Here is a 72,089-nt window from a genome sequence, read left to right as displayed (position 1 = left end):
GCCACCCAGTAACTTATAGTAAACTCAATGACTCAGTTTTTTCATCTGTGAAATGGGGTTTCATAGTTTCAAGAGGGTGTTCTACAAGCCTCTCCTGCAATCCTCGTAACTCTCTGGTGAGTTTGGTACCTTGTTTTGTAGCTAAGTGAATGGAGGGTTGCATGGCTCGTTACAAAGAGTTAGGCTAGCACTGGATCCCAGATGTGTCTGAATTCAAAACGTTGTGCATCTTCTGCTACACTGGGCTACTTTATTGATCTATATTTTGTTTACTGAGCATTGAGCTGAAAGAGTGAGAATTTTAGCCCAGTGTGTGGGGTGGGAGAGTTGGGTGATGACATCACTTATTGAAATCATCAGGGGATAGTTTGTTTGTTTGTTTGTTTGTTTTTGAGATGAAGTCTCACTCTGTTGCCCAAGCTAGAGGCCAGTGGCATGATCTCGGCTCACTGCAACCTCAACCTCCTGGGTTCAAGTGATTCTCCTGCCTCAGCCTCCCGAGGAGCTGGCAGTACAGGCATGTGCCACCATGCCTGGCTAATTTTTGTATTTTTAGTAGACACAGGGTTTCAATACATTGGCCAGGCTGGTCTTGAACTCCTGACCTTGTGATTCTCCTGCCTCGGCCTCCCAAAGTGCTGGGATTATAGGGGTGAGCCACCGAGCCTGGCCAGTTTTTTAATGAAGACAAAGTCCATTAAGAAAATAAAGGGCCTGGCTGGGCACGGTGGCTCACGCCTATAATCCCAGCACTTTCGGAGGCCGAGGCGGGTGGATCACGAGGTCAAGAGATCGAGACCATCCTGGTCAACATGGTGAAACCCCGTCTCTAGTAAAAATACAAAAATTAGCTGGGCATGGTGGTGCATGCCTGCAGTCCCAGCTACTCGGGAGGCTGAGGCAGGAGAAGCAGGAGAATTGCTTGAACCCAGGAAGTGGAGGTTGCGGTGAGCCGAGATTGTGCCATTGTACTCCAACCTGGGTAACAACAGCGAAACTCCGTCTCAAAAAAAAAAAAAAGAAAGTAAAGGGCCTTGTAATCTAAGGAGAATGTTGTTAGTGAATATACACTTTCCAGCGTCTTTGCCTTGCCCCTCGGCTGTTCTTCACACTCATTCTATGCAGGTTGTAAATGAGTCACTCATAAACTCACACGTGCAAGAATGAAACTATTTCCTCTGAAACTCCAGTTTTTACAGGAAGAACCTGAATCTCAAGCCATTCACAGTTTTGTTCCCCCTTTTCAGTTCGGGTTTGCTTCACCACAGCACTCAGGGTGGTGACATGGAGCAAGGGAAGGGGATGTAATCCTCCCACCCATCACTGAGCCCATTAGGATCGATGATTTCCCCATACTGACATAAGTACATTCTTAAGTTCTTTTGTTTGATATTTGCAGCCGCTAAAAAATTTAAAGGGGGTGAGCATTGGCCTTTCCCTCACAACTTTGCCGTTAACTCATGAGGAAAGCAAGTTTTTAACTAAAATTTGTGGTGCATACAGACAGACGTTTAGCAGACAAGCAGCAGGCCCTACACAGGTGACACGATTTGTGACACTCCAGGGCTCTGTCTCCACTGCCACTTTGCATGAAAGTTCCCTCCTCAAGGTGAATATTCCAAAAATGGGATTCTTTTAGCTTAGAGTCAGCAACAAGCAAGCAGAGGCCTCCCAGTCCTGTGGCCGGAGGAGGGCTGGAGGAGAGGCCAGGCTCAGTGGCAGCCCTAAAGCGCAGGTCACAGGCTCCTGGGCTCTTCACCGCATTCATTCAGGGGTGAAGAGTGTCTCCAATGTGCCTAAGGCAGCCAGTGCACCTATCTTGACTTCAGTGAGGTCCCTTTTGAACTTGCATTGTGATCGTTGACAGGCTGCTATTTTCACCGATAAAATCTCAGTTCTGAAATTCAAGATACGCTTAGTAAAATATCCATTATCCACTCAAGTACAGATAACAGAACATCCTGTGGATGTGAGGCCCTTGATGAGGGTACGAGTAGACTACCCCTAGATGACACATTCTTGAGTAGAATGTGTGACTAAATGTTGTGCCACCCTTCCAAATTCCTTGGTTGAAATCTTAACTCCCAATGTGATGGTATCAGGAAGTGGGGCCTTTGGGAGGTGATTAGGTCATATGGGTGGAGCCCTCAGGAATGGGATTAGTGCCCTTATAAAAGGTACCCCAGAGAGTTCTCTTGCCCTCTTTCCTCCATGTGAAGACACAGTGAGAGGTCAGGGGTCTGCATCTCAGAAGGGAGCCCTCACCCAACCCTACTGGCACCCTGGTCTCGGTTTTTCATGTTCCAGAACTATGAGAAATAAATGTTTGCACTTAAGCTGCCCAGATGATGGCATTGTATTCCAGCAGCCCGAGCTGATTAAGACAGAGCTGCTGGTAGCACCTGGGTTATAGCTTTCCTAAATCGCATCCACAGATGCTACGTGTTGGGAAATACTGTAAGGAGAACTGCAGAGAGTGTAACTGTGATTTTCTCCATGACTTTTTGCTACTCTCAGATGCAAAAGAAATGCTCTGCTGCTCCCACACCCTTCTGGGGCTTGGCACCAAGAGACTGTTCAAGACTCTAGGCGCACTGCACAGCCACTACCCCTCAGGGGTCTCACCACTTCCCCAGGGCTCCACCAGGGAGGGAGCCATGGGATCTGCTTTCCTCCCAAATCCCCAAACCTATGTCAATTAGGAAAAGAATCACATCTCTAGTTTGTCCCTATTCTTCAGGGACCCATGAATATCTGTGTTATTATTATTTCTCCTCCAACACTCCCTTCCTCCTGCTCCTAGCCCAGAGATTCTTAGTCCGGGGCCGGGAAACCTTGCTTTTGTCTTCACAGCCTCCCAAGCCTTTGCTATGTCAAGATTCCTTTCATTATCCTATAGGAAGAGATACTATTTTTCTTGGTTCTTCGTGACCACCTTCCTTGCCCTGAAAAAAGGGATACAAGAGGAAGGGCCCAAAAATGTAGAGGAAAAATACTGGAGGAAAAATGCTGATTAGTATTTTAAAAAATATGATTTTACCATGGACGCAGTGACCTGAGGCCCTGCAAGGGTGGACGCCACACTGAGGGTGACCCAGCAATGTATGAAGGAACGTGAAAGAGGACCCCAGGCCTCTGCAGGCTTCCAATCATTGCTCTGACATCTTGGTTAATGATAATAATAAGCCGCTGGACATCTTGGTTAAAACTGTCTCAGAAAATCTTGAAGAACCACATGTTTTAAAAGCAGTCACTCACTTACATTTTTCTTTTTTTTAAAACAATATTCAAGTTTATTAAACAAATTAAAAAAGTATTATAAAACGTTTAACTTTCATTGGCTTCAAGGTTTATGTTGCTCCCAAATTTTGCATACAACTGAACTTTCAAATCTGCTAACACCCACTGAATTGATTCCACTCTGGATTCTAAGCCGTCAATTTCTTCTTGCAAATTTTTCTTTGCTTCTTCTAACATTTCTTGTGTTTCTTCTTGAGAATGGCTAATGAAAACATCACCAATTTGATAAGGTATCATTAAGCAGTCATCATCTGCAAGCATGATGTCATCACAAGCATCTTCTAAGTTTTGGAGTTGTTTCTTTTTTACTTCTATATCTTCCTTCAGCTCTGTGATTCTACTCGTATTCCATGCAAATTTGTTTATCTTTTGTTGATCTTCGAAAGTAACATTGACATCTTCTGCAGCCGCCTTCTTCATGGTGGCCGGCATCTTGGGACTGACTCACTTACATTTTTCATATGTCACTGTAAACTCAAAATGAAAGGACTATGGAAGATTTGCTTCTGCATGGCACTGCCTAGGTATTAGGGCCAGGACACCTAGGATTTTAGAGCCTACTGGTCTTCTCTTTCTCATTCTGTCAGGGCTCTGGCAAGAGCAAGAGACTTGGCCTTTCTAGTCGATATCCCCCCAGTGCTTGCTACTTGCCTGGAATATTACGAACTGTATCATGCATTTCTGCATTACGTACAATCATTGTGACAAAGTCAGGATGCTGCAGTGGAAAAAGGTTTACTTAAAAAGATGATCTGACTTTGAATCCCAGGGCCGCCACTTAGCTGTATAAGCTCTGAGTCTCCGCTGTTCTTCTATAAAATCTCTCTGGATTATTAGAAGGATTAAATGAGGTAGTCTACGTAAAGTGCCTAATATATAGGAAGCCTTAACAAGAATCAGCTAGTCTGAACATATGCAAACACAACAAGTACTGTGCTCATTTCTTTGGAAAGCATTATAGATACAATGTTGCTTTCCCAAAAAGTCAGGGGTGGAGGTGGATATGGCTCTTCTGTGGATCCTGATGAGACTACTATCAAGAGCACAGCAGTGAAACATAAGCGTTTACAGCTCTCATAATATCCCCTTGGTGCTGCTGCCCTTCTTCCAAACAGCAAAGAACTTGGGCTTGGGGAGTGTTCTCCTCTCCACTAAGCGACAGGCTAACAGGCAAGGCATGAAAAGGGATTAGAGGAGGCATATATTCAAATAAAGGGGAGTTCCCCAGAAGCATGGCAGGCTGAGAAGGCATCTTTCAACTGTCCATCAGTAGGAAAGCTGTTTGACTGGCAGATATAATTTTTTTGGAACCGGCAATAATGGGGAGGTATTGGTGACAGATGTCAGATGTTGGCAGAGCAGCTGCCAAAACAAATCTCCCTCCACCTTCAGACATCAAGCTGATGGAGGACTGGGCACAGTTGGACTGGCAGTCCCTTCTCACTTGGATCATTGGTCACATTATTATTTCTCAGTCGCTGGACAAAGCAGATGGTTTACCATGTATTTGTGATTTTCTGTTGGCCTAGAAATTCTGTTCTTCCATCAGGGTACAGCATGTAATCGATTATGACAGTGGGTGGTGCAAGAAAATCCCCGCCAGTAAAGGCCCAAGACTTTCTTTTTTATTAAATCTGCATAAACCACTACAATTTCCAACTTCAAAGCAATAGAAGAAAAAAGCAAAATAGTGGTGTTAGAAATAACTTGGATAATCACAGAAACCACAGTTCTCAGTTGGTGGCACTCTCGGTCTGTACTATCTGATGTCAGTTTTGTCTGTCCATTTTTAGTTGAAAACTTAAAATCCTCTTGTCTCTATTATAGTAAGTCTTAATAATTTTTTAAATTAAAAAAATTTTTTTTTCTGAGACAGTCTTGCTCTGTCACCCAGTCTGGAGTGCAGTGGCACGATCTTGGCTCACTGTAACCTCTGCCTTCCAGGTTCAAACAATTCTCCTGCCTCAGCCTCCAAAGTAGCTGGGACTACCACACCCAGCTAATTTTGTATTTTTAGTAGAGACACGGTTTCACCATGTTGGCCAGGGTGATCTCGAACTTCTGACCTCAAGTGATCTGCCCACCCTGGCTTCCCAAAGTGTGCTGGGATTACAGCCGTGAGCCACTGTGCCCTGCCTCTATTCTGGTAAGTCTTAAAGAGCTTCATCTTAGAATCATAAAGTGACCTAATTAAAAATAAGCAGAACAAATGCCAGGCGCACACTACCCCTCAACGAAGGTTTTTTAAAAAAACATTCTCAGCTGTATTCTATTACACAGTGAAAATAGTAAGTTGCCTTGCTTTAGTATGTATGAATAGCCACATAGAACAATTTGTATGTTCTCTGTCACCCACCCTCTGGATAATTTTCTTTGTGAAAGACACCTTGCTTATTTGTATGCATGTGTCTCAGGAAATAAATTCATTAGTAATAGAGCAGAGCAAGCATTTTTAACATTATAACTACCAAGTATAGAAACCCTTGATATAAATTAATGTTTTTCCTTGTCTTTTAAAAATATGTATTTATTTTTTCTTAAAAATCAAGCTCATAAATAAATAGCGTTCTGCTCTTTTTTCATTTAATCACGTATCGGGGAATGTTATATCATCATTAAGTATTCTGTAAGAACACGGTTTCTAGGGCTGGGCATGGTGGCTCACACCTGTAATCCCAGCACTTTGGGAGGCCATGGCAGGTGGATCATATGAGGTCAGAAGTTCGAGACCAGCCTGGCCAACATGGTGAAACTGCATCTCTACTAAAAATACAAAAATTAGCTGCGTAATAGTACAGGGCTGTAGTCCCAGCTACTCAGGGGGCTGGGGCAGGAGAATCGCTTGAACCCAGGAGGCAGAGGTTGCAGTGAGCTGAGATGGCGCCATTGCACTCCAGTCTGGGTGACAAAGCGAGACTCTGTCTTGAAAAAAAAAAAAAGAAAGAAAAGAAAAGAACATAGTTTCTAATGATAAGAAGTATTGTTTGAGCTCCTACAATGTATCTAGTACTACTCAAGGCACTGAAAGAAAGAAACAGGCTAGTCCCCACCATCAAGGAATCCATATCCTAGTGCAGAAAGACAGGCAATGAACCTACAAAAATAGTACATAAATGATAGAATTTCAGATGTAAGTACTATAAAATCGGATGATAGATAGTGACTGGGCAAGTTACTTTGCTTGAGGGAAGACTTCTTGGGAGTGGGACTTTTGAGTTGATACTTGAAGGCTGAGAAAGAGGCAGCCATGGAAACACCTTGGGAAAGAGATCTGTGAGCACAAGGAACAGAAAATGCAAAGATCCTGAGATAGGAATGAGCATGAGATGGTCTAGGAACAGAGAGATGCCCTCATGGCTGGAGCTGGGTGAGGAGGGACAGCGAAGAGAGAATTGCAGCTGGAGGGCCAAGAGGGGCCATGCCATGTAGGCCTTGCAGGAGTTGGGACTTGATTCTAACTGCAATGAGAATTCAGTAAAGAATTTTCTAGCAAGGGAATGACACAATGTGATTGTAGAGACATCTCTTCGATGACTGAGTGCCAGAGTAGAGGCAGCAGAGCTATGCCAGCAGGGTAGCACAGTAATCCAAACGAGAGGTGATGGGAGCTCAGCCTGGGACAAAGGGAGACCCCAGAAGTGGTGGATTTGGGACATAATTTGGTGACAGAGCCCATAAACTTTTTAAAATGTTATGGATAGATAGCTTTTATTATTTATTTGTTATTGAAGTTACGAACAACACAATAAATAAGCTTGCCTCAGACGTATGTATAGAACTCTGCATCCAATAATGAGTGAATCCACATTCTTCACGAGGACACATGAAACGCCTGTGGACCAGTCCACAAAGCAAGTCTCCATAAATTTCAAAAATATATACCCTTGAAAATCTTTGAAGTCTCGGAGATTTAAGTTTACAACTATCTTAGTCTTACTACTGAGAATAGCTCCTAAGGAAAAAAAAAAAACCTTTCAATAATTAAAAAAAAAAATAATGCTTGGTGTGGTGGCTCCCACCTGTAGTCCCAGCACTTTGGGAGGCTAAGGTGGGCAGATCACCTGAGGTCGGGAGTTTGAGACCAGCCTGACCAACATGGAGAAATCCCATCTCTAGTAGTAAAAATACAAAATTAGCCGGGCATGGTGGCACATGCCTGTAATCCCAGCTACTCGGGAGGCTGAGGCAGGAGAATTGCTTAAACCTGGGAGGCAGAGGTTGCAGTGAGCCAAGATTGTGCCTTTGCACTCCAGCCTGGGCAACAAGAGCAAAATTCTGTCTCAAAAAAAAAAAAAAATTAAACAAGAATAATATAAATTTCACAGACTCTGACTAACCAGCTTTTGGTGGTTAATCAACAGGCCAGCTTTTGGTCACAATGTAATTAATTTCATTCTTAATGCTATTGCCGAAGTATTTAAATGCCTGGGAAACTGGCTCCGACCCAGTCTCCTCTCCTACCCTACATTCCAAGTAGCTCAGGCGTTTTACACTTGGCTCATCTTCAGTGAAGACAGTAATTAATCTTTATTTGAAAACAAGATTTGGGAGGCCGAGGCGGGTGGATCACCTGAGGTCAGGCGTTTGAGACCAGACTGGCCAACATGGTGAAACCCCATCTCTACTAAAAATACAGAAAAATTATCCAGGCATGGTGGTGCATGCCTGTAATCCCAGCTACTCCGGAGGCTGAGGCAGAAAAATGGCTTGAACCTGGGACGTGGAGGTTGCAGTGAACCGAGATCGCGCCACTGCACTCCAGACTGGGTGACAGAACAAGACTCTGTCTTAAAAAAAAAAAAGAAAACAAGAGTAGAAGTCCAGTACTCACTGTGTTATTGAGCCTACAGAAATCTGTTATGAATTTGGCAGGGAATGTTAAGTTTGATAAAGAATCAAGAGTTTCATGAGCAGTCATGTGGATGGTGTTACCATTTACTAAGATGAGAAAGACTTGAAGACCAGCAGTTTTTATTTTTTTATTTTTGAGACAGAGTCTCACTCTGTCACCTAGGCTGGAGTGCAGTGTGGGATCTCAGCTCACTGCAAATTCCGCCTCCTGGATTCAAGTGATTCTCCAGCCTCAGCCTCCTGAGTAGTTGGGATTACAGGCATTTGCCACTACGCCTGGGCTAATTTTTGTATTTTTAGTAGATACAGGGTTTCGCCATGTTGGTCAAGCTGGTCTCAAACTTCTGAGCTCATGATCCGCCCTTGTTGGCCTCCCAAAGTGCTGGGATTACAGGCATGATCCACTGTGCCCGACTAAAACCAGCTATTTTTGGAGGTTAAAAATTAAAGGTTCTGTGTGGACAAAGCTATCTTGAGATGTCAACTATAGACCCAAGCGTAAATGTTGAGTAGGTAACAATAACAGATAAATGAATGAGGAGCTCAGGGCAAAGGGCCAGGCTGGGGAAATAAGTAGGATCTATACACTGTGTTAGATCACTTAGCAGACCTCACGGTTGAGTAGAGAAGAGAGTCAAGGGCAGAATCCTCAGATACTCCAACATGCACAGGGTTTATGGGATTGTCTACCCACCAAACACTCAGGTGTACCCCACGTTTCCCATCACCTCTGCAATTTGGTAGGGCCATGTGAGTGGCTCTGGACAATGCATGAAGGAAGCATCTAAGGACTGGTTCAAGATCCTCAACTGTTCTCATCTCTTGCCTCAAAAATCATGAATTCTTGTGTTTCTGAAGTTAACGTTACCTGTCAACCCTAGGCCCTGAATGAGTATGTAGCCTCAAGACCCTTTCTGATTCACGTCAGACATATAGCATGAAAGAAAAACAAACAATTATGTGCGAAGCCATGGAAGTTTCAGACTTAATTTGTTATCTTGGCATAACATGACCTATCCTGACTAATTCGGAATGCCATCATATGATGTGCTCCAACAAAGCACCATTTTTCATTTTTTAAAAAAGGCATATCCTATTTGAGAGGTTGTCAACAAAATATATTGGTGGGTGTCTGGGCGTGGTGGTTCATGCCTGTAATCCCAGCACTTTGGGAAGCCGAGGCAGGCAGATCACTTGAGGTCAGGAGTTCAAGACCATCCTTACCAACATAGAGAAACCCAGACATGCTGGTGCAGGCCTGTAGTCCCAGTTACTTGGGAGGCTAAGGCAAGAGGATTGCTTGAGCCCGGGAGGCAGAAACTGTAGTGAGCCGAGAGCACACCACTGCACTCCAGCCTGGGGCAATGGGAGTGAAATCTTGTCTCAAAAAAGAAAAAAAAAAAAATATATATATATATGTATATACACACACATATGCACATATATATGTATACATATATACATATTCCACTTATAAAATGAACAGGGAGTTCACTTAAACTTTAATTCAGATAGAAGCCAGAAATACCCCTATATACATATATATGTATATATATAAATATGTGTATTTCTGGCTTCTATCTGAATTAAAATTTATATATATATATGTGTATTTCTGGCTTCTATCTGAATTAAAATTTTATATATATGTATATTTCTGACTTCTATCTGAATATATATGGATACACACACACACACACATATATATATACATACACACACATACATATATGGGTATTTCTAGCTTCTGTCTGAATTATAATTTAAGTGAACTCTCTGTTCATTTTATAAGCAGAAGGACAATCCCTGAACCACTGAGTGAATAATGCTGGACAATGTCCTTTCTTTCAAGGACACCTCATTTCTCAACCTTTTTTTTTTTTTGAGAGAGAGTCTCGCTCTGTCGCCCAGGCTGGAATGCAGTGGCATAATCTTGGCTCACTGCAACCTCTGCCTCCCAGGTTCAAGCGATTCTCCTGCCTCAGCCTCCCGAGTAGCTGGGACTGTAAGCACACAGCACCAAGCCCAGCTAATTTTTGTATTTTTAGTAGAGACAGGATTTCACCATGTTGGCCAGGATGGTCTTGATCTCTCAACCTGGTGATCTGCCCACCTCAGTCTCCCAAAGTGCTGGGATTACAAGCATGAGCCACTGTGCCCAGCCCCTGATTCTTAAAGTTTATGAAGACATTGTTTTGTAATTTATTCCTTAGATAATTAAAAAAAAAATAATGTTGGTGGGTGCTTTGTAACTTTCTAAATTTCTCCTAAAACAATAATCCTCTCTCATATGTCAGTTTTTTAAATATATGTATGCTTCATTAGACAAATTGATCATAACAGGTATTCCTTGTTCATTTGACAGATTTTAATGGAATCTCCACTGTGTTCCAAACATTTTCTTAGGAACAAAGGAAGTAATGAAATATAGCCAGTACTTGCCCTCATGATTTATAGTTTTGAAACGTCCTGGAGTATAGTTATCTGGTCTCAGACTCAGTTTTGAGATCTTGAGAGATGGGAAATTCGTTTTTTTTTTTTTTTTATGGGGGGTGGTGGTGGTTGGAGATGGAGTCTCACTCTCTCACCCAGGCTGGAGTACAGGGGCGTGATCTTGGCTCACTGCAATCTCCATCTCCCAGGTTCAAGTGATTCTCCTGCCTCCCTAGTAGCTTGGATTACAGGCACCTGCTACTTTTTGTATTTTTAGTGGAGGAGGGTTTTCACAATGTTGACCAGGCTGGTCTCCAACTCCTGACCTCAAGTGATCCGCCTGCCTCGGCCTCCCAAAGTGCTGGGATTACAGGCATGAACCACTGTGACTGGCCCAAGTAATGGGAAATTAGTTAATGTGTATGTGCCTTAATTCTTTGTCTATAAAATGGAAATAACTCCTACCTTGCAGAGTTATTGTGTGTATTAAATGAGACAAAATGGAGAGCTGTTTTTATTTAGGCTTTAGAAATGCACTTAGACCACCTTAAAGTGAAAGAGGTTTCACTACAAAAACAGGAACCTATAAGGTATCTGATTCTATGGAAGCTTGAAGGACTAGTGACTGGGTACTCTTTGCATTACTCACTTGTATCTGTGTCTCTCTGTGTGTCTCCTCGCTTCTTCCATTAACTTTGCTTGTTCATACCCTCTTCTCTGTAAATTTGTTCTCTCACTTGTATCACATATGGCTTCTGTTTCCTCACAACTTCAATCAACATGCCCCTTCATAGCCCTAACTCTATCCTATGATTTCTTTCTATGCTTTCTTTCTGCTTCGCCCCTCACAGACAACTACTTAATTTCATTTTTTCAGCTCAAACTTCCAGAAGAATCTGCTGGGCTGACTCATTCATTTGGACATTCAGAATATGCGCGCGCGCGCACACACACACACACACACACACACACACACACACACACAGAGTATCTGGGTCCCACCATTAGGGCCCTCTGAATTATCCCTCCACTCTCATCCTGAAAATGTCTCCTGTTGACCTGCAAGCTGTTAGAGATGCTGAATTTGGTCCCCACTCCAATCCACTAATTCCAGAATCTGCATTTTAACACTATGCCCAAGTGCTTTGTGTGCACATTCAAGTTTGTGAAGCATTGCTTTAAACTGCTAGCTCTCAGAACAGCCACCTATATGTTGGAAACAGCTGGGAATTAAAAAAAATACAGGTACTGCTGCCTGAGTCTTTTCTCCAGAAGTTCAGATTTGATTTTTCTGCGGTGTAGCCTGACAAAGGTTCCTAGATGATTCTAATGAAAAGGTAGGTTTGAGGACCTCTAAATTAGTTCCTGTGTCACCACGGACCAGTTGTGTGAGACTAGGCAAATTACTGTGTCTCTCTAGGCCACATTTCTCATCTCTTAAGTGAAAATAATGTAGCCTATTTTGTTTACCTCAGAAATGTGTGTCTATGACTCTAAGTATCTCATTCATCTCTTCTGTAAACCCATCTTTTCATATGTAAGTGGGGATTCAAGGAAACAAATGCATTAGGTAACAGTGCATGGAACACAAATGAATTTAGGTAACAGTGCATGGAAGACAATGTTACCTAGCTAACATCATTGTTACTTGTGTCACATTGCTAGGTACTACTATCCCAGTTTACCTGCCATATAACCAAGGGTTAGTTAGATTAAGCAACCCCCTCAAGGCTCTGAAGAGAAATTATTCATCTGACACTTCTTAAAAACGGCAAGGAAGACTTTACTCAAGACTACTGCAATAGGTGAGAGAGGATGAATTTGACTCTAGAATACAACCAGGACCGGTGGAGATTTATAGCCAGGGGGCGGGATGGTAGGGACGAAGGAGAAGATGGAAAATTACCAGAACGTGGTAAGTCATCGAGGGGGAGAGGGAGGAGGAACTTGATTAGATATCAAGGGCTTTAGAAGAGAGTATCAGGAGTGAGGGGACTCTTGATAAACTGGTTTATCAGGACTCTTTGGTAAAACCGGGCTCAGCAGGCCGAGGATGCTGTCTAGCCTAGAAAAGGAACCTGACTAAAGTTTGGTCAGGGAGGGCGTCTGGTCCGGAGGAGGTGGGGTGGGTGGGTCTGAGTCTGCAGACCTTGCTGACCCTATGTCCCCAAGGTTAGGGATTAACAGAACTCAAAGAACACAGTCTGTAAGTCGCTGTACACCCGTGAGGCATTCATCACAGTGGCCTGCTATAAGACTAACGGTTGCATGCCAGTCTCAATCGGATCAACCACAACAAATCCGAGCGTCAGCTTCCTTATCTGCCCCGAACGCTAGCTGCCGGCTGGCTGGGGAAGAAATCCTACAGCGGACTCCGCGGGCGGGGCCACACGCACCTGCCGCGCGCCAATCACAGGCCCGCGCGCAGGGGCGCAAGCGCCGCAGTCCTGGGCGGGGCCTCGTGACTCCCGCATCTCCCCCGCCCCGTCGGCCTCGCCCGGCGCTGATTGGTCTTCGGGGATGACGTGCAGGGCCGCCTCGGCCTATGGTGGCGGAGCCGGCCGGCGGCTGGCGGAAGTGGTTTGGGGAGGTGGCCCGCAGTGCAGGAACGGCGGGGCGTGGGGCCACGGACGGGAAGCGGCTCCGGGAACATGGCTCGCTTCGCTCTGACTGTTATCCGGCAGTGAGTATGGCTGTGGCAGGGTGCCTTTCTTTCTCTCTTCCTTGAGTGTATTGGAGCGGGTGAAGGGAACACGGGTCTGCCACCCTCTCCCCTCCCTACTTGCTCTGGCCCGGGAGGACTGGCTGGGAAGCGCTTTTTCCGGGGAGCTTGCCTTGGGGCCGTCTCGTGTCGCCCCTCGTCTCACCCCAGCAGCCCCGAAGGAGGACGGCAGGTCTTAGATAGCTTCATCCCGTGTTCAGATAAAGCGAGGCTCCGAGGAGCTAGGGATCGGGGTTCGCAGGTACGTGGTGGCTGAAAGACAACCATGTCCACAGACTTCTCTGGGTACCGTTTTTGCTCCCCAGCAGGTTGCAAAGAGTTTGCACAGTTTCTCGTCCATGGCTGATGTTTTTGATGCCGCCTGCCTTCTGTTATCCTCTCTGTCTCTGCTGTTCCCCCGGGCAGTCAGCCCCCAGGCACATATATGAGACTTCTTTCTTTTCCCCAGAGGTTACAGTTCTGGGAGACAAAAGAGGGCCTCAGGTCTGATCTCAGTAGATCGCATCATCCCAAATAAAGATTTTTATTATCATAACATTACACGGAGCTGAATGCTGATCTGTCTTTATGTCTCTTATCTTTTCTTATCCACATGTAATTGCCAAGTGTTAATGGGAGGTGAAAATTAGGGTAGTTCAGAGCACAGATTTTTCTTTTTTTGTGAGATAGAACCTCGCTCTGTCACCCAGGCTGGAGTGCATTGGCGCGATCTCAGCTCACTGCAACCTCCGCCTCCCGGGTTCCAGCGATTCTCCTGCCTCACTCTCCCGAGTAGCGGGGATTATAGGCACACGCCACCACGCCCGACTAATTTTTTTTTAGTAGAGACTGGGTTTCACCATGTTGGCCAGGCTGGTCTCGAACTCCTGACCTCAAGTGATCCGCCCACTTTGGCCTCTCAAAGTGCTGGGATTACGGGCCTGAACCACCGAGCCCGGCTAAGAGCACAGATTTTTCAGGCAAGATAGACCTGGTTTGGAATCCATTCTCCAGCTGAGAGCCAGGTAGTCTGGGCTTCAGTTAACTGACTTAGTCTGACTGGAGTTTGCTCATAGGCAAATGGTAGTGCCTATCTCACTGTTTTAATGTGATAATTAAAAGGGGGACAGGTAAAGTGTATGATGCAACAGGGGAAGAAATATATCTGAGAAATAATTTCTATTTCTGTAAAGACAGCTCTAATAAAAGTGCAGTTGATTCCAAATACGAACGTATAGTTTATCACACCAGTAGATACTATGTGCCAGTAAGATACCATTTCTGCTTTCATGGAGCTCACAAGGGACACTAATATGATTTAACTTTGTCAGTTGACGTAACTGCTATCTTTTCTGGCCTGTCCTTCCTTTATAAGAAAGATAATCTTGAGAATCCTCTAAAATTGTCCTTTTGGATTCGCAAGATTTTAATTGCTGCCTTAGAAATCTAGTTCTTCTCTGTCTCTTCTCCCCACACTTCTCTGTTAATAGAATGCCTTGGGAGAATTCCTAAGTTACTAAAGGTCTTACAGCTAATTGGTAGCAGAACAGGAACTAGAGGGCTGATCACCCTTTCTTCCAATGTTAGAGCACTTTCTAGACGCCTGACCCAGCCAGCACAGTGTCACATGTGTAATTGAAACTCAGACCATCACGGGGCTTCACGCCTGTAATCCTAGCATGTTGGGAGGCGGAAGTGGGTGGATCAGCCTAGGTAATGGTGAAAGCTCCTCTCCACCAAAAAAAAAAAAAAAAAAAAAAAAAATGCTGGGTCTGGTGGTACATGCCTGTAGTCCCAGCTACTAGGGAGGCCGAGACAGGAGAATCACTTGGATCACTTGAGCCTGGGAGGTCAGGGTTGTAGTGAGCTGTGATTGGGCCACTGCACTTCAGCCTGGACGACAGAGTGAGACCCTGTCTTAAAAAAAAAAAGGAATGAAAGAAAAATAGAAAACTCAGAAGTTGTAGAATATCTGGGTTAAGACAAGTAAGAAAAGTAAGATGATTCCTGTTTACATTCTTAATAGACAACAGTCATACAAATGTGGATTTTATTCCCTTCCTGCTGCTTAAGAAGGGTTTGATTCTGGAGACCCTCATAGGAATCATTTTAAAAATAAGTCTTAATGAATGACTGTTTGCCAGGCATTAAAATCTGACAGTTTTGTGAGTTAAGGACTGATATTCTTGTTTTTCAGGTGAGGCAGCTGAGTCAGAGAGGCCATGTAACTTGCTTAAAGTCACATGGCAAGTTGAGGAGGTAGGATTTTAATCAAAGCAACTTAACCACTCACGTCTTTTGTTTCCTATTTAATGTGTTAAAACCTGGTATTTGTAGATTACTTGAACATCACCAGCCATTTTTGAGGCTGCTTTTTATTCTCCTAATATAATTGTATGGAACGATGAAAATAGTTAATTTTGTTCTGTTTTATGTGTAGGAGGATGGAGTGTTGAAGTAATTGACAAGGCTGGTTTAATGCTTTCCTGGACCATCCCTCTTCTTGCCTTCAGAGTTCTTAAAGCTAAAACCTGGTGATTCTTTTAGGAAAAGAAGTGATTTTAAATTTGACTTGTAATCATTATAGTTAAATGTAATGACTTTTTGAAGAGTTAGATAATTTTATTGGACTTATGTCTTCCGGTAATGCAAAAAAAAAAAAAAAAAATCTTTAAAGCAATTTAAATTCAACAGAACCCATTAAGAATCTTGTGCTGTTCCTGCATGTGTGTTTGTCTTTCTTCATACTTTGACATGAAAGTACCAATGTAATTCAAGTCTATTATCATTGTCAAACTGTAACTTCTCATGATCTTATGGCACAGCCTTGTTGAAAATCCAACATGTATAGGTTAGCATTGCCATCACATACCCAGCACTACTGAAGGCTCTGGTACCTTGAAATGTTATTTGTAGGTGTTTGCAGTAAGTCTCCTGCAACACCATCTATTTCACTTCCAGTTTTAGGCAGCTCTTAAAACTTGAAAACTTTTGGGCAAACTAAATTTAATTTACTTTGAATGACTTAAAGATGAATTAGTAAAGTTATTGATAGCAAAACTGATTTTTCTTACTGTACTTCTATTGGCAGTTACTTTTTGTGTATTGCTAATAATTGTTCTGGATGTTAATAAAGCAAGCAAAATATTAGGTCGTCTGTAATTTAGTATTTTTATAAAGCTAATACTTTATAAAATTTTAATACTTTATAAAAGTATAAAGGTACCTTGTACAGATACTTTATAAAAATCAAAGACAGCCCAAAGTCGTGTGTTACTGGCCCTTGAAATTTCTATATTTGCAAGTGAATTTATTAGTGTAAAGGAATTAGGACTAAGCTGTATTCGTGGTATCAGGTGAGGCTTTACATTTTCATTTACACTAAAGAATAACTATTTTGAAAACTTAACCCAAATTTACACGAATTTCCCATTAATTACCCCTCTTTTGTAGCAAACTGAGTATTGTGTGTTGAATTTGAATTCCTTAAAAGGACTTAAGAGATACTGAGCTTTCTGATATGATTTCTGAAGAAATGCTGCAGAATATAAATCCAGACTAACAAGATAAAACATCTTTTAAGTGAAGAACTGTGAGATAACCTACAAAATAAATGATATATGTTTGTAGGTCCTATAAATGGCTGGTCCTAAGACTTAGCATCTTGGCATAAGCACTTGGATTCCTGTAGAGTCAGGTTTCTGTTTTGGAAATGGATCACACTGCAGACTTTGAAAATGAGTGGTGTTATTCCTGACTCCTTCAAAATACATCCCTCTGACCTTTTAGCTCCGTTCACCTTCTCTGCTACTATCACAAGTCAGACATGGTTAAGGGAAATAGATTAATGGTAAAGCTATTTTAGCCATCAACTTCCTTTTCCCATTTCCCAAACGTACTAATTAAACAGTTACTTCAAGGATTTATATAAACCTCTCAATGAAGCTGATAAAAGCTGTAAAACTAAATATTTATTAAAGTTTTTGGAAAAAAACTATTTTTGGACCCCTACTCTTTAATATTTATGAAGTGATTTGTAGGCAAAAAGGCCAAACAGCTAAACCGAATGCCATAATTGTTAATAATACTATTGTGTCCACAGCAGCCTCTGTTGATTTACCGCTAAATGAGTCCTTCATATCACAGCAGTTAATGCTGCTTTCACTGAAAACCATTAGATGGTAGGGCAGTACTTTTATGAAACTACCAAATTTCTTGGGTTCATTTTTTTTTTTGAGACGGAATCTCACTCTGTCTGTCGCCCAGGCTGGAGTGCAGTGGCACGATCTCAGGCAACCTCCGTCTCCTGGGTTCAAGCGATTCTCCTGCCTCAGCCTCCTGAATAGCTGGAATTACAGGCACGCGTCACTACACCCGACTGATTTGTATTTTTAGTAGAGATGGGGTTTCTCCATGTTGGCCAGGCTGGTCTTGAACTCCTGACCTCAGGTGATCCTGCCCACCTCAGCCTCCCAAAGTGCTGGGATTACAGGCGTGAGCCACTTCGCCTGGCTGTTTTTTGTGAAATGACGTTTTGACAGTATAATCTTTTATTTAATCGAACTCTTTCATCACCTACTTTGATTAAATAAGAATGCTGAGTTAATCTTTTCAGCAAGTATACAAAAAGTAATCATCTCTGCTAAATTTCTGTGATTTGTAAATACTGAGTTTTTTGGTGGCTTTTACATGATTTCTTGCTTGGCAGATTATTAAATTTCTCCTCACCCCGGATTTTAAAATGAGGGTGCTTCTTTGGCTTTGGCTGGAAATTGTATTAGCTATGTTAAAAGAAAAACTTTAGACAAATTAGACTTAGTTTATTTGAGCAAAGAAATGATTCATAAATCAGACAGCACCTGAACCACTAAAGCTTCAGAATGCTTAACCCAGTGACATAGGCAGGCAGTATTTATAGACAGAGAAAGGAAGTGACAGGCCAGGATTATAGGCTCAGTGCCTCACAACTGTAATCCCAGCACTCTGGGAGGCCGAGGCGGGAGGATCACCTGAGGTCAGGAGTTAAGACTAGCCTGGCCAGCGTGGTGAAACCCTGTCTACTAAAAATACAAAAATTAGCTGGGTGTGGTGGCATGTGCCTGTAATCCCAGCTATTTGGGAGGCTGAGGCAGGAGAATGGCTTGAACCCAGGAGTTGGAGGTTGCAGTGAGCTGAGATGACACCACTGCACTCCAGCCTGGGCTGCAGAGTGAGACTCCATCTCAAAAAAAATAAAAATGGATGTGACATACAGAAATAGCCTGATTGGTTACAGGTCCTGCTTTGTTTTATTTGGACATGTCTGAGCAGTTTGCAGCCCATAATTGGCTGACACTTCGTTCTTATTACAGGAATATACTCTCCAGTTATGTTGCAGTTTGCTTACATATTAAGTTAGGTGATAGCTCCCTAGGCATGGAGGCAGTTTTAGGCCAGGTTTAATTTAAAGGCTACAAGCCACTGTCTAACGAGGATGTTACTTGTATTGAAATAACAGACATTTTATTCTTGGTCTCAGCAAGATTTTGAGGCTAAGACAGGAAGTGAATGTAATATATGGTAACTATTTCTAGATTAAAAATGACAGGTTTCCCATCTTTGCCCTGGATACTTCTGCTTTAGCCATCTGAATGGTAGAGGTTAATATCCTCTTTCATGACCCTTTTATGAGATTCTGAATGAATTTTGGAGTGTAGGAAATCTATTTTTTTTTTTTTGAGACAAAGTCTCGCTCTTGTTGCCCAGGCTGGAGTGCAGTGGCACAATCTCGACTCACTGAAACTTCTGCCTTCTGGGTTTAAGTGATTCTCCTGCCTCAGCCTCCTGAGTACTGGGATTACAGGTACCTGCCACCATGCCCGACTCGTTTTGTATTTTTAGTAGAGATGGGGTTTCACCATGCCAGGCTGGTCTCAGTGATCTGCCCTCTGTGGCCTTCCAAAGTGCTGGGATTACAGGTGTGAGCCACTGCACCCAGCCTAGGAACTCTTTTATTGATACTAACAACAATGATAGTGGCAAATCAGTGCTGTTGGTTTTTACCAAGGTATACATAGTTCTGTGAAATTTTATTTCTTTATCATATATTCATTTTTAAGCTAATATATCCACATGTTTAGAAATCAAAACAATTATCCCTAGTCTTCTTGTTCTCCCCCCAACCAATAGGTGATCATGTTTATTAGTTTCATGTTTATCCTTCTGTTGTTTCTTTGTGCAGATCCAGATGTTTATTTCCCTCCTCTCTAGAAAGGTAGCTTTCTTTTTATATTATTCTATACCTTGCTTTTTCTACTTAATCATATATCTTGGTGAGCATTCTATATCTTTACATATAATCTCTCTCTTTAAAGGACACATTTACATAGGATTTTATTAGGTAGATATATCACTGTTTATTTGTTGATATAAATAATGGTTCTGGCCATAGTTAAGGAAATGAGTTTCCTTGTTAATGGACATTTGGGTTATTTATAATCTGTTGCTACTAGAAATAATACTGTAGTTAATGATCTTTTTTTGTGTATGAGACAGAGTCTCGGTCTGTCACCCATGCTGGAGTGCAGTGGTATGATCACAGCTCACTGCAACCTCTGCCTCCCTGGTTTAAACAATTCTCGTGCCTCGGCCTCCCGAGTAGCTGGGATTACAGGTGCCTGCCACCATGCCTGGCTAATTTTTGTATTTTTAGTAGAGACAGGGTTTCACCATGTTGGCCAGGCTGGTCTTGAACTCCTGACCTCAAGTGATCCATGCTCACCTCAACTTCCCAAAGTGCTGTTATTACAGGCATGAGCCACCACACCCAGCTGTAAATGATCGTTTCAATATGAGTGAATTCAGTTATTCCGAGTAATTGGGTTATTGGATAAAAGGGTAAACACATTTGTCATTTTGATGGGTATTTCCAGATGACCCTCCATAGGCAAAAGTACATTCACTGAAGTTCCGTCACTTCCCAGGATTTTCTCCAGGCCCTGGGCGTGTTAAGGGTATGCAGTCTCTGGTTGTGCCTTTGAGGAAGTGGAGCCAGGATAGACACACAGCTAAAAAGTCAATTAGCACAGAGATGATAGCTTATGTTGGTAGTGCCAGTGGACAATGGGAGCATAGAGTGTGGGAATTAAATAGAACAGGTAGATGGAGAATGGTACCAAGGAGGGAGACTACCTGAAAGAACTGGTCTTGGGTTGGATCTTAAAGAACATCCATATTGGCCAAATCCAGCAATCTGTGTCTTGGCAGACATTGGCACACAGCTGTTTTTGTGAACAAGGGACAGGATTCCAGGCCAAGGCCTGAGTTTGTGATTCTGACTTTTAGGTCTGGTAGATTTTTTTTTCTACATCTGAGTAAATCAATCCTATGTGACATTTTAATTATTATTATTGTAAACTAGTGCTTCAAGTGAGGTGAATTGTTACCAGGTACCAGACTGGCACAAATTAAAGAAACCTGACATCACTGAGTCTTGTTGAGGGTGGTATCTACAGGGTAGTGTAACTTGTTATGACACTTTGGCATTAACTAATAAAGCTGGATATTTGCATACCTTATGGCCCAGCAATTCTAGTGAATAGGTTGGGTCAGCAAACATTTAATCAGCGCTCAAAGAAACTTCAACTGAATTCTCCTTGATCCTACTTTTCATGTATTTATTGACCATTGCATTTATTGTCAACCTATCCTGCCGTCCAGTCTTGCCCATGCGCTCCCTGCCTTTTTCCCCCTCCAACCTCAGTAACTCCAGTTACTTTGTGACAAAGTTTCATGTTTTACCCTTCTGGTTGCTTCAGATTGTTTTGATTTGCTCTGGTATTTTAGTTTTTAAAAGAGTGATACTCAAACCTCACTTCAGTGTGCAGTTGGTCTGCAAGATCGCTCTCAGGACTACAAAAAGTAACTGCTGAAGAAGTAGGAACTAAGAGAAGGTGGGGGGTTCTCAAGGTTTGTTCACTTCTCTCCCATTCCATTCAGATTCTCTTTCATTTGCTTATTCAGTCCATCAATGAATGGACTGACTCTCATACTTTTGGTCCTGCTGCCAGTGAGAGTAGTTTTGGTCAATATATTTATTTTAACGAGATTATTTGGCTAGAATGGTATTTGTGTTACATTTTTTAGTAGGATTTTCCACCTGCAATCACTTACGATAGATTCCTGATCTATACATTTTAGTTTGGAGTAGTTTGAAATTCTTAGCTCTTCATTAGGGAAGATGGTTGCAAATACTAGTTTAGAATAAATTGTTATTACAGGTTGGATTATGAAGTGTGTTACAAGTTTCATATGATACCTTTATGAATATTACTATACTTCATTGCTGATTTTTTTCCTCCTCTCAAAAATAGCATAATTTGGTTAATAAGGTTCTCCTTCTCTTTCTATTTTAGTGGAGAAACAAGATTTAACAAGGAGAAAATAATTCAAGGTTGGTATAATCCAATTGTTATTTTAGCTCTCATATTAACACATAAAATGTGTTAATATGATTTGTGAGTTAAGCAGATTTGGTGGGGTAGGGGCAGAATGGGGGCAGTACTCCATTGTGAATCGGGATTGCAGAATCAAAGCATCATCACCACAGAAATATGATCAGGGCAGTTAGTAACCAGGAGGACTAAATCTCTCAACTGGGTGTAAAGTACAGTTCTCCAAATTATTCTTTATGTATAACTTCAAAGTGGCTCTGTCCGCTGATTATATTGGGTCTGGGTGTCTTAAAATATAAATGTTCTGGATTTGAAATTATTTTATATTTGGAAACATGAAGTTTTACTGACTGGTGTTAATGGTATTTTTTCTGCTAAGATAGTTATTTTAATTTTAGTAGTAATAAAGATTTAAAAAAAGAACTATCGTCACATGTGGTTGTTACTTCGTTCTGAAGAGATTGTTTCTCCCTTTTTCTGTTAATTTGGACTCAGATCTTTTGCCCTGTGATCCAGCTAGTCAGGCTTTTTAAGAATATCTTGGGTGAACTGGCTAGACATGCTGTTTCTGTGCTGTGATTATAAAAGCATTTAGTTTTATTTATTTTTTGTTAGGGACTTCTGGAGTTTACAAAAACTGATTTTCATACTGTGTGTGACTGACTCCCTTTTATGGACACTAACTGGTCTGATTCTTAAAGGAAAATTTGTTTTCAGAGGACGCATGCTCCACTAGGCTATCCTTTGGATTGAAGCCTCTTACCACCTGGTCTTTAGCATTGCTCATTTCTCTTATTTCCTAAGATACTGACAACGGAACGTCAAGAAAAGTTTTTGTGTTCACATTTGTTTTTAGGTTTATTTTGTCTTCTTTTCCTGATCCTGTGAGTTGGATGCTTAGTTCTTCAAGTTACAGCTTTTTGTGTGTAAACATTCAAGGCTTATATATTTATTTCTTTTTTTTTTTCCCAAGACAGGGTCTCACTCTGCCACCCAAGCTGGAGTGCAGTGGTGCAATCTCTGCTCCCTGCAACCTCCACTTCCTGGATTAAGCGATTCTTCTGCCTCAGCCTCCTGAGTAGCTGGCATTACAGGCATATGCCACCACGCTTGGCTAATTTTTGTATTTTTGGTAGAGATGGCGTTTCACCATGTTGGCTAGGCTGGTCTTGAACTCCTGACCTCAGGTGATCTGCCCACCTCGCCCGGCCTCAAGGCTTACATATTTCTAAGTACCGTTTTTGTTTGCATGCCCACAGTTTTGACAGGTGGTAATGTGGTAAGCATTCAGCACCAAGTATTTTAAATTCCTATTATGAGTGATTTCCATTGTAAACACTTTTGTGTTCTGACAATATGATTTATTTGAGACACTTCTTTGAAATGTGTTAATATGGTCAGTTTTTAGAATTCTTCCATTGTATACTACAGAAAAATCTATAATCCCTCATTGTTGGAACTGGAGTTATATATCAAACAATCAGCGTTCTTGATTTTGTTTTTCAAATCTTACATATTTTATTAATTTTATAAATATACTAGTTTGCCTGCATGTCCTAAATATCAATTTATAAGTGCAGTGTTTTTAATTTCCTGCTGTGGCGGCCAGTTTGCCTTTTAATACTTGAAATTCTATCCATTTTTGATTTATATGTTCTACTTTCATATAGATTGAGGTTATTTTATTAGGCATATACAAATTTAAATGATTGCATCTTCTTAGTAAATTGGATCATTGATTTTTTTTTTTTTTTAATAGTAGTTCCCAAATCGTTAGACTTTTGTCATAAAGTCTTACTTTTCTGATAGTAATATAGCCACTTGAGCTGTTTTGGGGATGGAATTTCACTGGTATGTATTTTTCCATCTCATTCCTTTCACCCTTTTCGTGTACTCGTGTTTAAGTGTTATCTCATAAATAGTATGTAGCTGAATTTTGGCTCTTTTAAAAATATATAGAATTTGTCTTTTTTTGAGACAGAGTCTCGCCCTGCTGCCCAGACTGGAGTGCAATGGCGCTATCGCGGCTCACTGCAACCTCCGCCTCCTGGGTTCAAGCAATTCTCCTGCCTCAGCCTCTCAAGTAGCTGGGATTACAGGTGCCTGCCACCGCACCTGGCTAATTTTCGTATTTTTAGTAGAGACGGTTTTACCATGTTGGCCAGGCTGGTCTCAAATTCCTGACCTCTGGTGATCTGTCCATCTTGGCCTCCTAAAGTGTTGGGATTACAGGCGTGAGCCACCGCACCTGGCCTAGAATTTGTCTTTTGACTGGCAGGAGCGACTGTTTGCCATTTTTCTGGTTACTGATGTGTTTCTATTTTTTTCTTTGTTGTTTTTCCCCCTTTCTTTTTCTAGTCTTTCTTTTTTATCTTCCCTGCTTTTACTTCTTAAGTGCTTGGTTTTTTCCTGTTCAGCACTCTCTTACCTTCCCCACTAGCTTTGAAATGAGGTACCATTTCGATTCTTTTGATGGTTATCTTAAAGTTTATACCCTCATACCTATATTAGCCAGGGCTGCTGTAACAGAGTATCATGGACCCAGAGGTTTGAACAATATTCAGTTCAAGAGACTGGGAATTCCAAGATCTGAATGCCAGCAGGTTCAGTGTCTGTGGAGGACCTGATTCTTGGTTTGCAGACTGCTGTCTTTTGATTAATTTCCTCACATGGCAGAGAGATAGAGCAAGGGCACTTATAAGGACACTAATCCTCTTCATGGGGGCTCTACCCTAGGATCTAATCACCTCCCAAAGGCCTGCCTCCTAATATCATCACCTTGAGGGTGAGGATGTCAGCATGTCAATTTTGGGGGGACACATTCACTCTGACAATACCTAATAAGTATAATATCAATATCCCCTCTCCCAAAACATACAGAGAACTTCTTTAGTAGCTTAGTCCTGTCTTTTATAGATTGCTTGAGGTAGACATTATTGTCTTCATTTGTTTAGATGGCATTTAAATTTTGGAATATATTTGCAAGTTTCTCTGCTCCTCATTTGTTTTCATCTCAGACCATTTCTGAAGTACATTCTTTGAAAAGTCCTCTAGTGTATGTAGAGCTGCTGGTGGTAAACAGTGACTTCAGTCAGTACACACTTCTAACTGATAATTCTCTCAGCACTTGGAAGATAGCATTCGACAGTCTTTGATTCCATTAAAAAAAGCTTATCCTGCTTGATGTATGTGTGTTTTCTTATTCTGGGAAATTCTTAGCTGTTACCTTGTCATATTCCTTTCCTTCATTTTTTCTATTCTTTCTTTCTTTTTTTTTTTTTTTTTGTTGCCCAGGCTGGAATGCAGTGGCGTTATCTCAGCTCACTGTGGCGTGATCTTGGCTCACTGCAACCTCCGCCTCCTGGGCTCAAGCAGTTCTCCTGCCTCAGCCTCCCAAGTAGCTGGGATTACAGACATGCTCCACCATGCCCAGCTAATTTTGTATTTTTAGTAGAGACAGGGTTTCGCCATGTTGGCCAGGCTGGTTTCGAACTCCTGACCTCAAGTGATCCACCTGCCTCAGCCTCCCCAAATGCTGGGATTTCAGGCATGAGACACCACGCCTGGCCATTTTTTTTCCCATTCTTTTGGAGTTCCAGTTAGATGATGCATGTTATAGACTGAATGTTTTTCTTCCCAGAAGTTACATGTTGAAATCATAACTCCACATCAGGAAGTGGGGTCTTGGGGCAGTAATTAGGTCACGAGGGATTTATACAAGAGACCTCAGAGAGCTCTTTCCTCTTTGTGCCATGGGAGCATAGATGGAGAAGTCAGCAGTCTGTAACATGGAAGAGGGCCCTCGCCAGAACCCAACTATGCTGGTACCCTCATCTCAAACTTCCAGCATTCAGAACTGTGAGAAATAAATGTCTGTTGTTAGTAAGCCACCCGGTCTGTAGTACTTTGTTATAGCAACTAAGACAATGCATTGTTAGGAATTCTCATTCTTTCCTTTAGAACTCTAATATATCTGAGCTATGTTCTATCTCCTTGTATCTGTGCTGTGTACTGGGTAATCTCCTCAGCCCTGTCTTTGAGTTCATTAAACCTCCTCTCATTGAATCTCTGTTTATCCATTGAGGGGTCCCTCCAGCCCCCAGCAGTTCTTATTTTCATTATTAAAAGACTGATTTGGTTATTTTAGAAAGCTGTCTACTTATTTTTGATGGTTACTGTTAATTGCTTATTTTTGTGATTCTGTCTTTATGTTTTATTCAGTTATTTTAAAGTCCATATTTGCTGATTTCAGTGTCTGAAGTCTTCATGGGTGGCTTTGATTTTCTTGTGTGTTGAATCTTTGGCTAAACAATTATTTGTTCTAAAGTAGTGGAAAACCGGTTAGCCTCTTTTGAGAATCATTTCCTCTGAAAAGGATTTGCATTTTATTTTACCATAGGCCTGAGGCTGTGTTAAGTCTCCTTACAGAAGCCCTTGCTCCCAAGAATGTTGTGTTCAGTCCTCCTGCTTGCTGTCCCCTCCAGTGAGCCTCCTTCCCCAGCCCTACCAGCTTGTGCTGTTAGCCCGCCACCTTCATTTTTCTCATGTCAGTATTCACAGTTCAGCTCAGGCTTTGGGATTGCCTTGCTTTGTCCCTTGGAGATTTTTTTATGTGTTCTATGGGCCTAGCAATGCAAGACACACACACACACACACACACACACACACACACACACACACACACACATTCATACACACACCATTTAGATATTTTGTAGTAGGAGGTCCCTTCAGAGTGTCCAGTCAACCGTTCTCCTGGAAGTAGAGGTTTCAAAGCATTTTTTTTTGAGACGGAGTCTTACTCTGTTGCCAGGCTGGAGTGCAGTGGTGAGATCTTGGCTAACTGCAACCTCTGCTCCTGCGTTCTAGTGATTCTTCTGCCTCAGTCTCTGGAGTAGCTGGGACTACAGGTGCACACCAACATGCCCAGCTAAATTTTGTATTTTTAGTAGAGACAGGGTTTCACCATGTTGGCCAGGATGGTTTCACTCTCTTGACCTTGTGATCCACCCGCCTCGGCCTCCCAAAGTGCTGGGATTACAAGTGTGAGCCACCGCACCCGACCTCAAAGCATTTTTAAAGTGAAAAAGAAAAACGAGGGAGGAAGGAAAGAGGAAAAGTAATACCATTATAATACTGAGCATTTGGATGATGGGAATAAAGAAGGAAACAACTTTTAGATGATGATCCTACCACCCCAACACAGTACCTGTAAAATCAGAGCCAATTAATGAGGAGATGGGCAAACATAAAAGAGGGAAAGCTGAGACATTTGTATTATCATCATCACCTAATTCTCATTAGACAAGCATTCTTTTGGAAAACAGTTGAATACCTGAGCCTTCATAGACTTAACAACTTATTTTTACTTGCTAATAACTTCCTGAAAAGTTAGGTGGAAAAGTACTCAAAATCTTTCATTAAAATGTAGATAAATGTAGCTTACATTTTCTACATGTGATTTATACATATGTAGTATTGAATGTTATTGTTCCTCTTCTTAATATATCACAGGGCAAGGAGTAGATGAACCTCTTTCAGAAACTGGATTTAAACAAGCAGCCGCTGCTGGTGTATTTCTGAATAATGTGAAGTTTACTCATGCTTTCTCCAGTGATCTCATAAGGACAAAGCAGGTAAGTTTATTTATTTATTTATTTATTTATTTTTTTGAGACAGAGCCTCACTGTACACCCAGGCTGGAGTACAGTGGTGCAATCTCTGCTCACTGCAACCTCCATCTCCTGGGTTCAAGTGATTCTTGTGCCTCAGCCTCCCAAATAGCTGGGATTACAGGTGTGTGCCACCACACCTGGATAATTTTTGTATTTTTAGTAGAGATGGGGTTTTACCATGTTGCTGGTCTCGAACTCCTAACCTCAGGTGATCCACCTGCCTCAGACTCCCAAAGTGCTGGGGTTACAGGTGTGAGCCACTGCTCCCAGCAATAGGTGAGGTTAGAGTCAAGGCCTAGGCCGATGTTCCAAAAGTCCCAACAATTGTATAATCTTGAAAAATCTGCTACCACAGTCTGTAGGGAATTAAATCACACACAGACATGACCTTCCTCAACAGAACTTATTTATTTTAATTTTATTTTGTACTTGTTTTAAATTAATTTTTTAATTAGAGTAGCTTAGAAAAAAAAGTCTAACAAGAATATAAATAAGCTATTATGAGAGAGACCAGGGAAAAATGACAGGAGAAATTAACCCACCATGATATCAGGTATTAGGATTACCAGATAGAGTAAGAAACCACTATGTCACTGCAAAGAAATAAAAAGACTTGTTAGAAATATCTTCAGGGAACAGATTACTATAAAAATGAGAAACCAGCCAGGTGCATTGGCTCATGCCTATAATCTTAAGGCTGAGGTGGGTGGATCACTTGAGGTCAGGAGTTCGAGACCAGCCTGGCCAACATGGTCAAACCCCGTCTCTACTAAAAATACAAAAATTAGCCAGGTGTGGTGGCACGCACCTTAATCCTAGCTACTCGGGAGGCTGAGGCAGTAGAATCACTTGAACCTGGGAGGTGGAGGTTGCAGTGAGCTGAGATCATGCCATTGCACACCTGCCTGGGCGACAGAGCAAGACTCTGTCTCAAAAACAAATACATAAAAATCTAAATGAACCCAATCTACTTCTAAAACCTCCATGGAAGGAGATTTTTGTGACCAACTGTGAGTGAACTATTGTTGGAATTTCATCTCCCCGTAAACAATTAGAAAATGTGACAAAATGTGTGAAGCCACTGTTTTCAGACATTAGACTTTGGGCACTGTGGGCCTATGATGCCTGAATGAAGTGGAACAAAGAAGGTGAGCACTAGGATTGTCCTGGTTTTCTGGCTGAAGCAATTTCCAGACTCTGGTAGGGGAAGCCAAGTAGAGCTTAGTGGTCTCAGTGAGTTGAGGAGACAAAACTTGGAATTTGGGAAGGTTAATTTTTACATTACTAAAATTTGTGGGGCAGAGTACTGGAAGAAAGAGGTGGATAGAGAAAGAACTCTAGAAATATGTACACGAATCTCCTTAAATTGAAACATTTCTTGAAACAAGTGAGAATGGAAACACGGTATACCAAAACCTGTGGGATACAGCAAAAGCATTAGGGAAGTTTATAGCTGTAAGTGTCTACATCAAAAAAGAAGAAAAACTCCAAATAAACATCTAACAATGTATCTTAAAGAACTAGAAAAGCCACTTTGGGAGGCCGAGATAAGAGGATTGCCTGAGCTCAGGAGTTCAAGACCAGCCCAGGCAACATGGTGAAACCCCATCTCTACTGAAATAAAAAAAATCAGCTGGGTGTGCTGGCGGGTGCCTGTAATCCCAGTGACTCAGGAGGCTGATGCACGAGAAGTGCTTGAACCTGGGAGGCAGAGCTTGCAGTGAACCAAGGTAATGGGCAGCAAAGCAAAAGTCTGTCAGAAAGAAAGAAAGAGAGAGAGAGAGAGAAGGGAGGGAGGGATGGAAGGAAGGAAGGAAGGAACTAGAAAAGCAAGAGCAAAAGAAAGAACCAACGAATGAACTAGAAAAGCAAGAGCAAACCAAACCCAAAATTATTAGATGAAAAATAGTAAAGACTAGAGCACAAATAATTGAAATTGAAATGAAGAATTCAAAATATCAGTGAAATGATGGAATTGGTATTTTGAAAAGATAAGCAAAATTGACAGACCTTTAGGGAGACTTAACTAAGAAAATAAAGATCCAAATAGATAAAATCAGATGAAAAAGGAGATACTACAACCAGTATCTCAGAAATTCAAAGGATGATTAAGGGCTACTATCAGCAATTATATGCCAACAAATTGGAAAATCTAGAGGAAAAGGACAAATTCCTAGACACATGCAACCTACCAAGATTGAACCAGGAAGAAATCCAAAGCCTAAACAGAATAATAACAAGTAACAAGATCAAAGCCATTATAAAAGTCTCCCAGTAAAGAAGAGTCTGGACCTGATGACCTGGGACCTGCTGAATTCTACCAAACATCTAAAGTACTAATGCCAATCCTACTCAAACTATTCCAAAAAACAGAGAAGGAGGGAACCACCTCTAAACTTATTCTATGAGGCCAGTATTGTCCTGATACCAAAATTAGACAAAGACACATCAAAAGAAGAAAACTACAGGCCATTATTCCTAACAAAGATTGATGTGAAAATCCTTAACAAAATACTAGCAAACCAAATTCAGTAATCACATTAAAAAGATCATTCTTCATGACCAACTGGTATTTATCCCAGGGATGCAAGGATGGTTCAACATAAACAAATAAATCAATGTGATACATTGTATCAACAGAATAAAGGACAGAAACCATAGGATCATTTCAATTGAGACTGAAAAAGCATTTGATAAAATTTAACGTCCCTTGATGATGAAAACCCAAAAACAATGTAGGTATAGATGGAACAATATAAAACAATACAATAAAGGCCAATACAATAAAAGTCTCAACACAGTAAAAGCCATATGCAATAGACCCCTAGCCTGTAACATACTGAGTGAGGAAGAACTGAAAGCCTTTTCTCTAAGATCTAGAACAAGACAAGGATGCCCATTTTCACCACTGTTACTCAACATAGTACTGGAAGTCTTAGCTATAGCAATCAGACATGAGAAAGAAAGAAACAGCATTTAAATTGGAAAGCAAGAAATCAAATTATCCTTGTTTGCAGATGATATGGTCTTAGATTTGGAAAAACGTGAAGATTCTACCAAAAAACAATTAGAACTGATATATTCGATAAAGTTCCAGGATAAATCAGTGTACAAAAATCAGTAGCATTTGACTATGTCAACACTGAATAATCTGAAAAAGAAATTAAGAAGTAATCTCATTTACAATAGCCACAAATAAAATTAAATAAGAATTAACCAAAGAAGTGAAAAAGCTCCACAAGGAAAACTATAAGAAACTGATGAAAGAAGTTGAAGAGGACAACAAAAAAATGGAAAGATAGTCTGTTCATGGATTAGAAGAGTCAGTATTGTTAAAATGTCCATACTACCCAAAGCAATCTACAGAGTCAATACAGTTTCTATCAAAATACCAGTGACGTTCTTCACAGAGGTAGAAAAAAGCATCCTAACATTTTTGTGGAAGTACAAAAGACCCAGAATAGCCAAAGCCATCCTTAGCAAAAACAACAAAACTGGAAATTATATCTAACTTCAAATTATACTACAGATCTATAGGAACCAAAACAGTATGGTAGTGACATAAAACAACAAAAGACTAGAGAGATATTCTATGTTCATGGATTAGAAGAGTCAACATTGTTAAGATGTCCATACTACCCAAAGCAATCTACAGATTCAATACAATTTATATTGAAATACCAATGACATTCTTCACAGAAGTAGAAAAAATCATCCTAATTTTTTTTTTTTTTTCAAGAATTACAGTAGGAAGCATCCTGAAATTTTTGTGGAACTACAAAAGACCCAGAATAGCCAAAGCCATCCTTAGCAAAAACAACAAAACTAGAAATTATACCTGACTTCAAATTATACTACAGAGCTATAGGAACCAAAACAGCATGGTACTGACATAAAAACAGACACATAGACCAATGGACCAGAATAGAGAACCTAGAAACAAATCCATACATCTGCAGCAAATTCATTTTTGACAAAGATGACAAGAAGATACATTGGGAGAGTCTCTTCCATAAATAGTGCTTGGAAAACTGGATATCCATACACAGAAGAATGAAACTAGACCCCTGTCTTTCTCCATACACAAATATCAAATAAAAATGGATTGAAGACTTAAATCTAAGACCTTAAGCTATGAAACTACTACAAGAAAACATTGGGGAAGCTCTTCTAGAACATTGTTCTGGCCAGAGATTTCTTGAGCCAAGAACAGGCAACCAAACCAAAAATGGACAAATGGGATCACATCAAGTTTAAAAGCACTGGTGCAGCAAAGGAAACAATCAACAAAGTGAAGAGACAACCCACAGAATGGGAGAAGAGATTTGTAAACTACCCGTCTGAGAAGGGATTAATAATCAGAATAGATACGGAGCTCAAATAACTCTATAGGAAAAAAAATCTAATAATCCAATTTAAAATGGACAAAATGTCTGAATAGTTGTTTCTCAAAAGAAGACATACACATGACAGAGAGGCATATGGAAAGGTGCTCAACATTGGCAATCAGAGAAATGCATATCCAAACTACAATGAGATACCGTTTTACGCCAGTTAAAATGGCTTTTATCCAAAACACAGGCAATAACATGCAGGCAAGGCTGTGGAGAAAAGGGAACCCTTGTACACTGTTGGTGGGAATGTAAATTAGTATAACCACTCTGAACAACTGTTTGGAGGGAGGTTCCTCAAAAAACCAAAAATAGAGCTACCATATGATCCAGAAGTCCCACTGCTAGTTATGTTCCCAAAGAAAGGAATTCAGGATATTGAAGAGATATCTGCACTCCCATGTTTATTGCCGCACTTTTTACAATAGCCAAATTTGGAAATAACCCAAATGTCCATCAGCAGGTGAATGATTAAAGGAAATGTACATACACACAATGAAGTGCTTTTCAACCACAGAAAAGAATGAGATCCTGTCATTTGCAACAACATGGATGGAACCGGAGGTCATTATGTTAAGTGAAGTAAGCCAGGCACAGAAAGACAAACTTACCATGTTCTCACTTATTTGTTGGAGCAAAAAATTAAAGCAATTGAACTCATGTAGATAGAGAGTAGAAGGATGGTTACCAGAGTCTGGGAAGGGTAGAAGGGGGAGGTGTTAAGGAAGCGGGAATGGTTAACGGATATAAAAAGCAAGAATGAGTAAGACCTAGTATTTAATAGCACAATAGGGCGACTAGAGTCAATAATAACTTAATAGTACATTTGAAAATAACTAAAAGAATATAATTGGATTGTTTATAACAAAAAGGATACATGCTTATGGGGATGGATACCCTGCTTACCAGGATGTGATTGTCATTCATTGCATGCCTATTTCATAGTATCTCATGTGCTCCGTAAATACTGCACCCACAAAAACTTAAAAAATACAGAAAAAAGCCAAAAAATGAAAACCTCAGTGAATGTGCTAAATTATAGATCACACACAGCTGAAGTGATCATTAACTTATAGATAAATATATGATAATAACCTAAATGTAGCATGGCATGATGGATTTAAAATATGAGAGTTTAGCTGGGCACAGTGGCTGATGCCTGAAATCCCAGCATGTTGGGAGGCCGAAGCGGGAAGATCACTTGAGCTCAGGAGTTTGAGACCAGCCTGGGCAACATAGGGAGACCTTGTCTCTTACAAAAAATAAAAAAATTAGCTGAGTGTGGTAGCACTTGCCTATAGTCCCAGCTACCTGGGAGACTGGGGTGGGAGGATCCTTGAGCTTAGGGAGTTGAGGCTGTAGTGAATCGTGATTGTGTCACTTCACTCCAGCCTGGGTGACAGAGTGAGAGCCTGTCTCCAAAAAAAAAAAAAAAAAGTCCGTTTAAAAAATAAATAAAATATGAGAGTTTAAAAGACATGAAGAGCATGATGAGGAAGTTCTAACAGCTTTCAGAAGGAGATGACAGAGAGAATGGGGAATGGGGAGGAAGAGGCGATATTCAGAGGTTACGGAATATTGACAATTTTACAGAATTGTTGAAAGACAGATACGGGGAGGGGCAGGGGGGTAAAAATAAAGAAAGATCCAAGAAGTGTAGCAAATCCCAGCCAGGATAAATAAAAATGAAACCCATATCTACATTCATTATAGCAAAATTGCAAGATGTCACAGAATAAGGAGGAAAAAAACCATCCACTAAAGACCATTAGTTAGGCTTTCAGCAAGTTTGTTCATATTGATGATTTCTTTATTGTGCTGAGAAATAATAAGGATTAACCTAGAGTTTTATACCCAGCAAGACTTTTTCTGCTGTGTAGGTGAAATGACATTTCAGACAAAGCAGCTCTGAAGTAACTTTCAAAGGAAAAATGAAAAAGAAGGAAAGTAATTCCAGAAGGGAGATCTAAGTTTCAGAAAAGAATGGTGAACAAAGAAATTGGTAAAGGAGATATTGACAATACATATAAAACAATATGACGATGTCTAATTTGTCAGGAAAGGTATTTTTTTAATTAAATTTTATTATTTATTTATTTATTTATTTTGTAGAGACAGGGTTTCACTATGTTGGCCGGACTGGTCTTGAACTCCTGACCTCGTGATCCACCTGCCTCAGCCTCCCAAAGTGCTGGGATTACAGGCGTGAGCCACCTCACCCGACTAGGAAATGTATTTTTTAAAAAGGCAGATCATAGACCTAAATTATTTCTACAGTTTTGCAAATACAGGGTCACTTGTCAATCAAAAATCGCTAGACATGCAATGAGAGAAGGAAATGTGAATAAAAATGAGCTAAAGACAACAGAAACAGCCACGTGAGTTACCTGATGGGAGTTATCAGACATGAGCTTTAAAATAGCTATAGTTTTGTACAGGTAAAAAACGTAGAATTTCAGCAGAGAACTATAAAAAATAAACTGTAAAAAAGAGCCAAGTGCAAATTCTACAACTGAAAATACAGTTGGAATTAAGGCTCAATGGATGGGTTTAACAACAGTTTAGACACATTTGAATAGAGAATTAAGGAACTAGAAGAGGGATTAGTAAACCTTTTCTGCAAAGGGCCAGATCGTAATTTTTTTAGGGTTTATAGGCTGTACAATCTCTGGTCTCTGGTACTACACCTGGTCAAGTCTGCTGTTACAGCAAGAAAGGAGCCATCGACCGTGCATAAATGAATGCTGTGGCCGTGTTCCAGTAAAACACTTTATTTACAAAAGCAGATGATGGTCTGGATTGTGCTGACTTCTGAACTAGAAGATAGGTTAGAAGAGAATATCGAAATCAGGAATGAAGAGACATGGATGTGCAGTCTGGAGGGAGGCAACTTTTGCAAAGGAAAATTGTTTCTAGTTCTTTTTTATTCGGTAAGATTACATAGATTATTTCAGTGTTTCTGCCAGAATGGTGATTATTTTTATTTTTTAATAAACAATTATTAAATTATTGAAATTATTAAATTAAATTATTAAATTATAATTATAAACAATTATATTGTTTTTAATCGAAACAATTGTCTCGATTTTCAGACTATGCATGGAATTTTGGAGAAAAGCAAATTTTGCAAAGATATGACAGTAAAGTATGATTCAAGACTTCGGGAAAGGGTAAGTTACTTATTTACATACTGTTCTTCACTGTAAATTATCAGTAAGCCACCTCAGTTTGTCACTTGGCTAAAAATTAAATGCATTTCTGCTAGGGATTTTGAGTCAGCGAACATGTTAAGAATCTGCCATATGACAGTCACTGTTACATAGCCTGATATATAGCATCTTATTATTAAAATCAAATGAGATAAGCATCTTAAGGTATGAAAGAAGGTATGCTCATAAGAACTTAACACAGTATAGAAGAGTTTAAAGTAAAGGTGAAAAATATGGATATTGCATAATTTATGTAACCTAGCTACTGCTGATGGACAGCTAGGTTTTCACTAGATTCCCACTGGTGTCAATAATGTTAAAACAAACATCCTTGTAGTTAATTCATTGCAGACCTACATATTTCTAGAAATGGACATTGGTGAGTGTGTACTTTTTTTTAAGGCTTTTATATACATATTGCTAAGTTGACTTCCAGAAAACCTGTGCCAATTTATAGTCCCTCGAATGACCTAGGAGAAAGTTTTGTTTTTTCACATCAACAATTGGTATTATTAGTCTCTGTGATTTTCCAACTTCATAGCTTAAGAATGGTGCCATGTGGCTGGGCATGGTGGCTCACACTTGTAATCCCAGCACTTTGGGAGGCCAAGGTGGGCAGATCACTTGAGATCAGGAGTTTGAGACCAGCCTGGCCAACCTGGTGAAACCCGTCTCTACTACAAATACAAAAATGTGCTGGGCGTAGTGGCTCATGCCGTGTAGTCCCAGCTACTCGGGAAGCTGAGGCAGGAGAATCACTTGAACCTGAGAGACGGAGGTTGCAGTGAAACGAGATCACACACCTGCACTCCAGCCTGGGTGACAGAGCCAGAGACTCCATCTCGAAATAAATAAAAAAAAAATAAATAATGGTGCCATGTTAATTCTCACATTACTGATTCCTAATGAAATAGATCTCTCATGTCTCTGAAACTTCCTTATAACTATGGAAATATATTTATTTACCTATTTCATAGTGCTGTCATTGGGATCAAATGTGTGGATGGGAGGTGGCTGAGTTGGTGCCTTGCATATGTTAATCTCTAGTCCTACAATCTGTGCAATTCTCTGTATTTATTTGTTCAGTAAATCCCCACCATCTACCTCAGATAGCTTAGCAAGTTATTCTAAAATAACCCACTTGGACATGGTGTACAACTCAAGATTTCAGTTATATTTTCTAAGGTTCATGGCCCTCTACTGAGTACATTCTTTTTATTAGTTCAGAGATAGAATAAATGAAGTGGAGGAGATTTGCTTATTCCTGGGATGAATGTTCTAAATTTGCCATAAAGGTAAGCTTAATTGTTACATTGTAATTTCATTTGAGAAACTGTTGTCTATTGGACTATTTCAGAAATATGGGGTTGCAGAAGGCAAAGCCCTGAGTGAGCTGAGGGCCATGGCCAAAGCAGCCGGGGAAGAGTGCCCTGTTTTTACACCGCCCGGAGGAGAGACACTGGACCAGGTATGAGGCACTGCCCATGTCAGAATGGTTGAAATCGGACTCATAAATTAGGTGTTTTGGAATTTTAGCTAAGCAGTTTGAAAGTCGCTTGGTTCATTCTCTTTTTCATGTTACATTATTTACTTAGTAAATTATTCTATTCTATTTAAAATCTTATTTACTGTTCAGCTACCTTTGTCATTACGGACTGATAATGGATTTAGGGAAAGGTGTTATTAGATGGTACTTCTAAAAAAGACCTTTGACTGTGAAGCGGTAGCTTAGTGGTGGGAGTGGAATTCAAAGAGGGTGATTGGCAAGTTACTTGAGGTGAAATAATTCAAAACACGAAGTCTTCAAGCCTCTGCTGCCTCCTCAGCTCTGTTCATGATGGCATCCCTGTGCTTGCATTTCTTTGGAGTGTTCTGCTTCGAATTTGGTGATTTCCCCTAACCCATCCCCACCTCCTTAATCTTTATCTTTCTAATTTTCTTGAAAATACTTGACATTACTTTAGTAAGGGAAGGATTTGTTGCTGCTGTTGGCTCCAATGGCACTGAAATGCCAGAGACAGTTTCCTGGTTAGCACTATTTTATGAGTTTTGTTGACGTGTAGATTTCCCTAACTAGACCGCGAGTGCTTTGAACTCAAGAATTGGGAATTGTATCTTCTTCATCTTGGTCTCCATCGTGCTTTCATATTTCCAGAAATGTGGTAGATACTTACATTTGTCAGTGAAACTACTGATTGAATGAATAGAAATGTAGACTGAGATTCTTCTGCTTGTGTAGTACTTGGCGTTCAGTATTAGAAAAAAATCCAGTCAGTTATGTTCTATGTTAACGTTTTAAGGAAGTTATTATGTCACTTTATTTTACCTTTTATTTCTTTTCTTGTAGGTGAAAATGCGTGGAAAAGATTTTTTTGAATTTCTTTGTCAACTAATCCTGAAAGAAGCAGATGAAAAAGAACGGTTTTCCCAAGGATCTCCAAGCAACTGTCTGGAAACGTCTTTGGCAGAGATATTTCCTTTAGGAAAAAATCGCAGCTCTGAAGTTAATTCAGACAGTGGTGTTCCAGGATTAGCAGCCAGTGTCTTAGTTGTGAGTCACGGTGGTTTCATGAAAAGCCTGTTTGATTATTTTCTGACTCACCTTAAATGTTTCTTACCAGCCATTCTGAGCAGATCCGAACTTGTGACAGTCAGTCCCAATACAGGGATGAGTGTTTTTATCATAAACTTTGAGGAAGGAAGAGAAGTTAAACCAACGGTTCAGTGTATTTGTGTGAACCTACAGGATCATCTAAATGGACTGACGGAAACTCGCTAAGATTAAATCTGCATCAAAATCTAACCATTTTGAGCCTCTGAAGGGAGTGCCATTGGCTTTATTTACTTCTCTCCTCTGCTAGTGCTGATTTGGAAACAGTTAAAAGCAAATTATAAAGCTCAAGTGGAATCATAGCCACATAAAACTTTAATGGACAACCAGATAGAATTAACTTATCTTGTTTAAGTACAGTTGGCATTTTCCAAAGTAATTTTACCACCCTGCTAAGTGTCAACTCTGGATTGCACATGGATGATGAAGGAACTCAGTATTAAAAGTTAGGGGATTAGTAACCTTGTTACAACGGTTCCTTTTTATTTTAGCCTATTTTAATGGCTACGAGTAAGATACTATATGTTTTTTAGTATCTCATCTAGTGCTTGGAAGAAAGGACTGTTTATAATTCCCAATACATATTTATATTGATTACTATATTTTTAAAATCCTTTAAATAAAAATTCCTTATCGTAGGTTTATGTAAAGCAAAATAACACTAACATGTTTTACATGTAAATCAACTATTGGAATTTTTTATTCTAGAGGGCTTGAAATGTAGATGAATGCAGATTATGATTGCAGAATGGTCTGGGGGAAGAAGTTAAAAACCATCATTTGATTTAAATACAGTAAAGAAGGAATCTTGGAGCAGAAGGTAAAAGAACAGCCTTTTCTAAACAATACCTTGCAAAAGTCAAGTCAGTGGAAACCAGGAAAGCCAAAAAATAAAGAATATCCACTTGCTTCTTATCTAACCTGTAGGCTGAAGAATTTCCAGTTTGAGGAAGGCTCTAAAGAAAGTAAACAGTTAACAGTACACTACACAGCAATCTCAGAATAAAAGGGAGATTTTTTGTAAAGAATGGTACTCTGGGCCAGGCGCAGTGACTCATGCCTGTAATCCCAGCACTTGCAGGCAGATCACAAAGTCGGCAGTTCAAGACCAGCCTGGCCAACATAGTGAAACCTTGTCTCTACTAAAAATAGAAAAATTAGCTGTGCGTGGTGGTGGGGGCCTGCAATCCCAATTACTCTGGAGGCTGAGGCAGGAGAATCACTTGAGGCCTGGAGATGGAGGTTGCAGTAAGCTGAGATGGAGCCATTGCACTCCAACCTGGGTGACAGAGCAAGACCGAATCTCGGGGAGGAAAAAAAAAAAATAGAATGGTGCTCAGAAGGTACAGGTGAGGTTGCGTCTTCTTTCCACCAGATGGCACTGGAGAAAAGGGATTTTGATTAACTTAACTTTATACATAAGATTGGTCTTTCAGAAATCTTTATCTAAATGAAGAAACTGTTTTACATGTAGTTCGCTTTTAAGTCACCATGTTGCTAAATGCTGTGAGTCTCAACTTTAAAGAGGATTAATACTAAAGTTGTCAGTTAAGGCTATAATCACAAATAGTCAAAATTTACTTTGACATTTACATCGTATGTAAAATTTAGTAATATACTGTTCTCAGTGTGTGTCGCACTACTGGTTTTCTACTAGTATTGAAACAGGGCACGTATTTGAGCATCAGAGGAAGTATACACAAAAATTTGAAAAATAAGCAAAAAGGACAGACAATAACTGTCTCCATTTCCACCATACTGAAGTAATCTTTCTTTCTTTCTTTCTTTTTTTTTTTTGAGACTCGAGTTTTTGCTCTTGTTGCCCAGGTTGGAGTGTAATGGCACGACCTCGGCTTACCACAACCTCTGCCTCCTAGGTTCAAGCGATTGTCCTGCCTCAGCTCCCGGGTCACTGGGATTATAGGCATGTACCACCACGCCTGGCTATTTTTTTGTATTTTTAGTAGAGATGGGGTTTCTCCATGTTGGTCAGGCTGGTCTCAAACTCCCAACCTCAGGTGATCCACCCGCCTCAGCCTCCCAAAGTGCTGGGATTATAGGCGTGAACCACCACACCGGGCCCCATTTTTTTTTTTTAAAGAAACAAAACATAAAGATGTAAGTAGAGTTCCCTTTAACCAGTTGTCACAGTCTTGTTCCCTCCAGAGGCAGCCACTGCAGTGAGTCTGTGTACATGTTCATCTGTTCCTTACATTTTCACCTAGTGTCTGGAAGGAGATGGTATTGTTTTGGTGCTTTAAAAATAAATATCCAGCCATCTGTGTTCTTTATTTTTACTTATGTCTTGGAAGCACTCTCTATGTTGATATATATAGATCTAGTTAATTATAACCTCTGTATTCTATTAAATATAGCACATTTTTGTTTATTCTATTAGTGGGCATTTAGGTATATTCAGTTTTTTTCTTTTCTTTTCTTCTTTTTTTGAGACAGAGTCTCTCTCTGCTTCCCAGGCTGGAGTGCAATGGCATGATCTTGGCTTACTGCATCCTCTGCCTCCCGGGTTCAAGCAATTCTTGTGCCTCAGCCTCCTGAGTAGCTGGGACTACAGGCATGCGCCATTACGCCTGGCTTTTTTTTTTTTTTTTTTTTTTTGTAGTTTTAGTAGAGACGGGGTTTCTCCATGTTAGCCAGGCTGGTCTTGAACTCCTGACCTCAGGTAATCCACCTGCCTCGACCTTCCAAAGTGATGGGACTGTGGGCATGAGCCACTTTGCCTGGCCTACGATGCATTATTTAATGTGTTCTTAATTTTTAAGATGAACTAATATACCTTATCCTTCATGGATTTTTTTTGGTGTGTATCTTTAAGAAGACTTCTCTACCGTGAGGTCATACAGCAATCTCTCTTTATAGTTTTTGAGAACTTCTGAATGTCGAATCTTGAAATTATCTGAAATTTGTTTTTTATAGTATAAGGTAAGAATTTAATTTTATGGTTTTTTTTTCTTTTTTTTTTTTTTTCACGTGGTTGAAACAGTTATCCCAACAGCATGATAAAGACTTCTTTCCCAATTGGCTTGTGATGTGTGCTCTCAGGCCTCACACACCCTCATTTACTGGAGTCTGTGGACTCTGTTCTGATTTATCTATGTATTTCCATATCAGTGTCATACTTAGTTACTGTGGCTTTGCAGCTGAGTATCTTGAAGGGTGGATAGTTCGCCTTGTTCATTTTTAAAGTTGTCTTAACTATTGTACACTTTTATTCTTCCATATAAATTTCGGAATCAATTGGTCAATTTCCAGAAAAATTCTCTTACAAATTTTATTGGAATCACATGCATTTATTTAGTTGTTCAATACATATTCAATACACATTCAGTCCATCATTTATGCAGTTATTCAATACGTATTTTTTGAGCGTGGCACACACATGCCAGGCTATTTTAAGAACTATTAGAACTATAATAAAGCTATGAATATATAGCAGTGAACCAAAACACAAAGTCTTCGTCCTTGTAGAACTTTTGTTCTGTCAGAGAAGACTGTGTTGGCTCATACTGTGGTCCGTGCTGTTGAGCAAAATAGGCAGAGTAAGGGGGATGGAGGCTGGCAGGAGAAATGCTGCTTTATCCAGAATGGGCAAGGAGGACTCTAGATGATGTCAGTACTGAAGGAAGTAAGATCTGCCACTCTGAGGAGAGGAGCAGCATGGAAGGAGTAGAGTGCAGAGGCCCTGAGGAAGGATCAGGCTTGACTCCTTTGAGCAAGGGGGATGGGAGAGTGATGGGAGGACAGGCCAGTTTGGGCAAAGTGATGTGATCAGATGTGTTTCAGTAGGACCACCCTGCTTGCAATGTGGACAGCAGGCTGTAGGGGATGCTATAGGAGCACAAGGCTGGAGGCAGGGAAGATGGTGCCCTGGCTGTTGGGTCATTTGAAGAAGCAAGGCCAGGGATGTTGGCAGGGATGAGGCCAGAGTGCCTCCAATGGCTAAGAGCCTGGACATTCAATTTTTAGGTTAGCTTAGGATTTGTCATCCTCCCATCTGTGAATGTCATAGATCTCTCATTTTGTCTGGGTCTTTTATCCGATGAAGTTTTATTTGTAATATTTTCCCTAGTTTTTGTTGTTTTTTTACCAAACAAATTTCTTAAGAGACTTTTTTTTTTTTAAGAGAAACTTGAGTTTCCCAGCAAAAGTGAGAGGAAGGTACAGAGATTTCCCATCTATCCCCCTGCCCACACATGCATATCTTCTCCCAATATCAACATCCCCCACCAGACTAGTGCATCTGTTACCATTTATGAGCCCACATTGACGCATCACCATCTCCTGAAATCTGTAGTTTACTTTTGGGTTTAGTCTTGGTATTGCATGATCTGTGGGTTTGGACAAATGTTTGGAGACATGTATTCTACCATTAGAGTATCATGCGAGTATTTTCACTGCCCTAAAAATCCTCTACGTTCCACCCACTCACTTTTCCCTCCTTGCCTTGCCTGTTTCTGTTAGGTTTAGTCCAAGGCCTAGCAGAGGGAAGCTTCACTGCAGGCTCACAGCTTCAAGCACAGCTTGTTGCTTAGGCTCCCTAGCACCCGGAGTTGAAACCATGGCTCCCATTCATCTGCCTCTTAATTTCCTATCCTCTTTACTCCTCACCCACCTGCTATTCATCTCCATTTTTGGATGAGGATTCTCATTTATTGCTTTTTGTTTTTGTTTTGTTTTTTGAGATGGAGTCTAGCTCTGTTGCCCAGGCTGGCATGCAGTGGCACAGTCTCAGCTCACTGCAACCTCTGTCTCCCAGGGTCAAGCAATTGTCCTGCCTCAGCCTCCTGAGTAGCTGGGATTACAGGTGTGTGCCACCATGCCCGGCTAATTTTTTTTTTTTGAGACCAAGTCTCACTCTGTCACCAGGTGCCAGGCTGGAGTACAGTGATGCAAGCTTGGCTTATTGCAACCTCTGCCTCCCTGGTTCAAGCAATTCTGCCTCAGCCTTCTGAGTAGCTGGGACTACAGGTGTGCACCACCATGCCCAGCTAATTTTTGTATTTTTTAGTAGAGACGGGGTTTCACCATGTTGACGAGGATGGTCTCGATCTCTTGACATTGTGATCCACCTGCCTCGGCCTCCCAAAGTGCTGGGGTTACAGGCATGAGCCACCGTGCCCGGCCCCAATTTTTTGTATTTTTAGTAGAGACGGGGTTGCATCACATTGATCAGGCTGGTCTTGAACTCCTTACCTTGTGATCCACCTGCCTCGACCTCCCAAAGCGCTGGGATTACAGGCGTGAGCCACTGCACCTGGCTTCTCATTTATTGCTTTTTAACTAAAAACCTGTTTTAGCTAGCATCATTATTCTGACTAATTTCTCTAAATGCTATGTCATCATCAGCAAAGACATGCTCATATTAGGGGAAGCACATAAAGTAAGATATCCTGAGAGAACAGTGCATCTCACACTCATTCCACGGCTTAGGCTTATGCAGGAAGTGCAATATTTGGCCATATCACTTAAGTAAATATGCTTATATATACTTGTATATTTATTTACATTTACAAGTAGTTGAATTTGTGTAAGTTAAATGGTTCTATTATATGTCTCCACTATATTAAGGTCAGTCACAACTTAGTTGAAATAGATCATCCTAGGTGAATACACCTGGGCATATTATCAGTGCTGTTAAGCACAGACATAGGAGGTGCAAAGGAAGACGTATTTAGTAGAGCAGTGGTGCTGGGCTGAGTACCTGCTATCAGACGCAGCACACACCAGACTGGAAATTGAATAGGGCTCCTAGAACACTTCCTTGTTTTACGGAAATGCTGCCTTTTACTCCTCTTTCTTTGGGCCCCATCAATTTGGAATTACAACTTTCAGATTGAAGTATATGTCAGTTCTTTTGTCTCCAAGCAAGATGGCCAAGTAGGTCATCATGACAGGTAACTACCAGTGCTTTAAAAACTTAGGATTCTCCCCTCCCACCCTCACCCAGTTCTCAATCACCTGGTTCATCGTTCAGCAATATGACTTAAGGGGGTGATTTGTTTATTGATTAATGGCAGGGCAGGGACACTGGAAAGATCTATAGTCAGAAGGTCTAGATTCAAGTTCAAGGCTTGGTTCTTAGTAATTTTGTGGCTAAGCAAGTGTCTTAAAATCACTGAGCTACTGTATCCTCATATTAGAGAATAAATTACAGTAATGTGCATGTGCATGTGTTTTGGTAATTTATTTTGGATTTATCAAACCTACAGAAAAATTGCAAGAATAGTAGAAGGAACGGCTGTGTACTCTTCACACTCATTCACCACTTGCTTACATGTTGTCCCGCTTTGCCATTTTTTTCTCTCCCTCTGCTTTCTCCTGAAACATTGGAGAGTAACTTTGAGTCCTCCTACTCTTCCCCTACAAAATTTCAATGTGTGTTTCCTAAGATCAAGGATGTTCTTATATATAACCCAAACTAAATATCAGAGTCAGGAAATTTGACATTGATATCACCTATTAGCTAATCCGTAGACCATATTTAAATTCTGTCAATTATTTTGTTGATATACCTGTGGCTTTTTTTTTTCCTAAGTCAAGAATCCAATCAATCCAGGACTGTGTGTTGCATTTAGTTGCCATGTTTCTTCATGTCCTTCCATATAATCCTTCACCTTCCTTTGCCTTTCTTTTTTCTCCCACCGTATGTAACCAGATGAACTTTGTCTTTCTTGATCTTGTTACTTTTTAAAAAATAGATGAGTTCTTGTATTTTTTCCTGACATATTGTCATTATTAGATTTGAATTGTATACTTTTGTCAGAAGCACCCCAGAAAGGATGTGTCCTTGGACCATGTCAGGAGGCACTGGATGCTGTATCACCAAGCTGTTCACTGTAAAGTTACTGTATGTCTGATTCCTCATTCAACTTGCAACTACTCTTTTAGCCCTCATTGTTTATTTTCTGACTCCTTTTTTTTTAACCAACTCACACCATGACTCTACTTTTGCTTCTATATTGATTAGTTGTCATTCTGTACTAAGAGAGCTCTCCCTTCCTCCCTACTTATTTATGTCAGTATGAACTCAGAAATTCTTATTCAGGGGTTTATAATACAGTACTCTTATTATTTTATGCTTACACAGTCCCAAATTTGTCCTGTGGGAACCCTTTCAGGCTGGCTCTTATGTTCTGTTGACACAATCTCATCATTCTTTAAGTAGTACTTTCTTTCTGGTATTAACAATATGCTCCAGACTTACTCCTTCCCAACCCTAGCCCCAGTTGGCTTTTTCCCAAAGAGCCCTGGTTATTTGGAAATGAAAGACCCCTGGTATACGTGGTATTTAGAAACCAAGATCTGGGTGCTGGGGTGCTCATTGCTAATTGTGCCTTTTTAAAACATTACTGCATTGAATTGCAATGTATAAATATATTACAGTTTGCTTATTCTTCTATTGATGAATACAAGGACCATTTCTAGTTTGGGGCTATTATGAATAAAGCTGCTATAAATATTTTTACAAGTCTTTTTGTGGACATGTTTTCATTTCACTGGGGTAAATAATCTAGCAGTGGAATTGCTAAGTTATAGGGTATGTGTCAGTGTCTATTTAGTTTTATAAGAAACTTTCCAGATGTTTTTCCATGGTGATTATACCATTTCATGCTTATCAATAATGAGTTCTAGGTGCTTCACATCCTTGTCAACATTTGATATTATCAGTTTTTTAAATTTTAGCCATTCTGACTGTTGTATTGTAGTATATCATTGCAATTTTAACTTTTAACAGATGATATGGAACACTTTTTAATGTACAGTACTTACTGATCATTCAGCTTTCTTTGTGAAATGTGTATTAAAATCTTATCCATAAAAAAAAATTGTGTCATCTTTTTATTTTTGAGTTCTAGGAGTTCTTTATGTTTTGGGTATACAAGTTCTTTGTCAGCTCTGTGTGTGTGTGTGTGTGTGTGTGTGTATTTGCATGTATTATATGTAATTTTATTCCAGTTTATATATGGTAAAATATAATTTTATTCTACCATTATCAGTTTTTCAAGTTGTTGATTTTCATAAGACGAATTTGCCATGGCATTTGTTTTATGATTATTGTTTTCTTTGTCTAAGACATTGTTGTCTATCCCCTGGTCATGGAGACTTTCTGTTTTCTTCTAGAAGATTTGTAATTTATAAGTTATATTTAGGTCTTGATCCAGCTGGAATTTTTGTGTGTGGAATGAGGTAGCAGGTTGAGGCTTATGGTTATTTACCTGGATATCAAATTGTTCTATCAGGATTTGTTGAAAAGACTTTCCCCCTGAATTTATTTGGTTATTTTGTCATAATTCAATTTATTATGTAAGTGTTAGTGCATTGCTTGGCTCCTTATTTTATTCCATTTGTCTTTTTGTCTATCTGTATGCAAATAACACAGTGTCCTGATTATTCTACATTTATAGAAGTCTTGAAATTAAGTGTATAAGTCACCTGTGTGCTTGTTCTTTTTCAGGATCATTGTTGTTTTGGCCCATTGTAGGTCCTTTGTATTTCCACATAAGTTTTTAAAAATAGACTTTTTTAGAACAGTTTTTTTTTCTATTTATAGAAAAATTGAGACAATATGCAGAATTCCCATACACCTGCATCCAGTGTCCTCTGTTATTAACATGTTAACGAACTGATATTGTTACATTATTAACCAAAGTCCATAGTTTATTTAGATTTCCTTAGTTTTTACCTAGTGGCATGTTTCTATTCCAGAATCCCATCCAGGATACCACATTACATTTAGCTGTCATGTCTTCTTAGGCTACTTTGTGTGTGTGTGTGTGTGTGTGTGTGTGTGTGTGTGTGTGTGTGTACATAAACATTTCATTACCCTTGCTTTTTCAATGTGGAAAATATACATAACAAAATTTACCAAATCAACTGTTTTTAGTAGAGAGTTCCATGGCATTAAGTACATTCATATTGTGCAACTACCCTTGCTTTTTAAAAAAATTGACACATAATTGGCCGGGCACCATGGCTCACACCTGTAATCCCAGCACTTTGGGAGACCAAGGTGGGTGGATCACGAGGTCAAGAGATCAAGACCATCCTGGCCAACATGGTAAAACCCCGTCTCTACTAAAAATACAAAAATTACCAGGGTGTGGTGGCACATGCCTGTAGTCCCAGCTACCTGGTAGGCTGAGGCAGGAGAATCACTTGAACCCAGGAGACAGAGATTGCAGTGAGCCAAGATTGTGCTGCTGCACTCCAGCCTGGCGACAGAGTGCAAAAAAAAAAAAAAAAATGGACACATAATTTACATATTTGTGGGGTATAGAGTGATATTTTATTAACTATATACAATATATAATGATGAAATTAGGGTAATTGGCATATAAATCACCTCAAACGTTGCTCATTTCTTTGTGTTGGGAATATTCAAAATTCTCTTTTCTAGCTATTTGAAAATGTACAATTAATTATTGCTAACCATAGTCACCATACGGTGTGATAGAACACTAGAACTTGGCTGGGCGTGGTGGCTCACACCTATAATCCCGGCACTTTGGGAGGCCAAGGTGGGTGGACCACAAGGTCAGGACTTTGAGACCAGCCTGACCAACATGGTGAAACTCTGACTCTACTAAAAATACAAAAAATTAGCTGGGCGTGGTGGTGTGCGCCTGTAGTCTCAGCTACTCAGGAGGCTGAAAGAGGAGACTCGCTTGAACCCAGGGGGGCAGAGGTTGCAGTGAGCTGAGATCACACCACTGCACTCCAGCCTGGGCGACAGAGTGAGACTGTCTCAAAAAACAAAGACAAAACACTAGAACTTATTCCTTCTATCTAACTATGATTTTGGGCCCATCAGCCTCTCCACATCTCCCTTTTCCTCCTCTTTCCAGTCCATGGTAACCACTATTTTACTCTTTCCTTCTATTGGATCAACTTTGTTAGCTCCCACATATGAGCAAGATTATGCAGTGTTTGTCTTTCTGTGCTTAGACTCCTCTTGGCTGTAGCAGTTTCTCAGACTTGCTTTGTTGTTTAATGACCATGGCAGTTTGGGAAGTGCTGGTCAGGTATTTTGTAGGATGCCTCTCTGTTGGAATTTGTCTGCTATTTTTCTCATGATTAGACTGGGATTTTTTGTTGTTGTTGTTGTTTTGTTTTTTGAGACAGTCTCGCTCTGTCGCCCAGGCTGGAGGGCAGTGGCACAATTTTGGCTCACTGCAATCTCCACCTCCGAGGTTCAAGCGATTCTCCTGCCTCAGCCTCCTGAGTAGCTGGATTTACAGGCATGTGCCACCATGACCAGCTGATTTTTGTATTCTTAGTAGAGATAGAGTTTCACCACATTGGTCAGGCTGGTCTTGAACTCCTGATCTCGTGATCCACCTGCCTCGGCCTCCCAAAGTGCTGGAATTACAGGTATGATCCACTGCACCTGGCCTGAGCCATTGCGCCTTGGCCATTGTGCCTCCTGGCCAAGACTGAGGTTATTGCAAAGTAAAGCTACATTTTCATTACATTGTATCAAGGGCAGATGCTATAAATATGACTTGTTTCAGTTGATTGTTGATGTTGACTCTGACCACTTGGCTAAAGTAGAGTTTGTCAGGTTTCTCCATTGTAAAGCTATTCTTTTTCTTCTGTCTTTTCATACCATACTTCTGGAAGAAAGTCAGGAAGTCACTGTGCACACAGGGAGTAGGGATTTATGATCCTTCTTTTTGAGGATGGAGTATCTACAAGTTATTTGGAATTCTTCATTGAAGTTTTTTTTTCTTACTACCTTATTTATTTATTTATTTACTCAATCATTTATTTATATCATTTTGGACTTGTGAATAGTTATTTCGTATTTTGGGTTATAATCCCATGCTACTTTTTATGTTGTTGTTTCTCAAATTGCTCCAGCTTTAGCCATTGGGAGCTCTTTCAGTTGCCTCTTGTGTTCCTTTGAAATAGCCCCATCAGCTTGGCTGTTTTTATTGTTGTTACTGTTGTTTAAACACAGTTGCACTTTCTCTCAGTACTAGACACTCCAGGCTCCTCTTGCATATTTCATGTCCCGTTCCTAGAACCAGCCATTTCTTCAAGGCATTGTGGTTCCTTTTATTAGAGAATGGCATCAAAAACCAAGATCTGGGAGCTAGATATGCTCGTCACTATTGAGGTACTGTTTCTTTAGGTCCTCTCAGCTGACAGGACAAGGAAATATATGTGTGTATACTAATCCATGTATGTATACATAGCTATAAATATTTCTATATGTGACCATCTGTATTCATCAGTGTACTGCTTATGTGCAGTTCCCTTTGCCTTTAGTCTCGCAGACTTCACTCATTTCCACATTTTCGTAGGTCAGTCAGCACCTTCTCTGCCACCCCAGTGAGGCTGTTTTATACACATGTAGTATAGCTAGATCACCTTGTTCCATAAACATTTTTAAGTTGGCTTGTCTATTTCTATTTTAAAAAGCCTGCTGAGACTGTACTTGTGGAATAATTGACATTTTAACAATATTGAGTCCTCCAAATCAGTATAGTATATCTCTCCATATACTTGTTTTTCTCATCGGTGTTTTGTAATATTTATGGATTATATTAAATTTGTCCCAAATTATTTTATGTTTTTGTTTGTTCTTATTTTATGTTTATGACTGTTATAAATTGAATTTTTACATTTTAATTTAAAATTTTACTTTCCAGTGTTTGCTGCTGGTATATAATTGTGTGTGTGTGTGTAGCTAAATTTACATACTATTTTTAGCTTTAGTTCTAGTAATTGCTTTGTGGATTCCCTAGGGCTTTCTACATAGACAATCATATCATCTCAAAGTAGACACATTTTTATATTTGTATGTCATTTGTTTCTTGCCTTATTATACTTCCTAAGACCTCCAGCAGAATTAAATAAAAGTACAGGTTGAGCATCCCTAAATCAAAAGTTTGAAATCCAAAATGCTCCAAAATTCAAAACTTTTTGAATACTGACATGAGATAGTGATACCTTTGCTTTCTGATGGCTTAATGTATACAAACTTTGTTTCATGAACAAAATTATTCAGAATATTATACAAAATTACTTTCAGGCTATATAATTTCATGTTTAGACTTGGATTGTATCCCCAAGAATATCTCATTAAAAAATTCAAAACACTTTTGGTCCCAAGCATTTCAGAAAAGGGATACTCAATCCATAATGAAAGAATGCATTTTTGCTTATTCTTAGTTTCAGATCAGGTTGTGAAGCTGTCTTAAGATGTGATGGTAGCTGTAGGTTTTTCATAGATGCATTTTATCAGGTGGAGGAAGTTCTCTTACATTCCTAGTTTGCTGAGCGTTTTTGTCGTAAATGGATATTAAACGTTGTCTAATTTTTCCTGTGTGTATTGAACTGATACTATTTTTCTTCTTTATTTTGTTAATATCTTGGATTACATTCATTTAAAAATGTAAAATCAGTCTTTCATACTACCTGGAATAAACTCAACTTGTATTATTAAACATTTTATATATTGTCAGATTTGGTTTGCTATATTTTGTCAAAGATTTTTGTATCTATGTTCACAAAGATTGTGTATTTGTAGTTGGTTGGGTATTTTTTTTCTTTGCCACATTTTGAAGTCAAAGTTATTTTGTCATTGTAAAACAAGTTAACAGGGGATACTGCTCTGGAAGAGTTTGGGTAGGAATGGTTGAAATGTTTAGTAGAATTTGCTAGTGAAACGATGTGAATCTGGAGTTTTCTTCATGGGAATTTTTTGATAATTATTTAACTTCTAAAATAGAAGGTATTCAGATTTTCTGTGTCATCTTGTGCCAGGTTTTATAAGTTTAGGTTTTTCAAGTAATTTATCTCTTTCATTGAAGTCGTCAAAGTTATTGGCACAAAGTTATTTTTAATGTTCACTTATTGTCTTTTAAATTTCTTTCGTGATAGCCCTTCTGTTATTTTTCTGTTTGAATTTAAAAATTATTTATTTATTTATTTATTTTTGAGATGTAGTCTCACTCTGTTGCCCAGGCTGGAGTGCAGTGGCACGATCTCAGCGCACTGTACCTCTCTGCCTTTCTGGTTCAAGTGATTCACCTGTCTCAGCCTCCCAAGCATCTGGGACCACAGGTGCCTGCCACCACTCCCGGCTAATTTTTGTATTTTTAGGGGAGACAGGGTTTAGTGGAGACCAGGTTGATCTCGAATTCGTGGCTGATCCACCTGCCTCAGCCTCCCAAAGTTCTGGGATTTACAGGCGTGAGTCCCTGCACCCGGCCCCCTCTGTCATTTTTCATATTCGTATTTTGTATTTTCTCTTTTCCTTAGTATTCTTGGAAAATAATTTTTCAGTTCTATTAATTGTTTTCTTGAAACCAATCTTTCTGTTGTCTCTTTTCTAATTCATTGATTTCTGTTCTTATTTCCTCTGTCTACTTATTTTGGACCTAATTTGCCTTTTATGTCCTCCTAGAGTCTTATTGAATAATCTTAGATTGATTTTAACCTTCCCTCTTTTTGTATACAAGCTTTTAAAATATAGAGTTTTTCTAAGCACTGCTTTAGCTGTGTACCACAAATTTTGCTGTTATATTTTTATTGTCATTTAATTAGATGTACTTTCTACATTTATTTTTGATTTGCTCTTTGATTCCTGTTTTATTTATAAATGTGCTATTTGATTCAAAATATTTGGGGACTTTTTAAAATAACTTGGTGATTTCCAATTAAATGACAGGAGAGAATATTCTGTAAGATTTTGAAATTTTTAGTTAATTGAGACTTCTTAGCCAAGCATATGATCTATTTTGATGGATGTTTAATTTGTACTCAGAAAGAATGTATTCTGTACTTGTTGGATTTAGTGGTCTAAACATGTCAACTAAATGAAGTTAGTTAATAATGTTCAGATATCTATATCCTTACTAATCTTTTGTGAATTTGCTTAATCAGTTATTGAGAGAGGGGTGTTTACATTTCTAACTAAGATTTGGACTTGTCTATTTTTTCAGTTTTGTTAGTTTTCTTCATGTATTTTATTGCTTTGTTTTTAGGGACATGAACCGTTATGATTTTTATGTCTTCATGATGAATTAGCCCTTTTATTATCATTACAAATTGTTCCTCTATCGATGGCAGTATTCCTTAACTTGAAGCCTATTCTCTATGAAATTAATATAGTAAGTTCGTATTTTTTGTATTGAATGTTTTTACTGTGTATTTTTCCATGCTTTTCTTCAAGTGTATGTTTTGTACAAAACATATAGTTGGGTGTATTTTTAATCCGATTTGGTTATTCCTGCCTTTAGTTATAGTGTTTGGCTCATTTATATTTAATGTAATTATTGATATAAATTGGTTTAGTCTATCATTTTTCTGTTTGTCACATTTGATTTTTGTTCTACTGCTCCTCTTTTTCTTTCTTTTGGAATAATTGAATTTTTTAAGTATCCTATTTTAATATCTCTATTGGCTTTTTACCTACACCTCTTTGAATTATTATTATTATTAAATTTTTTGTTTTTAGAAACAATGTCTGACTCTGTCACCTAAGTTGATGTGCAGTGGCACCATCATAGCTCACTGTAACCTCCACTTCCCAGGCTCAAGTGATTCTTTAGCCTCAGCCTCCTGAGTAGCTAGGCCTGCAGGTGCATATCACCACTCCTGACTTATTATTGTGATTATTTTAGTGGTCTCCTTAGGGATTACAATATGCATCCTTAATTGATCACAGTCTAGAGTTAATATTGTATGATTTTTACATACAATGTTATAATCTTGTAACCATACTGTTTAATTTACCCCTCCCATTTTATGTGGGAGTTTTGCCTATGTATTACATCTGTATATGTTACAAAACCTGCATACGGTGTTAGAATTTTTGCCTTAGGCAGTCTGGTTAGTGAAATCAGGGAAGAAGGTATACAATATATATAGTTTAAATGTATTCACACATTTAATGATGGTTTTCTTCCTGTAATTCTAAATGTCCATCTGGTGTAACTCCTTTTCAGCATGGCAATAATCTCTCCATTTTTATTCCACCTTAATTTTGAAGGATATTTTTGCTGTACATGTAATTCTAGGAAAGTAGCTTTTTATTTTCTTTCAGCTTTTTCAGTGTGTCATTCCATTGTCTCCTGGTTTCCATTGTTATGATGAGAAATCCCCTACTATTATAGCTGTTCCTCTATATGTAGAGTGTCATTTCTCTACAGCAGCTTTCAGATTTTCTCTTTATTTTTGATTTTTAACAGTTTGACTGCAGTATACCTAACTATGATCTTTGTATTTGTCTTGCTTGGAGTTTTCTGAGCTTCTTATGTTAGTACACTTATTTTTAACCAATTTTGAGAAATTTTCAGCCACTATGTCTTCAAATATTTTTTACTCTCCAATTCTTTATGTTCCTTTTCTTCTGGGATTCAACTTACTCTTGTGTTAGACAGCTTAATAAGGTCTCACAGATCATTGAGATTCTACTCATTTTTTAAAAACTTATTTCTTCTCTGTTATTCAGATAATTTATATTAGCTTTCTTTATCTTTAGATCATCTTACTAGTTTCTAGTGACTGCATTTTCTCTTGACTGTGCACACGTTTTTTCCTATTTATTCTCATGTCTCATTATTTTATTTTACTGTTACTGATTGTATAGGATACCATGTATTACGACTGAATCATGTCATCTTCCTTTAAAAGGTGTTAAGTTCTATTCTGGCAGTCAGTTAAATTATCGGCAGATCCCTGTAGTTTTGTCAGGATTGGTATAATTCTCTTTAGAGCAAGTCTATTTCAGTTTTGAATTTAGTTTTCGGATATACCCCCTGCCTCTGGGCTTAGTCTTATAAGAACAGCCTTTTGAGTGCTAATGCACTCAGTAAGGTCTCTTCACCCAGGGTTGGCTGGATTTCTAACATGTTTCAGCATTGCATAGCTTCTGGTCTCACTCGCCATTCATCTCCTGCTGCTGTAGCAGGTGATCTTTATAGGACTCAATGAATCTTACCCTGTGCATGTGCTACCCAGTCTTTGGCCAAAGACCTGTAGTGAATACTCATGTATATATGTAACATCTTCCATTTCATGGTTCCCTCTGAAAGAAGGAATTCTGTGAACACCAACCTCAGAATGTACATCCATTATCTTGGTGTCCTGCTATCAAATCTCATAGGGCAGTAACACTGTGTTAAGTGCATAGCATGTGGTTTACTGAGATACTGATGTGGTTGTGTTGGTGTGTATTTTTCAAATAAAAAATTCCCTCTTTAAAGAAAACATGAGTGGGCGTGGTGGCTTACACCTGTAATCTCATCACTTTGGGAGGCCAAGATGGGTGGATCATGATGTCAGGAGTTCGAGACCAGCCTGGCCAAGATGGTGAAACCCTGTCTCTACTAAAAGTACAAAAATTAGCCGGTGTGGTGGCAGGCACCCGTAATCCCAGCTACTCAGGAGGCTGAGGCAGGAAGAGTCACTTGAACCTCAGAGGCAGAGGTTTCAGTGAGCTGAGATCACGCCACTGCACACTAGCCTGGGTGACAGAGCAAGACTCTGTCTCAAAAAACAAAAACAAAAAACACTTTAGGGTTAGAATGATCAGAAATCCAATATTGATAAAACATCAATAATTCCGTCTAGATCAATTAAAATCGTTGAGTCTGCTAATGAATGGAAGAAATCTTTGAAAAATTTAAAATTCTAAAATCTGTTTTCAATTTTGCCATTTCTGGATTTTCCCAACGTTCCCCTCCCATAATCCTTTTTATTCTTATATTCCAACTTCCTTTTATATAGTACTACAAAAGGGTAAGCTAACAGAAGCTGAGATAAATTTTATTTTTCTTTTAAACAGAAGAAAGGAAAAAGGGGTTACATTTTTATAAATATCTATAAATATAGAAGGATAGGCAAAATCTTCCAAATAAATAAATAAATATTGCCACATGACGAGGGATATTAGAAATTGTAGGAGCTACTTTGGCTCTGCCAAGAAGAAAAACTCTGATGGTAGTGTTGAGTTTGTGAGATTACAACCAGCTTTCCACCAAAATCCTTTTGAGATTTTTCACTGGGGAGCCTCCAATAGCTAATTATACAGGATAATATTTCCAACAGGAAATGAAAAGAAAAACATTAAACTGTTTGCCATGCATGGCTATATACTATTATACATAGTTTTACTGTTTCAGGATAGTAACCAATCCTTCAAGTTCAGCTTAAAACCATCAGGTAAAAACAGTCGTCCAATGTTTCTCTGATAAAAGAATAGATGAAAGCATAAGGTTAGTACATGATGGCAGTGAGGAAAAAAAAAAGTGGGAAGAAGCTGTTGCTGAATGGACTTTGCTTGTTAATATTCTGTCCTTCAGGTGGTCATTGAAAGAGAGGTAGGAAAATGGAGCCCCTTGCAGGAAGAACCGCAGTAATGGGGAAAGGCTGGGATGAGAGCTGACCGTCAGGCCCAACTGCCTGCTGCTCCTCTGCTCCTGTACTGCTTGCTTTATGAAGCTTTTTTCCTCCAGATAGCACTGGGGCTCCTGGGACTGAAAGCTGTTCTTCGTTTAAGGCACCAAGAATTTCCAAGGGGATTGAGATCCAGATGTGTCAGCCTAGGAGTGTTTTAACTGTCCCAAGAGCCACTGCTGCTGCAGAGACCTAGAGACCACAGCCATGAGCCCGACCATGTGGTTGCCTTTTGGTAACTTCTGTAACATGCCCCCTGGTTATTGGATTTCTTTCTCCTTGAGTCCTTGATGCCACTTCACTTAGAGAAAAAGAGACGATTTTTCAGTCCACAGAAAACCTAACCCAGAGCAGTCCCAGTGTCTCAAGGCCCCCTTCTCAGTCACATTGTTATTGTTTGCTCAGAATGGATTACTACTCAACCTGGAAGTAGAGCCTTAATTAAATGCCTCTTAGGAGAGTTGGGATTTATTTCCATTTTGAAAATATGGAATCTAGCAGGGTAGATTTTCATGAGCCAATACAAAAGCGATTTCTAAGACCAAATTTTCAAAAACCGGAGATGGGGCTAAGAGGTGAGGCTGTATCATGAGCCACTTGGGAACAGAGTGGGGCCATTCTGGGCCCTCTGGCTGTGGCTGCAGAGAGGGAGACAGCGACACACTGGGTGCCCACCCTGCAGGGAGGCTGAGTTTTCTATTATGATTCCTGCCTCAGTTCAGCAAGCATCAAGTCTGGTTGTCAAGTTTTCACCAGCCTACCACTGGTGTTTGGACAGCTCTTCTCCAGAGATGTTCAAGGAGGAATGCAGGCTTGGAAGTAGTGTCTTCATCAACTTGCCCCATTCAGCTGTCAATGTCAAGGTCTGCACACTCAAATGCCAGCGGGATCGGGGCACATAACATAAAAAACACACAGGGCAGTGGGGAAGCTTCTGGGCTCTCCGGATCTCCTCTTCCCTACGCCTTCAAAGTTGTGAGCTCAGTAACTCACTGCTTTTTTTTTTTTTAATACTTAAAGATGATAAAGAAGAGAGGCCCAAGGAAGAGAAGTATGTTGGGGAGAGACCCTTTCTCTCTACCTTTAGGAAGGGGAAATTTCTAAATTTCTAGTTTACCTGTTGGGGTTTCCTATTCAGAAAGGTGCTCTATGTGGAGTGAGGAAGGCGGTGAAACCCCATGACTTGAGCCTCAAAGGTCGATTCTCATAGGACCTCCTGGGGAAGGGGTCCCAGAGAAGCAGCGAATTCCATACATTACCCCCGACACCTTTCCCAGCCTCGAAACGTCAAGGGAGCTGGTTCTTGGGAAGAGCTGCGTTTGCTGAAGGATGGGTTAAAGAGGGTGCCCTTCCAGCGGCCCTAGATGAACTTGGGGAAGGGGCTGCAGCCTTCTGGGCCTGTTCCCTCAGCGTGGTTGTTCACCCGACCGCCCCGGACCATCCCTAACGGGTCGCTGCCCACCGGGCTGTTGTCCTCGGCGCTCAGGAGCTCCTGCGAGCAGGAGGCCGGGGCTGGGGTCATCCGGACCCGGGGCTTCAGCACGTTCAGGGGATCTAGCTCCGAGTTGTCCTCTGCGCTCCGGGTGTGCCGCCGCGGTTTGGGGGTGTTGAAGTGAATGAGGGGGATCTCGTTGCTCCGGGACAGGAACTGGGAGTACGGGGGTGGGTTCATGCCTGGCACGAAGGCCCTCTTCGCCCGGCCCAGACTGACCAGGAAGTGATGCTGAGGAGACTGGTAGACGTCGTAGCCGTTTTCCAGCCTCTGGGGTCGGAACCTGCAGTTCTCCGGGTTGAAATAGTACTGGAAGGGCAAGAGTGAACCTCGTGAAGGCGGGCCAGCCGAGGCCCCACCCATCCCTAGCTCCTTCTGGGGCCGCATGCTGATGCCCGCCAGCCTGAAGCCCTGCAGTGCCTAGGGCGCTGGGCCTTCGCCCCATTGTTCCCTGCTAGGGTAAGGTGGTTTTTTTTGAGACGGAGTTTCGCTCTTGTTACCCAGGCTAGAGTGCAATAGCGCGATCTCGGCTCACCGCAACCTCCGCCTCCTGGGTTCAGGCAATTCTCCTGCCTCAGCCTCCTGAGTAGCTGGGATTACAGGCACGCGCCACCGCGCCCAGCTAATTTTTTGTATTTTTAGTAGAGACGGAGTTTCACCATGTTGACCAGGATGGTCTCGATCTCATGACCTCTTGATCCACCCGCCTCGGCCTCCCAAAGTGCTGGGATTACAGGCGTGAGCCACCGCGCCCAGCCGGTAAGGTGGTTTTGACTATGCTGAAGCAGGACGGCTCGGTCTGCGCTCACTGCCTGGAGGCCCGGGCTGGCCTGGCCTGTGGTTTTCCTGGAGTAGTCACCACCTCGTCCTTCCCGCCCTCTACCTTTTCCAAGCCTCTGCTGCCTAAAGTTGTCTTGGCTTTGTCTACTTCCTGGAGAAAGGAGACAGGATGGAGTTTATAGGGTCAGACATGAATGAGGGCATTGACGTCAGAGAGATGATATGGTATAGGGATTGGAGACATGAACTTTGCCGACAGAGGAGCTGAGTTTGAGTCCCCTACCACTAGCACTGGGTTTTACTGAGTGCCCCCACGAAGGCCTTTGCATGTTATTTCTCATAATCCCCAAACTCCACACAGTAAGTAGTTTACAGACCAGGGCTATCTACATGCCTAGACGGGTTCAACAGATGTTTAGTTAGTTATCTGTATTTCAATAGTTGTTCAACAGATTTTTTTTTTTTTTTACCTTACTCTAGCCAGACACTATTGTAGGGGCTGGAATGCAGCAGAAAGCAAAACACAAAGTCTCTGTTCCTGCGGAGTTTCTAGTGGGTATGCGTGGTAGTAAGAGACTCCTGAGATAAGCAGTCCTACTATTTTAGTATCTCAAAATCCTCAGAAAGAGGCCAGCAGCCTTTAGTTTGGGAAATCCTTTGCTCACCAATCCAAGTGAATAGCTATCACAATTGGGGCAGGGGTCATTAATTAAAAATCTTCAACTGGAGGGAGCTCCACAGGTGATGTGGTCTATTCCACTTCACTTTTTCCAAGTGAAAATGCTCAAGTTTGGAGAAGTGAGGAGATTTACCTAAAGTCACAGCTAGTCCCAGAATCAAGAGGACACCAATGGCTTTTCACTCTTTCTAATGTACTTTACAATGCGAATTGACATGACTTGAGGACCTGTGACTGCATACCAGGGCCTGTGCTAGATCCAAAAATGGGTATGAATGGGCAGTGCAGACTCGGAGCTGAGAGCCTGGGATCTAGAGCCTGGCTGCCTAAGTTCAAACCCCAGCTATTAAACCTGAGCATTCAATACTTAGACTGCATGGAGTACTCAGGGGAAACGGGTCACCAGGGTACACTGCAAATGGAATTGTTAAGCTAGAAAAGTCTATGTCCTGTCAAAAAATTAGATAATTCTTTGCAAATGGCAACCAACACAAAAAGAAACTCACTGATCCAAAAATGTTGCCTCTGAAATCCATGCAGAGGTATCTTCTGCTCATCACACCTGTAATCACCACAAAGCCAGCATCCTCTGATCTGATCATCAGGGCACCTATGGAGAAAACCATGTGGGACAAAGATTCATTGCACATCCAATTCCCACCTTCAAGCACCTCCTGAAAACCCACCTTCATGAAACCTCCCTGGATTGATTTTAAGGGTGGTAATGACTTCAACACCCTTAAATTCAGCCTCATTTCTACATATTCAGCCTTCCTTCTGATATCCTCTCTTAACCCCAGCACACACATAGTCATTCACCTCCTACTTCATCTTGTTGCCTGTATGGGGCTCTCTGAACTCCTGACATTCGTCTACAAGGGCTGAACACATGTTTCTCTCTCTCTACCTGGTCTGTCTTTATTTTCTCCTTTGCCTTGCTAATACCTTTGAATGTTTGTGGTGATAGTCACATTGTTTCATGCCTTCTACTTTGTGATTTTTTTTTCTTTCTTTCTTTTTTAATTTTTTAATTTCTTTTCTTTTTTTTTTTTTGAGACGGAGTTTCGCTCTTGTTATCCAGGCTGGAGTGCAATGGTGTGATCTCGGCTCACTGCAACCTCTGCCTCCTGGGTTCAGGCAATTCTCCTGCCTCAGCCTCCTGAGTAGCTGGGATTACAGGCACGTGCCACCATGCCCAGCTAATTTTTTGTATTTTTTTTTAGTAGAGGCAGGGTTTCACCATGTTGACCAGGATGGTCTTGATCTCATGACCTCGTGATCCACCCGCCTCGGCCTCCCAAAGTGCTGGGATTACAGGCGTAAGCCACCGCGCCTGGCCTGTGATTTTTAAATCTATGCTGAGATGGGCCAGGTGCAGTGGCTCACACCTGTAATCCCAGCACATTGGGAGGCTGAGGCGGGCGGAGCATGAGGTCAGGAGTTTGAGACCAGCCTGACTAACATGTTGAAACCCTGTCTCTACTAAAAAGAGCTGGGTGTAGTGGCACGTGCCTGTAATCTCAGCTACTCAGGAGGCTGAGGCAGGAGGATGGCTTGAACCTAGGAGGTGGAGGTTGCAGTGAGCCGAGATTGTGCCATTGCACTCCAGCCTGGGCGACAGAGCAAGACTCCGTCTCAAAAAAAAAAAATCTATGCTGAGATATCTTTCAAGGATCCAGCTTGTCCATAGAGTCTGATTCTCCACCTGGATGTCTGTGTAATTGTCTAATACATCAGTCAGCACCCAGTATGTGTACAGAACATTATTAGAGTTGATCTCCTCTTCCTTCTCTAGTTATTGAAGTCACTCATTCTTCAAGACCAGGCTCAGGCGTCACCATCTCTATGAAGACTTTCCTCATCTTTCCATTCAAAATCAGTTGTTCTTTCTTCTCAGCTCCTCAGGACAATGCCTTCACCTCTATTACAGCATGTACTCCATTTACCTTGCTTTAACTAAGTTTACCTAGTTAGTGCTTTCCTTAGAGTGAGCTACTTAGGAGAAGAGGGTATGACTGTTTATATATGTTATATCGATATGTGTTATATATGTTATATGTTAGAATTGATACCAGTGATGGATGGAATTTCCTTCTTGGGCACCTCTTGGGTGTGTTCTTTGTCATCTTCTCACTTGGTGGTGACCCCTCCCGGTGCAATCCCTCATGGACTTTCAGGGTACCGTCTCAAAAACTAGCCTCCGACAAGGTCCTGAAACCCATTCACACTACCTACATCTTAAGTAATTGATAATGGCTTTAAGTGTGCTTTCTGTTTTGTGGCAAGGCACAATCAGACTATATACTAGTGTAACATGAGTGATAATTCAGCAAGACTTCTGCCTCAAATGTTTAATTACCTGACATTTTCTGTTAAAAATCATTACTTTAGGTCTTTGGGACCACTTCCAGTTGCCTATCACAGAATTTCCAGGTGCAACTCATCTGACCTCATAGCCCCCAGGGAGGCAGCTAGAATCCCACTCAGGTTTCTAATTCCTCTTCTGCAACTGTAGCTTGGAGAGGCTGTAAATGCCCAATGTCTGTGCCTAGCAAGTGATGGAAACTTGTGTGGTGATTTAAAGCCCAAACCTTCCCTCCCACCCCATGTAGGCTCAATACAAGGACCTTTGAGAAAGTAAGCAGCAATAATTACTAGCTGAGTAGAAATCATGATAGGGACTGAAATTAGAATGACACAGAACTGAAGGGATGAGGGCGGAGACAATCCCCAGAAAGCTGAGAAAGGAAGAAGACCAAAGAGAAGCTACTCGGTTTCAAAGTCTGGCTGAGGGGAGCCTTGAGGGGAGCTTCCAGAAAGTGGACTGGGGTGTGCCAGCCGCAAAGGGTGCTGCAATTCCTCCGCGGTGGTGCCTGCCTGTGTGTCTCAAATGTATGGCTAGTTTTGTGGTAAACCGTTGGAGAAACATAAGGAACATGTAAGCAATGGTTTCTGTTCTGGTGACTTTTCAGTCTAACTGGGAAAAAAATCCATTTAGTAGTGGTCTTTGAGTGGTTGCACTCCAAGCACTTTACATATTTTAAATTCTCAAAACAAATGTTACCGTGTTGGTGCTAATTATTATTATTGGTAGTAGTAGCAGCAGCAATGTCCTAATTTAACGGAAACTAAGGATTGAAACTCAAGTCAGAGACGTCTTCTTCCTGCTACCTGGTAGCAAGCCTCCAGCAGAACTCACTGGGAGTCTGAGAAGACACCGTCAAGCGCTAAAATACATGCTGCAGGCAGTGAGGACAAGGAGTCACGACGCCGAGGGCTCCGGGAAGAGGCACTGAGCCAGGCACCAAGAACCAGGGTACTTAGATTCTGGCCCCAACTGTGCCACTTGCTAACCTTGCAGCCTTGGGCGACTAGCCTCAGTTTCCTCAGCTGTGAAATAGAACAATAGCTGTCCTGCGTACCTCACAGGGTGACGATGAGAATCAAATGGGATAATGGTGGCAAAAGTGACTCCAAAGTGTCGAGCAAACAGAGGACATCACGTGGCTTGTTCTGACCTGCCGTTTATGCCGGGCCCATGTCTTGACAGGCATGCTGGCCTGATGCTTGGGGTCAGTGTGGGCACTGCGTATGGCACACACGTTCCTGGTCTCCAGAGCCACCCCCCTAGAAAGCATCCTGCAGGGTTGAGGGACTGTGAGCAGCTGCTACCGAGGGCACACAGACTCTTGCATCAAACAATGTGAGCCAATGTGAAAGCTTAGAAAATGTGAGAGAGTCAGAGTTTCTTTCCTTTGCACTTTCAAAAGGTGTCTTTTTGCAGTCTGCACAGATTCAAGGGAGAATTTTGGAGAATGAAGGAACAAATGACTGACTGCTAGAGCCACCAGCCCTGCTGGAGCTACGCAGGCTTAATGGACTTTGCCTTCAATGACGGAGGTGTCTCTATGTGTGTGACCTTGGAAGAGCATGGGGTTTGGGGTCAAGATTTCCTCTAGAGCTTTTATACTTGTGTGACCCTTCAGCCAGTTATTTATTTAACTCTTGTTTCTTCATATGTAAAATGAGGACGGCAGAAACATTTACCTCATCTGGTCATCTTGAAGACATAATGAGATAATGTTTTTATCCTTTGGAAAGCACTTGCCAAATGCTAGTAATTTTTACTGTTACTGCTTTGCCTCAACCTCTGCTTATACAAGTAGAAAATTATCTACTCTGTTCTAAACTTATGGCCAGTAAGTGATAAATAAGATGATGGTAGTGGAGTGCTTTGAGCATCTCAAAAGAAAAATGGATGAAGAAGGGTTAAGGAGCCCAACGGTAACTTAGCTTTAAGTAAAGAAAGGTCCTGTGGGGAAGATGGAGGAAGTGAAAATATCAGGATCTAGGAAGTGACATAACCAGGGGCAATAAGCATCTCTCCTTTGCTGTTTCCATATAATGAGGATAAAGAGGAGTCAGAGGATGGCCTTGTTCATGGAACAGGTGATATGGACATCTTAGAGGTATTTTAGCAGCACTTGTGGGGTGCTTGAAGCATCTGGTATGCAGTAATTTCATTTTGTCAAGTTCAATGACCCAAAGATGGGGTGTGCACTTGATTCTTATCAATTTATTACAGCAAAATAATAAAATGAACCAGATTTTACTAGAAATATATAATTATGAGGGGAAAAATACACCTTACATTTTAGGTTTCCATCAGTGTAAAAACATTGCTTTACAGTCACTGATGAGGTCATTACAAATCCTTCAGCAGACATTTAATTAGTTGTGTTTCTTATCTACATGTATTAATCTTTCCTCTTTATTTTAGGTAATTTTTTTTTTTTTTGAGATGGAATCTCTCTCTGTCACCCAAGCTGAAGTGCAGTGGTGTGATCTCGGCTCACTGCAACCTCTGCCTCCCAGGTTCAAGAGATTCTCCTGCCTCAGCCTCCTAAGTAGCTGGGACTACAGGCATGACACCACGCCCAGCTAATTTTTGTATTATTAGTAGAGACGGGCTTTAGCCATGTTGGCCAGGCTGGTTTTGAACTCCTGACCTCAAGTGATCCTCCCTCCTTGGCCTCCCAAACTGCTGAGATTATATGCGTGAGCCACCACACCTGGTCACTTTTCGGTAACTTTTAATGGTAGTGTGTAATTTTTTTCCTGAGCTGTCCCTGCCTCATAATACACATGACAATTGATTGCACAGTACAGAAAGTTATCTATATAAACTAGGAAAAGTAGATCTCCCTCCCACTACCCTGACCTTGAGTTCCCCTCCCCACATTCATGTTTAAGTCTTTAAAGATGCAATGTTTAGCTAGTGCTATGTCTAAGAAAACAAAATCACATTTCTATTTTTAAAAATCTGAAGTCAGTTCAATTCATTTTGCTGCTTCTCAGTCATTTTAATTCACTCCAATTAGCATTCAGTGATCCCTTGGGGGCTGATACCAGGCGGGCTTTCAAGGAAAAGGTCTGCAGTCCAAACTGCCAGCCCAGGAGGTTGACTCTTTACCCTCATTCCCCACCATAGTCAGCCTGTTCTGTTCTACCCTAATTCTTGTTTAGGAGGAAACGTCTTTAAGGAGTTCCTTTCAGCAATGGGATTCCAGGATTCGAGACAAGTTGTATAAACATTCTCTAGTTGGATGCAGTCCTTTCCATCTAAGAAAATCAAAATAATTTACCATAATCTACTATCCTGCATTTTAAATCACATACAGTCTTGAATTGGAGGAAGGGTAGCCCCTCCATGAGAGGTGCAAAATTGTATTTCCTAAAAGTCTGATAGTGAGCTAGGTGACAAGGCAGGATGACAGACTGCAAGGACTGGAAGAGTTGTGTCTTACTTTTCAGTCACAGAGCTTGGTTTAATGCCAGGCACATTGTAGATCCTACTAAATATCCACTGAACAAAATGAGCAGGATTTCGGATGCATCAAGCGTATCCAGATTTAATTCAAATTTTTGCCACGAGACTCAAACTTGGTTTCCATGATGTTGACTCCTGAGTCTTGCTATATCCTCTGGAGTTCTGGAACCTGTCTGATACTTGGAGACAAATTTTCTCCCTCCTTTTATCTCCTATCAACATGTATTTAGCACTTAAGAGGTTTAAACTATTAACTTTTCATGTTATATATCTTGCAACCAGGTTTAAGGACCTTTGGTTCTTAGAAGAATAAATGCCTTGCACACAGCAAAATAATTAATTAATTTTTTACAACAATAAAGGGCAAAACATAATTCCTATGTTTTCTTTGGTTAGAGATTGCAATTACTTTTTCTTTCCTTTAATTTGATCTATATTGAATCAGTTTGCATTTTTCTGTATCCTTAGAGATGTTTTCACATGGTTTCCTAAAATAGAAGATCCAGTCTTTTTCAACATCTATCCCCGCTCCCACCACATTACCCCTTATATAGGTGCACGCAAAGGGGCCCTCATTTGAATCATGGCTAATGGATTGATTATTGTGGATTGTAATCCAACTCTACACAAACCCGATCTTTAAAAACATTCCAGTTGTCTCATGTTGCCAACCATCTGACTAGACTGACTTGCTACTGATTTTCACCTTTCAGTTCCTCAGAGAAGAATCACCAACTCATACTGGGTATCTGGGTATCTGAAGCACCCATTAAACCTGTTGGATGCATGGACAAATGAATGAGTGGATGGATTGTGTACTTGGCCATTCTAACCAAGACATGTCTGTCTTTAATACATTTTTCCAAGAATTTTTATAAGGCCAAAAGTTGGAAAGAGCCCTGAGATTTATCTACTACAATCTGGGTAGAACCCAGAAATCTTCTTTACAATCTCCCTAGTTAACCCAGTCCAAAGTCCACGAGCTGAAACTTAGTGTCTGTTGATCTACCTGGCTTCTTTTTCTGTTAGCCTCCTTGCCTTTCTTTCTGTGCATTTTTTGAATCTTTTGACAGAGCGAAGGGAACATGGCTCCTACTCTGGGAAGGGTTTTAGTTGAAACAAATTATTCATGTAGAGAAAATCCAGCAAATACTAATTAGGAGAGTGACAGAATCTTCCCCTAAAATTTACACACACACACACACACTCAGACACACACACTCTCTCTCACACACACACACACGCACAATAAGACAATAAGTGGTTCCTGGGCAGAAAGCTAGGAGGGTTGGTTGGCTTAGCCCTCCAGTCTAGTCCCCCACCTCCCCAAGCCCCCTGTAGATGGACAACAGGGGCGCTCCCCCTTCTTCCCAGCCTGAAGCCCTACTCACTGTAGATGGTCTGATGGGGTGCGCCATCCACATGGCCATTCTTGTGGATCTGCAGGTGGTAGCTGTTCCTGGCTGTGGCTGTGTACAGGTGGATCAGACCACCCCAGCTGGAGGCGAGCAGTGGGGAGGCGTTGGGATAGGCTCTGAGGACGCTCATGCTGCAGACGCTGCACAAGGCACAGACCCAGAGCCTAAGGCGGGCCCCCAGCATCGTGCTCTGCTCTGAGTGGCTGGAGCTGAGATTGAAACCTGACACTCCTGTCGGGCCTCTCCTGGCCCAGGTCTCGCTGGCCTTTTCCTTCTCCCTTGCAAGTAGCTGGTGTGAGGATCCTAGACTGGATTCCCTCCTTTTTGCCATCAGACTTTTAAAGGGTAGCAGTGTGACATCAAACAGGAAAAACTCCACTGTCCACATCCTCTGTGTTGTAATCAGCCCATTGAAAGAAAGTGCAAAGACCCCGGAGGCACACGGAAGGCACGTCGGTTCCAGACACACACACCCCTCAATTTCAAGCCAACGCTCCAAAAAATGAATGACGTGTGGGCAAAAGTTATCTGCCACTCTGGGCTGTCTGTTGACCTGTCCCACTTCCATCAGGAAATGTGAAGGCAGCCAGCGGTTCCCAAAAAAAATCCAGCTTCAGTCAAGCAGTCAACCGACTCTTAGGCAATTAATCTCCCGTCGAGTGTACTTATTTTGGTTTTCTTTAAATTCCAATCAGCAAGTATGTATCCCGTGCTTAATCTGTGAGCAGCTTCTGGGGGGTAGCTTGCAGGATATAGAGATACATGACACCATCAGGAGGATGGCATCCTCTGAGACCCCCCCCCACTTCATGAAAGATGGGAGCTGGGAGCAGGGGCACAACAACCAAAGTTGCCATTTTGGGAAGATTTTGAAATGGAAGAAAAAGAAACAAGACCTCGAGGTCACCGAAAGTGCCAACGTTCGCTTTCTCAGTTGCCCTGGTTTGGACTATCAAGGGCAACTAAACTAGTAGTCTCTCCAATAGTAAGGAGACACATTCAGAGACCTCGTGGGGACTGGAAAGGCTGCTGGCTGAGCATCGGGGATCTAAGCCTCAGGACAGGGTGTCCCCACACTTAGTGTCTCTCCATGAGTGCTCAGCTCGGCACTGGATGCCTGCCTGCAGGTGATGTTTAGAGTGCGCCCTCTGGGAAGCTACACCTCGTGTCGGGGAAATAGTTCTGGCACATACAGTCTAAAGGGGAGCAAGCCACTGAAACACACACCTGAAAAAACACACAAGGAGCTGTTGCTCTTCTAATTTCCCATGTACTGAGTACATGCCATGTACAGGCAGCAAGCTAGAAATCATGTACAGGTCGATACAGGAGACAGCAAGATGTGATTCCAATCTCAAGGAGCTCAAATCGAATGGGGGAGGCAGATAAAAATAAGTAATACTTATTTTTTAACACTTATTGTATTAACAAAATGAGTGCAAGCCTACAGGTATAGACAGAAAGAGACGGCGTTTGTTACCTTACATTTACAGCTTTTTAAAAAGTTTACAAAGCATTTTCACATCTGTTCGCTCATTTGAACCTCACTGCCGCTCTGTGAGACAGGCACACCATGCATTATCAAGACTTTAATACTTTACATGAAGAAATGAAGATCTTAGTGTTTGCATGTCGAAAGGCACAAAGCAAATAAATAGTAGAGCCAGGACAAAGGCGTCGCGTTCCCTAGGCTGCTTCTCCACAGAATCACGGCAACAGCTAACACTTGTGAAGAGTGTACTCCTCCGCTTCCTGCTCCGAGTGCTTTACTCGTGGTAACTCATTTCATCTCCAGAATAACTCTTTGAGGTGATGCTGTTGTTTTCTTTATATAGATCAGGAAACTGATGCGCACAGTTTAATCAACTTGCGTAGAGACAGAAAGCTAACATGTGGAAGAGGTCCAAAGCCATGTAACATGTTAGAGCTAGAGCCAGGAGAGCTAGGAACTTGGTAAGAAAGTGCAGGTGGCAAAACGCTCCTCTGTTATTCTCTGAAAACCCAGGCTTTTGCCCAGGATGACTCTCTAGGACACATGGTGCTTGTCTCCCCAGGGCTGAATGGAAGAGGCGTGACATTAAATGTTTACATGTAAAACAGTCTTCTTTACTGATGGCCACAGAATGGATTATAAATATAGTGGCACATCTTAGCTACTTGAAGAAAGAGCTAGCTTTCAGAATTGAGATGCAAATCGCTTAGGAACATTTGCCCTGCGTTTCTCCTTCTGGTTGTGGAAAGTAAGGAGATGGGAAGTAACTGTAAAGCAATCAGCAGCAATTGAGAACCTTCTCTGTGTAAGAGATGAAAGGGAGGAAGTGGCACTACAAAGGCAGGACTAACTTCTCTAGGGGCTTGCAGTGTAACTGAGCAGGAAACATCTTTGTTCAATACAAGGCACTGTGTGGGAGGAGCCTAATTACTAGGACCAAATTAGTGAAGATGTGGTACTATATTTATAAACCGTTCTGTGGCTATTACTAAAAAAGCCTGCTTTATGCATTAACATTTAATGTCATACATCTTCTAAACAACCCTGGGGAAACAAGAACCATGTATCCTAGAGATTCACTCTGGGTAAAGGCTTGGCTTTAGGAGAGAGTCAGAGAGGAGTGCTTTGCTGCCAGCACTTTCCTATTAAGCTCCTTCACAAAAAATAAAGGTTGGCCGGGTGTGGTGACTCACGCCTGAAATCCCAGCACTTTGGGAGGCCGAAGTGAGCGGATCACTTGAGGTCAGGAGTTCAAGACTAGCCTGGCCAACATGGTGAAACCCCATCTAAACCCCATTTAGTAGAAACCCTGTCTCTACTAAAAATACAAAAAATTAGCTGGGCATGGTGGCACACACCTGTAATCTCAGCTACTTGAGAGGCCGAGGCAGAACAATTGCTTGAACTGGGAGGTGAAGAATGCAGTGAGTGGAGATTGCACCATTGCACTCCAGCCTGGGAGGCAGGGTGAGGCTCTGTCTCAAAAAATAAAAAATAAAAAAATAAAAACCAACAAAACAAAACAGAAGAAAGATCATGGTGAGTGGATGCTGTGGTCAAGGAGGGCTTTGAGGAAAGGAGAGAATTGAGGGAGCTTTGTAGGATGCACAGGGAAGGGTTTTCCCCAGGACCTGCCAAGGCCTGTTGGAGAGGGAGCGCAGGTGTCTTGGGATGAGTCCACAGTCATTGGGTCATTCGCTTAGCTCCTGGAGGGACTGGGGAAGGGCTCCTCCCTGGCCGCTTCAGCTTGTCTTGTTAGAAAAGAGAGCCCAGTGCTGGCTTACCCACGTCCAACGACTCCCTCCAAGAAGAAGCCCTGAGTGCTTAGCATCTGGCTCTAATGGCAGAGTACAGCCCAGAGGAGTAGATTTATTTCTAAGGAGGATGGGAGGAGAAGCTGCATTTCCCACTTGGAAAGAGTAAAGGAAGGTGTAAGAATCTCAGACTAATTCTCCCCATTTGAGATAGGGAAACACTGAGAGCAGAGATGAGGATTTGCCCATTGGAACACATAGATGGCAGAACGTCCAGCTCCTGGCTGAACTCCCTACCGGTGGCTTCGAATCTGGCTGCTCACTGAAATTACCTGTGGAGCTTTAAAGCCATAATTGCCCCAGGACTAATCTTAGGTCTACTAACTCTGCAGGAGCAAAGGCAAGTTATTTGTACTTTATTCAAAGCCACCTCAGAGATTCTAATCCTCCACACCAGATGTGGCTGGTACTAAAGTACTTATCAATAAACAGGCTTTGAGTGCCAACCGCACATCAAGCACTGGAAATAGTACACAGAAACCAAGCCCCGCTTCAGTGGCTGGCTCAACTTTCCATTCCCTTCTAGGACGTCCAGCCTAACTGCAGGTCAAGTTGTAAATGGGCCTTTCTAGGGAATTTAGTACTGGATGCTAAATCAGTACCCTGTGCTGGCAAGCAGCCTTTTCCTTGAGCCCAGCGTGTGGTCTCCTCTGAAGCTTCAGTGGGTAAGAGAAGGGAGAGGCCAGGAGATGTCGGTTCCTGTCCTTTGCACCTAGAGGGCACTCCTCCGTCACAGTTCAGGTCCAAGGGTCTGGGAACCAGTGTGACCTTAGGAGCCCAAAGAGAAACACAGATACCAGCTGTGAGCAGGAAGCCCAGAGAGGAGGCCCCGGGTTTGTGCTGATTAGATGTCACTGGCCTTGGTTCCCAGGTAGCTACCGGAATGCAGCAGATAGGCTGGTCCCATGGCAGGCAGGGAAACCTGCTGTCTCCAGCCTGGCTTGGAAGCCCCTTCTCTGGCATCAGGAGAATTTGCCCCAGAGCTGTGCGAAAGCCTCCAGTCTAGTCTCTGCCTTTACACTCATAGAGTCAAGGCTCTTAGGATAGATAAGGGCCTTGCAGTGAATGGAGATCATGCTGCTGCACTCCAGAATGGGTGACAAGGTGAGGCTCTGTCTCAAACAACAACAACAACAACAAAAACCCCAACAAAACAAAACAATAAAAGAAAGGTCATGGTGGGTGGACACTGTGGTCAAGGAGGGCTTTGACCTCTGTTCCAGCCAGGAATGGTGGCTCATGCCTGTAATCCCAACACTTTGAGAGGCTGAGGCAGGTGGATTGCTGGAGCCCAGGAGTTTGAGACCAGCCTGGGCAACATGGTGAAACCCTGCCTCTTCAAAAATACAAAATTAGCCGGGTGTGGTGGTGCATGCCTGTAATCCAAGCTGCTCGGGAGGCTGAGGCAGGAGACTCACTTGAACCTGGGAGGCAGAGGTTGCAGTGAGCTGAGATTGCATCACTGCACTCCAGCTTGGGTGACAGAGTAAGACCCTGTAAAAAAAAAAAAATGAAAGAAAAGAAAAGAAAAAGAAAAAGAATTTTATTCCTGCAAGTTCATTACTTTCCTTCATTTCCTGACTTTTTTTTTTTTTAGACAGAATTTCACTTCTGTTACCTGGGCTGGAGTGCAATGATGAGGCGATCTTGGCTCACCGCAACCTTCACCTTCTGGGTTCAAGCAATTCTCCTGCCTCAGTCTCCTGAGTAGCTGGTATTACAGGAATGTGCCACCATGCCCAGCTAATTTTGTATTTTTAGCAGAGATGGGGTTTCTCCATGTTGGTCAGGCTGGTCTCGAACTCCCAACCTCAGCTGATCCACCAGGCTCAGTCTCCCAAAGTGTTGGGATTACAGGGGTGAGCTACTCCGCCCCACATCTCCTGACTTCTTTTTATCAGCATCTGTTCTGCAAAGGTACTGAAGAAGATTATCTCACTCAGGTCATATTCACTCAATGTAAAGACTTGACAGTAATTTTCGAACAATAACATCGGCTTCATTGTCCTTAGCTATGAGGAAAAAATGTGGGAGGAATCAAGGAAAAAGAAATGCTGGGAGATAGGAAAGAGGGTGGGCTCAGGGTGACTTGCAGCTTTCTTTTCTTTTTGAGACCCTGGAAAGACCTGGCAGACCTCTGCTTCCTGTCCCTCCCCTCCTCCTGAGTCTGTCGCCACCATTTCGGTAATGACGTCCCTGCCCTCTTGCTTTCTCAGAGCATTACACGTCATCCAGACCTCCAGTGTTCAGGCAGATAGATATCTAAGCCATCCAGAACAAATGGTTGTTTTTGTTTTGTCTTCTTGAAATTCTCTGGAGAGGTGCTATTCCTGTGTCTTATCTGAAAATGCCATCCCAGTGTCATCTTGACAGCCAAAACATGCTTCCCTATAGCCAATCTCATTCTCTCTTGCATCCACTCAATCAACACATAACCTTTTATGGAAAGCCTGTTATATGGCTACTACCTTGTAAGATATCTTTAGAGAAGTCTGAGAATGAAAAGGTACAGTCCTGATCTTCAGAAGTTTGCAGTTTACTAGGCAGAATATTCTTTGCATTAATCCGGCACTTCACAGTCCATAAAGTACATTCACATCTATTGTCTCTTCTGATGCTCAAAATAGACCTGTGGGCTGGGCTGGGAGGTGTCGGAGACGACTTTCCCAGGAGCATCCTGGCTCCTGACACGCACATTCCATATAATAGGAATTTAAAGAAAAGAGAGGAAAAAGCTTTATTTTTAAAAATCTGTTTTTATTAAAAAGTAAATCAATGCAGAAATGTGTGAAGTAGAAAATGAACATCCAGTAGAGTTTGTACCCTCTAGAAGTAAAATGTTATCAAAGACAAAATATTATAGGTTTAGGGCATATATATATATAATGTACATTATATTTAATATAATAAAATACATTAATATATTGTTAATAATACATTAATATATGTTAATAAAATATGTCATATATTAATATTTAATAAAATATGCATATATTTTGAATATATTATAAATATATTTCTAATATATTTCTTTAATATTAACATTAGATATTAATATTAAAATGCATATTACATATATTTAAGTATATATTTAAATATGTACTTTTATTTTAAAATTAAAAAAAATATTTTGCATCTATCAGCCAGAAAAATATGCACTTTTAAAACACAAAATTGAGGGCATATCGTATAAGCCCACTTTGTCCATTGAAGTCTATTTTGACCACCTTTCCAGGTCAGTATGCATATCTTTACCTCTTTCTTTTTAATTATTTCATTTCATTGTATTTGAGAGTGGTCAACTCTTCTGAAAGCTTCATTTCCTTCCAAGCTCTGCCCCAGAGACTTTGCAGTGGTTCTGAAGGCCACAGGAATTTATATTTGCACGTATGTGTATATACACATACACACCCATTATAGACATGCACATACATACATATATACAGATACATAGACACATAGACACATAATAATGGCCCTGCATGGGATGGTGCTGGTGGCTGGGGTTACCACAGTTCTCTGCCATTTCAAGAACTTACCCCCGTTAGTCTAGG

General features: G+C 41.1%; 3 protein-coding genes across 3 annotated transcripts; 1 reads left to right on the top strand and 2 right to left on the bottom strand.

The window, feature by feature from the left end:
- Positions 1-3,327: 3,327 nt before the first annotated feature.
- Positions 3,328-3,732, bottom strand: LOC105719720 (prefoldin subunit 4-like). Its single transcript, XM_064376767.1, has one exon. The coding sequence runs from the start codon at positions 3,730-3,732 to the stop codon at positions 3,328-3,330; it is 405 nt and encodes a 134-aa protein (XP_064232837.1).
- A 9,455-nt stretch (positions 3,733-13,187) lies between these two features.
- Positions 13,188-43,784, top strand: TIGAR (TP53 induced glycolysis regulatory phosphatase). Its single transcript, XM_021671384.2, has 6 exons — positions 13,188-13,267; positions 21,679-21,716; positions 27,232-27,353; positions 34,876-34,953; positions 36,350-36,460; positions 37,340-43,784. Exons 1-6 carry the CDS (start codon positions 13,236-13,238, stop codon positions 37,769-37,771), a joined length of 813 nt encoding a protein of 270 aa, XP_021527059.1. The 5' UTR covers positions 13,188-13,235; the 3' UTR covers positions 37,772-43,784.
- Positions 43,785-56,390: 12,606 nt separating this feature from the next.
- Positions 56,391-65,413, bottom strand: FGF23 (fibroblast growth factor 23). The gene is made up of 3 exons (XM_012455907.2): positions 65,203-65,413; positions 58,488-58,591; positions 56,391-56,831 (listed from the first exon to the last, which is right to left on the bottom strand). The coding sequence occupies exons 1-3, from the start codon at positions 65,411-65,413 to the stop codon at positions 56,391-56,393; spliced, it is 756 nt and encodes a 251-aa protein (XP_012311330.1).
- Between the last annotated feature and the right edge of the window lie 6,676 nt (positions 65,414-72,089).

The sequence above is a fragment of the Aotus nancymaae genome, unplaced genomic scaffold (genome assembly GCF_030222135.1).
Source record: "Aotus nancymaae isolate 86718 unplaced genomic scaffold, 86718_ANA_hifiasm-v0.15.2.pri h1tg000016l, whole genome shotgun sequence".
Taxonomy (NCBI): Eukaryota; Metazoa; Chordata; class Mammalia; order Primates; family Aotidae; genus Aotus; species Aotus nancymaae.
This window is presented reverse-complemented; position numbering and strand designations above follow the sequence as displayed.

Coding starts and splice junctions, on each gene's coding strand:
- LOC105719720 (XM_064376767.1), bottom strand. CDS start 3,732: ATGCCGGCCACCATGAAGAAGGCGGCTGCAGAAGATGTCAATGTTACT.
- FGF23 (XM_012455907.2), bottom strand. CDS start 65,413: ATGCTGGGGGCCCGCCTTAGGCTCTGGGTCTGTGCCTTGTGCAGCGTC. Junction 58,592..65,202: donor ACCCCATCAGACCATCTACA/GTGAGTAGGGCT, acceptor TTTTCTCCATAG/GTGCCCTGATGATCAGATCA. Junction 56,832..58,487: donor GAGGCAACATTTTTGGATCA/GTGAGTTTCTTT, acceptor TTGCCCTTCCAG/TACTATTTCAACCCGGAGAA.
- TIGAR (XM_021671384.2), top strand. CDS start 13,236: ATGGCTCGCTTCGCTCTGACTGTTATCCGGCA. Junction 13,268..21,678: donor GCTCTGACTGTTATCCGGCA/GTGAGTATGGCT, acceptor TTTCTATTTTAG/TGGAGAAACAAGATTTAACA. Junction 34,954..36,349: donor ATTCAAGACTTCGGGAAAGG/GTAAGTTACTTA, acceptor GGACTATTTCAG/AAATATGGGGTTGCAGAAGG.